Source organism: Bidens hawaiensis, unplaced genomic scaffold (genome assembly GCF_021521415.1).
Source record: "Bidens hawaiensis isolate Kalapana, Puna unplaced genomic scaffold, B.hawaiensis_p1.1 tig00008011_1, whole genome shotgun sequence".
Classification (NCBI taxonomy): domain Eukaryota; kingdom Viridiplantae; phylum Streptophyta; class Magnoliopsida; order Asterales; family Asteraceae; genus Bidens; species Bidens hawaiensis.
The window spans coordinates 622149-694237 of NW_027491561.1; the positions used below are offsets into that span (position 1 = coordinate 622149).

The 72089-nt window shown below is 38.8% G+C and overlaps 1 protein-coding gene across 2 annotated transcripts; it reads right to left on the reverse strand.

Moving 5' to 3' along the window:
- Positions 1–20894: 20894 nt before the first annotated feature.
- On the reverse strand, positions 20895–37138 carry LOC143636579 (uncharacterized). Of its 2 annotated transcripts, XM_077104145.1 has the most exons (6): positions 36973–37138; positions 36803–36878; positions 22704–22799; positions 22074–22590; positions 21866–22001; positions 20896–21175 (listed from the first exon to the last, which is right to left on the reverse strand). In XM_077104145.1, the coding sequence occupies exons 1-6, from the start codon at positions 37087–37089 to the stop codon at positions 20987–20989; spliced, it is 1131 nt and encodes a 376-aa protein (XP_076960260.1). In that variant the 5' UTR covers positions 37090–37138; the 3' UTR covers positions 20896–20986. The 2 variants fall into 2 exon arrangements, with proteins under 2 accessions (XP_076960259.1, XP_076960260.1); XM_077104144.1 differs by having other exon boundaries at positions 20895–21175; positions 21866–22590.
- Between the last annotated feature and the right edge of the window lie 34951 nt (positions 37139–72089).

Below are 72089 nucleotides of genomic sequence, written 5' to 3' on the forward strand. Positions count from 1 at the left end.
ACTCGCAATCTCACGGTCATGGCCTATTCATCAGTTAGACGAGAAGAATGCTTTCTTACATGGGGAACTTAATGAAACTGCTTTCATGCATCAACCTCTAGGTTTCTATGATCGTCGAGCTCCTAAATTTGTATGTCGTTTGAAGAAGTCACTTTATAGGCTCAAGCAAGCACCTCAAGCTTGGTACACCCGCTTTGCGTCCTATTTTACTTCTCACGGGTTTCGTAGCAGTGCGTGCGACAACTCTTTATTTATTTATAATCGGGGCGGTCCAACATTGCTTATTTACTATTGCACATGGATGATATAATTCTTACCGCCTCTAATGATACTCTTTTACATGATATCATTACCACTTTATCACGGGAGTTTGCTATGACTGACTTGGGACACTTGCATCACTTCTTGGGCATTAAAGTTTCCAACAATCGCATGGTATTTTTCTTTCATAGGCACAATATGCAAAGGATATTATTGCTCGGGCTTCGATGTCTTCGTGTAAACCTTGCACAACTCTTGTGGACCTTTCTGTGACATTCGTCATTTTCGGTTTAATTCGTATTTGTTTTTGTACGGTAAACCTGACCCGTTTTGTCTTTCGGATTCTTTGATATAAATAAATATAGTGGTTTTTGTGTTACAAATTTGTTTCACACTTGTTGGATCACGAAATATCCTTTTTGGTACCTTAAAACACCCATTTATGGCTAAAAATGACATAAAACGAACTTCAGGGACTAAAATCGCCAAATAACCAAAGCTGGAGACCAAACCCCACTCCCATGGGTGCTACTCCGCGATGAAAGGTGAGGTGGTTGCGCGGCACCTCCACGTGTCTGCAGACCCACCGGCTCGTTTTTGTTTGTTTTGCACCTTGTTTAACCTTTTAAACAAATGAAATTGCATGAAATCTCTTGAAAGTAACATCATGGTTGAACCCTTACTCTTTCCCTATATAAACAAGACCAATGCATCCATTTTTGGTGGCTCATTCACCTCAAAACTCTCCCAATCGAAGTTCTAAGTATTCATCTTTCAAACTCTTGATAGTTTGACTTCTCAAGGTCAAACTAATGCTAATCTTTGATTCTAACTAATTATTGTTAATTAAAGCTTGTTATTATAGTTTTGTTTAAAGTATACTTCCCTTGTTTCCTTGGCTTTCCCTTCTCCGGCCATGGTCGGTTTAGGTGTATTTCTAGGCAATGCTACATAGAGGACTATTTTAGTCCTTGTTAACACTTTAAATTTGTTTAAGCTTATTATTATTGTTTAGTTCCTAGTTATTTTAGTTTCCAAATCATTTTAATAGTTCAATGGTATTTGGGTATGTGGAAACCATCCTCGGTTTCATTCCGAGTGAAGGACCGAACCAAAACCGAACTTTTGTTTAAATACTTTATTATTAACATGCTGTATGTAGGACTTGAGTATTATCATTTTTAAGTTTATTCTAATAAGTTCCATGGTATTGGGTATGTGGTAAACATCATTGGTTTCATTCCGAGTCAAGGACCGAACCGAAACCGAACTCTCGTTTAACTCTTTATTTAATTGTTTTAAAACAAGTGTATGTAAGATTTAAGTGTTTAGTTCTTTTATTTACATTTTTGTATTTGTTATTATAATATGGATTTGTTGGACCCAAACTTGGTCACATACCAAGTCTTGGACCAACCAAACCGAACTAAACCGAGTTCACTTGCTTAAAACACACTAGTTGTGTTTCAGGCTACCGAATCTCACATTTTCTTTTTAAGATATTTTACAAACTAATTATAAATATTTTCTTAAAATACTTGGTATGTCGGATCCAACTTGATATTATAACAAGCTTGGACCGATAAAACCAAACACTCGCTTAACATCAATGTTAGGAGTTTCTCCTTAATAGAACTTCTAACATTAGTTAAGTTTCTGTTTTAAATAATTTATCTCATGATATTTATCACTTTGGAATGTCAGGTTCGGACTTGACAATTTATCAAGACCCGAACCGACTAACCGAACACTCGTTAAAATCCCGTTTTGATATTTCTAACAAGGGGTCGTGTACTATTGCATTAAACCAATCCCCACATCTTTACTTAGCAAAGGTTAAGTAAAACTAATAAATAGAATACCGAGACCCGATTTTGAGCAAACTTACTTTTCAAAAAACCATTACTTTAATTTCTTATGTATTTACAATTTAATCCTCAAACTTTAATTATTTATCTTACTTGTCATGTTATTTTACTTTAAAGCTTTTAAGACCACCTACTAACTCAAGACCCTCTCAATCTAGGTCTCTCTCGTTGAACCTACCTTTCCGTTTTATCGCAAACTAATCATTCAAGTTATTTATTTCATGTGAGTAATCACACTCCCCCTTTTTTACGCTTTAATACTTTTGGGGTGGCATGAGTACTATATTTAAACTTACTTGTTTATGATCTCATTATCAAATCCACAATTCAACATTATGTGTTCGTAAGAATATTTGCTCTATCTTTGTTTATGCCTCAAATTGATTATGTGCACGAGTGTTTATTTTTATGTTGTTGTTGAGCCTCAATAAGTATGATCATGTGCACCCCTAACTACTTTAGCCTTGTGCTAGTAGAATAGGGCCTCATTCTCTGAGTATTTTGGTTGTTACCAAATAGAAAGGAGCCACAGTTATTTACTTTACAATTACAATGGTTGTTGCATTATTCTATTTGAACATGTGAATTGTGATTTTTGCCTCGTTATATACATATATTAAAAACTAGTGTATTGCTCACCAACATTCGTGTTGATCAAATCTATTTTTATGCATGCTACAAGTTTACTTTTAGGTTATTTGTGAAGATCGAAGACTCATCACTTATATTATACATGTAGGATATTTTAATAAATTTAGTGTTGATGCAATTGTTTGTATTTTATCTTGAACAAGTTGTATTTGTGATTATTGAATGACATAAACGAGTTGAGTAAATATTGTCACTTTAATAGTGTCATGGTGTTCTTGAGCAATCCATTGCACCCAGACATGTTCCGCCGCCTTTGGTCGGAGTGTGACACTTTCGGCCAAACTAAGCAGTACCGACGGTTCCCTATTTTCGGATCCCACTTTATATAGAAGCCTTTCCGGGGCCTTACAGTACCTCACATTCATGATACCTGACATCTCGTATGCTGTTCAGCAGGTATGCCCATTTATGCATGAGCCTCGAGATACTCACTTTGTTTTTATGAAGAGAATCATCCGTTATATTCAAGGGACATTGGATTATGGTATACGTATCATTAAATCCGCATCTCATTCTTTGGTGGCCTACTTTGATGCTGACGGTGGTTGCCCAGACTCACGGCGCTCCACATCAGGGTATTGTGTTTTTCTTGGTAATAATCTGCTCTCTTGGTCCTCTAAACGACAACCTACTGTTTCTAGATCCAGCGTCAAGGCCGAATACAGGGGTGTTGCTAATGCCGTAGCTGAAGTCAATGGATACGCAATTTATTGCTTGAGCTGCACACTCCGCTTCAACATACATAAGTTGTCTACTATGACAACGTCTCAGCTGTTTATCTTTCTAATAATTCAGTACAACATCAGCGAACTAAGCACATCGAGATCGATATACATTTTGTTCGAGAAAAGGTTCGTGTAGGTCACATTCGGGTTCTTCATGTACCTTCCTCACTTCAATATGCAGATATTTTCACCAAGGGGCTTCCACGGCAGTTGTTCTAGTCATTTCGCTCCAGCTTAAGCGTCCGTCCACCGCCCGCTCAATCTGAAGGGGTGTCTTACCCATACATATAATCAGCCGATTATGCTGGCAGATATCTTGTGATAATTTGTAACTGTATTTGATTTTGTGTATATTTGTCATGTATATCTGTTTCGTATTATTCAGTTGTATCATTCCCTATTTAAAGGGTTCTCATAATCAATGGAATTCATTCAGAAATTTTACACCATAAACTCTTTTAGCACATTGTAATGAGTTGGACAAACGTTTATATACATCTCCACCACAACTCACTACAACAGTGAATTAAACATATCTTTATGTGTAGATGAGTCGTTATATATGTATATGTATAGAAATCTAATGCAATAGTGAATCAAACATTAAAAGTTATGTGGATCATTGTAATTAGTTAAAATCGGCGTTATAAACATGTGCATCAAACTCATTACAATCGCAAATGAAACCTGGAAAAGTGGTTGAATTGTGTGGGTTAGAAGCACCGTTATAAATATATGCATTAAAACTTATTAAGATGACGATTCGAGTATAGAAAATTAATTGGATGCATTATTGTGATGAGTTGCACATACAGTTAAAACATAATTAAATAAATGTGCCAAAAAATTCAAACAAATTAAAACCAGAATGTTAGATGCATGTTTAAACGGGTTAGTTGCATTTTCATGAACAACTCACATAAATAAAATAGTATGTAATTTTGTATTAAATGACCGAATTTTAAATAAACTAATCTAACAATTTACAGATTTTTGAGATTAATAACCAATGTAACCGTTTTTGTTTGTGTTTAACACTTTGTCTTAGGGACTGTTTGATAACCTTGTGCTAAGTCAATATGATGTCTCACCTATTAAGATTTAGCCTTTGAATCGATCAATATGTTTTCAACGCTTACTCATTAAGAGGCTTCATGAACCGTTAAAATGTGTCTTTTAAATTAATTACACACACTCTATCTTTGACTGATTGAAAGGTATTCTCTTGTTGGTATCATTAAGATACTATCAAACACCCTAAGTGCTGCTTTGACATTCCTTCTTTTTGACCTTTAAGACATGTACAAAAATTTAAAAAGGGAGGTATTATTCCTACGCCACTTCAAATTCAAATTTCATATCCTCAAATTTGTTAATTCTCAAACAGCCATTTGAAAATTAGGGAAGCTATAATTTGATATTGTAGCTTGCAAACATTCAATTAAGCAAAATCCTCGAACAGAAAAGATGCTCAGCTATGATTTAACATTTTAACAAGCAAGCGATCGTTTGACTAATCCTCAAACAGCTGTTTGAAGAGCGTCGTTGATCTAATATAGGAAGACATGTGTATAATAGGTCCAATATATACATAAATTCCAATCTTGTTACTAAATAGTCGGCATAACTAAAGAAAATATTACTTTTGGAAAAGCTCACAAAGCCATTTCCTATTCCTATATGTGTTGCATGCATGTGCAAGTATGTATGTATGTATATAAACAAGGGTGTCGTGTAATACAATTTAAAGTAGAGAACTGCGATAATTGCATAAGTAAACATAATATTTTTTTAACTGTGATACGCTGGACCTGGTCATTAAAGTAAAAGGAATATAAAGTGTTTGAAGCGGAGGAGGGCTTCAAGATGTGACGTTTACATTCGTGAGGTTTGGGGCAATGGTGGTTGTATGCTTCCAGTCTTTCATAGTTTCATATATGTACATAGGTTTTAGACACTTTGTTGTAATAGGCTGTGAATGGTAAACTTTTGAGTTTATGACATACTTTCTACTAAAAAATTAAAGTGTATCATATATATCGAAGAGCATACTTTCTTCTTTCTAACAACCAACAAAAACATTATATCAAAGTGTATTATTTTGAATTTTTGAAAAGGTAAAACTTGACAAATGTATCTATCTACCCACCAACGATACTTAGACTGCTATCAAAAAACTTTTCACCCGTTAATTGTAGTTTTTACGGTGCCTCAGATTCGATCTACTACATATGATATTATCTCTCCAATGAAGTATTTTACACTGTTTAACAATTAACATGCTTATTAACTAGATAATATGTATTATTCATAGTGATTGATTGGGAATCTAAACAATAATCCATGATTTATGAAATCAGTTTAATATTTCTCTCTTATTCACAACAACCGTTCCAACCTATCACGATCTCTCACAACTATTCCAGCCAGACTTAAGTTTTTTTTTTCTACTACATTATCGTTTAATGTTAGCTTTTTATTGTGTTAGTTTTGCCTTTGCCACGCATGTAACTATTGCAATAACACTTGCACATGCTGGCATGCATGCACTTGGGGATCACTTTATGATAGCACTAAATATGACATGCATTGTAGAGGTAGGGTACCAAAAAGACCCAGATACCCTTAAGTACCACCCGCATGTCACAGAGAATGCTCTTATAAGCCACCCGCGGGACAAACGGATCACCCGCATATCAAGATAGAGGAGGAACATCCTCATAATACGCGCGGAAGCATCCGGGCGTCCTCAAAAGTTGTCCGCGGGACAAGACATATGTCCGCATAAATAACTGGAGGATAGTGTCAGTAGGACAGCTGTCACCATTCAAATACTTTCTAGAAGAAGGCTCATGATTCTTACTTGGGGAATACGTGACATACTAACCAATGAACAAAGGACACCTGACCAGGTTGTTATAACCGTGCACATGGCCAAGGTGTGATCCGCCCTATCAATTAGCGACACGTGTCCGGGTTGTTATGCTCCTGCACATGAGACGTATAGCTCAACCCATCACACGAGGACACGTGTCTAAGCGGTTATCAAAGATCTTCTAGAAGAGGACAGCTACCCCAATCATCTTCCATCATCCTTCGGCTATAAATACATTGTCAAACGGTATGAGGTATTCATTCACTCACCTATATTCTGACTACACTTAGTCGTTGTACTTCAGTACTTTCTTCATTACGAACGTTACTGATTCTCACGCCGGAGGGTGGTTACAGGAAGACCCCCCCTCTTGTCCTTCCTGTAACGAGACTCACGGTGTTTGTTTTGCAGGTTCCGGTCACTGGACTTTAAGAAACCTTACTCATATCGTGGTAGTAGTTGTCGTATTGTACCCTATGGACTCATTGGATCCAGGACCCATACCTGGGGAGCGGATCCGTGTTTCTTCATTGGCGCCATCCGTGATTTGTGTTAGAACAGCAATAGTTTTCGTTGGTTTTTTGGTTCGTTTGATATGAGTAAACTTCCTGAAGGGCCGACGGGAACCCCTGCAACTGAGTCACGTGTAACTAACACAGAAGCACCTCCGGGTCTTAGTGTTTTTGCACGCATCATGACTCCAAGTGGCCGTACTCTTGAGCGAGTCACAGCTCCAGGGTCACGGAACATCGACGTAATACCTGGGGGTTTTACCCTAGAGAACGTCACAGCACCAACCGGGACCACCCCCCAGATATGGGACGGGCCTCAGCACCGGAAGGTTCTAATTTGGGTAATCTCAGACGGATTATGGAAGAAACTCGCCGAAAGCGGTCAGTGTTGGGTCTAGAAAATGATTCAGGTGACTCTGACGTGGCGAGATCTCATAGACGTAATTCCAGATCCAGAGGAGCCTTGACTCCTGAAGAGTGGCTCCATGTGCAACAACAAAGTTTGGTGGCTGAATACGAGCGTAGAAAACGTAACGAGCAACTTCATGCCCGCACGTTGGATTATGAGGAATCCCCTAGGGGATCTCCTTCTCCTCCACCAACAGTGCGAGGAAGTCAAACCCGTTACAGTCAACAGACGGAACTAGATTTTGGCGAACTTCCGAGGCTACGTCCTCGTCCTCACATAAATATGCGGAAGCCATCTTATTTAGATGAGTTTAACGGTTACGATTCATCCTACCACCCGGGAGATTACAGTATGTATACCGGATACAGTAGGATGAGTTCTTAGGCAAAAAGCAGCCGTCCGCATGACATAGTCCGCCATATCGAATACCATAGCAATGCGGAACGAGACTTTACTAAGCCATACCGCCCCACGGCCTTCGCTGAAAAATCAAAGTTCATAGCAAGTATTGCCACAGCACCCTTTCCCGTTAATGCTAAGATACCTACATCGGTGGGTAAGTATAATGGTATGACTGATCCAAGTGATCATCTCCAGAACTTTATTGCGGTAGGTGGTGTTAGTGGTTGGACGCTGCCTTATTGGTGTCACATGTTCGCATTGACACTAACAGGGACAACAAGAGAATGGTTTGAAAAGTTACCTAACTGTGAAATTTCTAGTTGGGACGATCTGGTGAAAAAATTTTCCCAACACTTCAGCCAACAGAAAAAACATACGCGAGACCAATCAGAAATTTTGGATGTTGTCCACCGCGATAACGAGTCCATAGAAGATTTTATCACCAGGTTCAATGACGAAAGTTTGAACATCGGTGGAATCAGTAAAGACATGCTTCGTGGTGCCTTTCGCAAAAACGTCAAATGTGACGATTTAGTCCGCACGCTTACGGGCAGATATGGAATGCCAAAAGAGTGGGACGACCTGATGACTGCGGCAAAGGTGTATGCTAACACTGATAAAACATTGAGAAATGGTAACACGAAACAAAAATTTAAAGTTGAGTTTCAGAATCCGAGACCTAATAGACAGGCGAAAGGCCCTATATGGTCAAGGCTTCAGCCAAGTGTGGAAGCGTCAAAACCGTTTGACGCAAGATCCCTCATAGGCAACAAGAACAAAGCGGGACCTGTAAAACGAGGCCCCAACAATTGGACTCCTCTTTCTAAGACTCCCGCTGAAATTGAAATTCTCACCACAGAGAATATAAAATTTAGAAAGCCACAACCATTAACAAGAAGATCATTCTTGGATGCTACTAAGCACTGTTCGTATCATGACGACATTGGTCATAATACGAATGAATGTAGAACATTGAAAAATGAAATTGAGACGGCTGTGAAATTTGGAAAACTCAAACACTTGGTAAAAAATGGAAAACCAGACAATGGAAAAACACTTGTTCGGGACATCCAAGGCCCGAGTAAGAAACAAATTAAAGATTTGAATGTTCATATGATACAAGGAGAGTTCCATACAGGGAATAAGAGAAAAAAATCTGATGATGAAGAGTGGAAGAATGAACCAGTGATCTTCCCTCGAATTAAAGGAGGCCCGAACAATAAGAACCCCCTGATCATCACTGCTCTCTTTGGACACTATCGTACTCCCTCAAGGAAGTTCAGACACTCAATGGGCGTTTGGTTGCTTTGAATCGATTCTTGGCAAACCTTGCAGCCAAATCTCACCCATTTATCTCAACACTAAGAAATTGCCTTAAGAAAGCACATTTCAATTGGACTGCGGAAGCAGAACAAGCTTTTTTGGAGGTTAAAAAATGTTTGATGGAGCTGCCCACGTTAACAGCACCCTGTGCGGGGGAACATTTAACGTTATACAAGCTCAAAAATGTTTTAACCGGATACAAGCTCAAAAATGTTCTCAGTAAGCCCGAATTATCTGGCCGACTGGCCAAATGGGCCATCGAACTAGGTGAACATTCAATAGAATACAAACCTAGGCCAGTAATCAAAGGGCGGGTGTTGGCGGACTTCGTGACAAATGTTCCGCATCACAAAGAAAGAGAATGTTTAATCGAGCAACAACCCCAAGCACCTCCGGAATTAGGACAAATCTGGTCCTTATTCACGGATGGAGCTTCAAGCAATGAGGGATGTGGCGCAGGCCTCAGGCTGGTCAATCCCGAAGGCCATGAGTTTACATATGCCATAAAGCTGGACTTCAAAAGTACCAACAACGAGGCAGAATATGAAGCTTTCTTGGCAGGCTTGCGGATAGCCAAAAATCTTGGGGTTAAACATTTAGAAGCCCGAGTGGATTCCATGTTGATTGCGGGACAGATCAATGGTACATACGAAGCAAAAAACGATATCATGGCTTCATATGTGTCACAAGCAAAGGATTTGATGCTGTAGTTCTCTTCTTGCAAAGTCATTCATATAAAGAGAAGTGAAAACAAATCAGCGGATGCTCTCAGTAAATTGGCTTCAACGAACTTCGAACATTTCGCCAAGGACATCCGCATTGAAGTAATAGATCGCCCGTCTGTTCCGCAACATCAGGTTTTAGTGATCCAAACAGGAGTAGAATCCTGGATGACACCCATTATGGCATACTTGTCATCTGGAGCACTTCTGGAAGGAAAAGCAGCGGCCCGGAAGATAAGGACAAAGCCTTGAACTATCAGATTCTTGATGGGATTTTGTACCGACGTTCTTTCCTCGGACCACTACTTCGATGTGTGGATGCCGAGGACGCAAATTACTTAATCAGGGAGGTTCATGAAGGCATTTGTGGTTTTCACGTGGGTCCGCGGATGGTTGTAGCAAAGATAATGAATGCTGGGTATTACTGGCCGGGGATGCATATGGATGCTGTACATGAAATCAGAAAGTGTGATTTATGTTAACGCCATGCTCCTAACACGCTTCGACCAAAAAATGAGTTAGTCCCAGTCACTTCAGCTTGGTCGTTCCAGAAATGGGCAGCTGACATAATGGGACCTTTCCCTGAAGCCCCCGGACGTATCAAGTTCCTAATAGTAGCCATCGATTACTTTACAAAATGGGTGGAGGCCAAACCAGTTGCTTCTATAACAGCAGCGAGTGTTAAAAAATTCTTGTGGGAATTCAGTATATGCCGTTTTGGCCTCCCTCTAGAGCTCGTTAGTGACAACGGGACACAATTCGCGGACAGTGGGTTGCAAGAATGGTTAAAAGAGTTACACATTTCTCAAATCTTCACCTCTGTAGCCCACCCGCAAGCGAATGGTCAAGTCGAAAGAACAAATTGGACTATCAAAGAAGGAATCAAAATGAGGCTGGGAACAAAACGAACGGGATGGGTGGACGAATTGCCCCATGTACTATGGGCCTTCCCCACTCAAAGGAATTCCAGCAATTCCGAAACCCCCTTCAGTTTAACATATGGCACAGAAGCCATGATTCTCGCCGAGATTGGTATCCCATCCGCCAGAGTCCTTATGATTGAAGATAATGATCATGAGCTCCGGATGAACCTCGACCTCCTCGAGGAAAGGAGGCAAATGGCATTGATCCGCAAGCATAATTACAAACGATAGTTGCAAAAGTATTATGACTCGCGGGTTCAAGATGTGAATTCAATGCGGGAGATTATGTCTTCCGCAGTAACGAAGCCTCAGGGCAAGAGCCTCCGGGCAAGTTGGCCCCTACATGGGAAGGACCTTATAGAATCCAAAAAGTTCTGTCTAAAGGTGCCTATAAACTAGAAATGTTGGACGTGACAGAGGTCCCTAGAACTTGGAATGGGGCCCAACTGAGGAAATGCTACATTTAGTATGTTTATCTTTTGGCCTGCGTGCCTAACTAGAAGTTCACAACATATATAATTTCATTTCTTGTATTTTGGCTTATGCCTCAGTAATGAAAATTTTCGTTTCAGTCATTCGAGACTTGTATCATTAGGTAATCCTTTATTGGCGTACAAAGAAAATCTTACAAAACACTTATATTATGACAAATAAACAAAGTGTAACGGATGCAAAATTTAGCCTTCTTTATTAATACAAATGGGATTACAACAAAAGGATCAAATTACAAAAAAAAAAAAAAAAAGAGAGAAAGTCAAGCTACAAGAACAAAAAAATTTATGATGCGGCATCTTTAGGCCCCGCACCTCCGCCTTCCGCGTCTTCAGCATCTTCTTCTTCTTCTTCTTCTTCTTCTTCGTTTCCTCCATCAAGTTCAAGAAGAGTCTTTTATTGCTGAATGTTATCCTACTCATCAGCAAGCCCGGATATCTGCTCCGTCAAAGAAAATTTCAAAGAATCAACATCCTTTGATTTCTGCTTCAAAATGGCAATAGTATCTTTGCCGGCCAACACATACTCCTCAGGAAGATTAGAAGTCGAGCCAAACTGATAACCTTCTTGAAAGCCTAGTTGGCGACCGGCTTGCTTCAAAGCTTTGAGGAGGATAGCAACACAATTCCCAAGTTCGTCACTCGCTCGAACATCGGCAATGACCTGTTGATACAATCATATATAAGTAACTCTAAAAACACTTAGATTATTTATGACAAGTAAAAGGTGCATACTTTGGGAATCGCCTCCGCCAGTAGCCATTTTTGGTTCGCCTTGGCCCGGACAAGTTCCACTTTATGTTTTGCACATTCCAAGGCTTGATCACGGATTTTGGCGTTTAGATCAGCCAAGCGTTTGTCCTTGGCCACCGATTCAGCCTGAAGGGCCTCCAGCAACTTGGTCTGCTCAGCCATCATCTTCGATTGTTCATCCAGTTGCTTTTGGAGAGTAACCTTGGCCTCCTCAGCAGTAGACCGAGCAGCTTTTTCCGCCTCCAGGGCCTGGCTGGCCTCCCTAGCTTCGTTTATAGATTTAAGAGCTTCTTGTTTAGCATCAGAAGCAGAGGCCTCCAGCTAATCCCATTGTTCATTCATCGCCAACCAATCTCTGGTTATCTCATGAGTAGTGGACATAGTATTCTCCAAATAATAAGAATGAGAGTTTAGTAATTCTTGGCGAATACTAAGGCGACGTCTCTCCTTTTCACCATGAGGAAGACACTTCCCCAGAAATTCAAAACATGTGTCCACGTCACGGAATGTTGAATCCCGATGCAAGGACAAGTTAGGCTGGTGCGGGGTGGGATCTTCCTCCCCAGGAGAGGGATAAGTCGGGAAAGCATATGGAAATGTGCTCACGCCCCCTTGATCCCTGAAGCGGTAAACATTATGAGAGGGTGACACCGTAGTATGTTCAGTTGTGTGACCCCCTTCTTCTTCAGTGGGGAATCGTCGGCCACAACTACTGGATTTTCAACAGTGTTAGAAGACGGTAGTGGCGGACGAAGAGGTGAATCCTTCAAACCAGAAATACTCTCAGAAAGGTTATCCAGGTTCACTGAAAAATGTTAACAATGGGTTAATAATTCTCCAACTCAAAATAAATAAAGAGTAGAGACAAAATTTACACACCTAGAGAAGGGTCCTCCACATCAAGTTAATCTAAACGGGCTTCCAAGGCGGAAGAAGTTGTTTTCTTGGATTTTTTCTTCTTTAAGACAATCTTCACAGGATTAGCCTTGCGCTTACCCTCCGCGTCGGAAACACCCGCGTCAACGACCGGACGTTGGCCTTCAGCAGTAACATCATCGAATCCTGGACTCTCAACTTCCACAGTGGCGGCAGCGTCATCTTTGCCCGTTGATTGAATAGTCGCGGCTCGTTGATGGGTGAGACCTGAATTTGAGCCCATAATTTTGTTAACATCAATCGAACATATTTCTCCAGACAGTGACGACTCCTCGCTAGACGAGAAGAGCATAATCACTCCGGTGGAACTAATAGCAGTCACAGGTTTGGGTTTCAAAGCGCCCTCACCTTTCCTGGATGCATTCTTTAGCATACGCCTCACCTTTGGCATACATCGCCTCGGAAACTTTGGGTTCCGGGCGGAAAGCTGTGGGAAACACGAAATTAGAACTGGTGCGCTCAAAAAAGGACGAATCCCTTTTATCGATTGGGCGACGCACCATCATTCCTCCCTCGCGATCCAACAAAGTATTAAAGGCGGAACCTTCACCTACATAAAGCAAAGAAAACAAGTTAGAAAATATTTGATGACAAAACAGAGATAACAACAAACTTACGCTTGTTGGTCTCCTCGTAGTATGGTTCCATCTTTGGAAACGGCCACAGGCGGCTCATCTTTTTACATACCATCGCTCCTTCGTGAATCGGGCGCATGGGAGTTGGTGTGGAGATCAGCGTTTGGTACCATGACTGATCTTCATGCGCGGAGGCCACAACCACCGGCATAGCCTCTTTCACCTTTTGTTTATGCATAACGAAAGGAATAACATCCTCCCGGATCCAGAAAAATTTGGGTTTCCAGCCATGGAGGCTACGGAGCCATTCCGTTCCTATAACCCTCTTTTCCACAGACGCAAAGTTGTACCATCCGTCACGGAAGGTTATCTTATAAAAAACGGCGAACATGCCAACAGTCGGTTCAAGGTTGCGAGTCTGGCAACAAAATTCGAAGTGTCGAATCCTCAACATCCCGAAAGGATGGATATGGGAAAGATGAATCCCATGAGTTGTTAAAATCGATTGGACAAATTTGGTAATCGGAATCCGGAAGTTCCCCGTGGTAAAATGGTCCACGTAAACAGCCATTTTCTTCGAAGGAGGATTAGTGGCGATAGAACCATTAACAGGTCGCTCCGGTTCCCACTCTGTCGTTAGTCCATACACGTTAACAACATCATTATAATCCTCTTCTTTAAGGCAGACTTCAACCTCGTTGATAGTAGAGGTACCCTTCTTCTCTTTAGCCATCGGAATAACAGTAAGGTAAAAGAAATTTCAGAAAGAATAAGAAACCTAAGAGAATATTGAAGAAATCTTAGAGAAAGATGGAAAGACTCAAATGTTTGAAAAAAAATATTTGAAAGTGATAAAGGCTAAATGGAAATCATAAGGGTTATATTTATACCCATCGCAATTAATGCGATCCATAAAACGCCAGAGGAGAGAGAAAATGCGGACCGCCAGATGACCGACACATCAGGTGGGAAATTCAAGATGATGAAAACAGGCTGTCAAAGGCGTCATGAACGTCTTATCAGTTGTCCTCAATAAGTTTCTCTCTCCGCCACGTCATCATAGTTATCCAAACTTTCAAATACTTCAAAAAGTCGAAGATTTCAGAAAAATCTTCTCAAGAGATATAAAATATCAAAAACATTTCCTAAAGATATTTTCATCAAAAGAATAGAATATCCACAAAAGACAAAAGAAACCTTCCTCATTAATGATCCAAAAAATTACAAGAAGGAAAAGAAAAAATTTACAAGTTATAGAAATGGTAAATCTATCCTAAGGGTTTGAGGCGGACGGGTCTTCCGGAGCCTTCACAGACGTATCTTCCGAGGAATCATCCTCAGAGTCTTCCCCAAGATAGGTCTTCAAAAGTTGTAGGCCATCATCTGCGGATGCAAACTCCGGAAGCATTTGCTGAAGCGGAAACCTAGGTCGTCATGTTCCTTTACCCGCGTAACTCGGGCTTGCTTGACATCAACTCCATGAAGAGGATGATCTTTGAATGTGTGGTTGCTCTGAGCATACTTCATCCCTTCATGAAAGCCCACAACACGCCCAAGTGAGGAAGAAGCAGACATCGCATTGGCAAAGCTATCATTTAGCTCCTTACCTCCTTTGATATGGCGAACAACCTGTTAAGACAAAAACATAAGTTCCCAATATCAAAAGGTACGAGTGAAACAACAAATGATAAAGTTTGACTTACAGCATCAACTCCCCGAGTAAGGAACCATTGACAGTTCTGTTCCGCACGCTCGGCCCGTGCTCGGAACTCCTTTGATTCCGCGAGGGCTTCCTCATGGGCTTGAAGGAGAGAGTCATAGGCAGTCTGAATTTCGGAAACACTTTTGTCTTTAAGTTCGACTCGCTCCTTCTGCAACTTCAGCTCCGTCTCAAGATCGTGGATGCGTGCACCCTGAAGGGCCACTTGATTTTCCAGAGCTGAGTTTGTTTCTTGGGCCCTGACCAAGTTTTCCTTTTCCTTTTGAGCATTCGTCCGAGCAGCCTCGAGAAGGGAATTTTGCTTTTCACAGGCTTCTTTCCACCGGCGAGCAATGTCGGCGTTGCGGTCTTGCTCGCTTTTAAGGGCAATTTCCACATCAGTCTGTCTCCATTTGGCAGTTTGGGCAGCAAGACGATGCTCCTCCGCCTCCTTCTGGGCAGCCTCGGCCGCCCGACGAGCTTCCCCTACCTTCCCACCTAGGGTACGCCACTCACTTAAGATTTCCTGGCTACCGGCCAAGGCATTAGCCAGATGATAAGCAACATTAGTATGAAGGTCATGGCGGGAAATGTCACGTTGGTATGTCATTTCAGCAGGTGGTGTACAATGCTCAATAAAATCCATACAAGTCCTAGCTTGGGAAAACCGAGATCCGTTAGTAATGCCCCATGGAGGGACAAACAACTCGTGTTTGTCGCCCAGGCCCGTATCCCCGTAATAACGGGAGCTCAAGGGTTTAAGACGAGCTGGGGTGGAAAAAGGTTGTTGTGGAGGAGACTCCACATTCCTAACATTTTCTTCGTTAATAGCAGGATTTTCCTGTTGACCACCAATACCACCCCCAGCCTGAAACAGATAGTCAAAGAGAGTATCAGGTTCAGACTGGGTATTATCTCCCCCCGTCGAAGTATCCGCAACAGTTTCAGTTGAAGGCTCTACATTGGGGTCACTCGGCGGAGTAATCAGCTCGGTCTCAGCGTCTTCCTTAGGAGTCGGTGTTGATAACTTCTCAGATATATCTTCACTAAAAATCAACGGATCTACACAACAAAGTTGTACTTAACTAAAACACTCATAAAAAGATTATAGTGTAACACCAAAGTTATATGTACCTTCAACAGTGTCAATGCGGTCAGCAAGGCTGTATTGCGGCTTCTTGGGACGGCGCACTTTCCGTTTTTTCTTCGATGGCCCCGCCTCAGTATCCGCAGCCTTCACATTTGGTTGATCCGCCTGAGAAGCTACAAAAGCCCTCTTTCTCTCCAATTATGCTAACAAAGACGAGACAGAGGAAAATTCATATGCACCCTCATCAGAGTCTTCTTCCTCTTCCGAAGTGGAAAATCGAGAAACATCTCCATCATCATCACTTGATGATAAGATGGCAATCGCTCCGTCGGAAGTAACGGCAGTAAGAGGAGGAGGGTTTATAACATACGCACCTGTTTCAAAGGTGGCATTCGAGATTAAAGGTTCAGCTCGAACCTTCTTTAGAAACAAAAAGTGGGACTTAGTTTTGTCAAGTATGGGTAGGTCTCCCGCCTCGCGGATACTTTTTCGGACACAACCACTGTCCCCAAAAAGAACGTTCAATATGGAACTCCGACCTGAAGAGATAGAAACTTAATCACTAAAATATTCATGAAAAAGAAGAAACAACACAAAGGAACTTACGCTCATTCAAGTCTACAAAAATGGGCTCCATAAATTCTGTTGGCCACAAACGGCTCATGCCCGCCCACACTAGAGCTTCTTCCGGTAAGGCTCGCATGGGTGTCGGTTCCATTGTGAGTACACGGTACCATTCTTGGCCCTCATGAGCAACGGTAACAATGTCAGGAAGGGCGGAATTTACTGGGCGGGGAACCATATCTAACGGCTCCACGCCCTCAGAAATCCAAAAAAACTTGTTCCGTCAGTCCTTGGACCCTTTTTCAACTTCATATCCGATACTTCGATCGGAAAGCCCTTGACATGTATACCAACCGTTACGGTTAGCAAGACGATAAAACACAGGGAATCGGTCAACATGTGGCACCATGTCACGTGCTATGCACACAAATTCATAGTGACGAATCCGCATCATAGCACGAAGATGCAATTGGGATAAGTGGATCCCATACGCAGTTACCAATCTCTGCAAAAATTTTATTATAGGAAAACGAAAATTCCCGTGAACAAAATAATCGGCATATAAAGCCATTTTCCCAGGCGGTGGGAAACTGGCTATGGATCTAGGAGCAGGGAACTCTGGCCCCCACTCCGGTGGAATGCCATAAGTCTCTAGAAACTTCTCGTAATCAGAATAGTCCCACGCCACTTCTGTCTCGTCAACCTCAGTTTGAACATTCGACATCTTAGAAAGATTTGATGAGAGAATACAAGAAAGTTCAATGCTTTATCAGAGAAAAAATTAAGAAGATAATCAAAGCAAAAGAGCGATAAAACTTCAAAAAGAAGGAGTCTCTCCTTATTTATACCCATCGCAATTAATGCGATGGGATATGAACAGCAGAAAGAGAAAAACATCACCCAATCAGTGATTGCCACGTCACGCGGGGAATTCGAAAAAGAGAAAAAGTTGTACAGTCGGGTACAGTGACAGCCGTCAAAAACGTTCCATCACCTGTTCACGCGCCTGCGAGTGGTCAACTTGTCCTTTTCATGATTACCTATACCAACAGAAGATATTTTCTACCTAACTTCCAAATAACAAAAATCCCCAACACACATTAAGTCCAGAATTTTACCCGCATAAAGACTTCACACGGAAGAAACACTGGACTGGGGGGACTTTTAGAGGTAGGGTACCAAAAAGACCCAAAAATACCCTTAAGTGCCACCCGCGGGTCACAGAGAATGCTCTTATAAGCCACCCGCGGGACAAACGGATCACCCGCATATCAAGATAGAGGAGGAACGTCCTCATAATACACGCGGAAGCATCCGGGCGTCCTCAAAAGTCGTCCGCGGGACAAGACATATGTCCGCATAAATAACTGGAGGACAGTGCCAGTAGGACAGCTGTCACAATTCAAATACTTTCTAGAAGAAGGCTCATGATTCTTACTTGGGGAATACATGACATACTAACCAATGAACAAAGGACACCTGGCCAGGTTGTTATAACCGTGCACATGGCCAAGGTGTGATCCGCCCTATCAATTGGCGACACGTGTCCGGGTTGTTATGCTCCTGCAAATGAGACGTATAGCTCAACCCATCACACGAGGACACGTGTCTAAGAGGTTATCAAAGATCTTCTAGAAGAGGACAGCTGCCCCAATCATCTTCCATCATCCTTCGGCTATAAATACCTTGTCAAACGTTATGAGGTATTCATTCACTCACCTATATTCTGACTACACTTAGTCTTTGTACTTAAGTACTTTCTTCATTACGAACGTTACTGATTCTCACGCCGGAGGGTGGTTACAGGAATACGCCCCCTCTTGTCCTTCCTGTAACGAGACTCACGGTGTTTGTTTTGCAGGTTCCGGTCACTGGACTTTAGGAAACCTTACTCATATCGTGGTAGTAGTTGTCGTATTGTACCCTGTTGACTCATTGGATCCAGAACCCATACCTGGGGAGCGGATTCGTGTTTCTTCCTGCATCAGCATACAAAACTTCCTATATTACTAGACAAAGCATGTATGTTAATCATTTTGATTATTAACCTTTTAAAATTCTATTATAGATTATTAGAGCAGTAATGCAAATTAATTTATTGTGTTTTATTTTTGTGTATTTTGTGGTTATGTATGCACTATTTAGATTTTCATCTGAATCTTTTGTATTTAATTTTTATAATGTGTGTGTTTGTATTTTACTATTGCAACCCACAACAACAATAATAATAATAATATGAATAAGAATAAGAATAAAAGTGGTAATAATAATAACTACATGATATTATAATAATATTATAGTTGTAATTGTTAAGTAAAATCACAAAGACAAAAAAAATATAGAAAATAGAATAAAGAAAAAGATGGATATAATTTTTAGGGCCAAAGGGTGTGAACAAGAATAGGGTGGTGGAGTGTGGGAATAACCTAACCCACATAAGTTTTATTTAATATTGTCATCACTTATAATATTTACATATAAATACACACGTTCAATTATTTATATATAAAGTATATGCTTTGTATATGAGACAAAGTTATACAAACACTTTCTAAGAGGAATTTTGTGTATGTAATAAGTGTTTAATATAATACCACCAGACATGATGAATTATGAAAGCCCCACAAATGCTTTTTTGTAACATTGGTTAAAAGCCAAACTAAGCAAGAAGAAATTATGGTTAAAGCAAGCATGTACCTTTAGAGCAAGACTAATTATACTTAAAGAAGGTCAAAGCAAAATTCCAATTGAAGTCAACACCACTTGTGTGGTTTGGAAAGTGCATCACCACTTGTGACTTCAAAAGGTTATGATATTGTAGTTCTCTTTATTGTACAACTCAAGTAATTACAAAAACTTTCAATAAGATATTTTTAATACTTTTACATTACAAAGATCCATTTTTAAGATAAAGAGAAAATATAAAACATGTATGTGGCATTTTTAAGATAAAGAGACAATATAAAACATTTAGGAGGTGTTTCACGGGATAATTATTATTGCGTGTTGGAGAATGTGGAAAGCGAGGAACGATAAAATCTCTGAAGGAAAAGAGGTAACTGAAGAGACTATTGGAGATATAAAATCATTAGGCTTTCTTTGGTATAAACAGAGATCCAAATATAAAACGATAAGGTGGTCGAATTGGTGTAATTTTAGCCGCATGTAGGTTTCGTGTTGTTTTGTTGGCGGTTCTCCTCCGGCTTGTGGAGGATGTCTGTTTGGTGTTCTTGGTTGTGTCTTTATAAAAGTATACTGTTTGAAAAAAAACCCGGTTCCAAAACGATGAACCGGTTTTCAACTTGGCCCAATAACAACCCAAAACCAGTTTGGGCCAAACCAGATTCCAAACCAACCCAACCCATGGTTTCGTACTTTCGTATAGTGGTTTGCACTTCGAAAGTTTTCAACACGACCCAATAACAACCCAAAACCAATTTGGGCCAAACCGGATTCCAAACCAACCCAACCCAACCCATGGGTTCGTATAGTGGTTTTCACTTCGAAAGTTCGAATTATCAAAATGGTTTAAGAACCGACCCGATTTGAAAAAAAGAAATCGTTTTTTCCTCAAAACCGTTTTTTTGTCCCAAATCGGTTTATAACATGAACCGAATCGTTTTGATAGGTTCAAACATTTTTCCTCCTAAACCGATTTATAACCCAAATCGCTTTGGACCAAACCGGCCCCGGTTTTGACCAGCTGTGACTAACCCCGTCTTTATAACTCGACCACTGTTTGTATGCCACTAGTGGTATTAACGATAAATGGAATAATAGATGGGTCAAAAAGGCCAGATCAAGTTGAGAGTGCATTGTCTGGTGGACTGTTTGATCTATTACCTTTTTAGCTATACCTGATCAAAAAAGCATAACCAAAATCGACCGACTCACGAGTAAATGGATTGAAAGTGCAACCTCTAACTAAAAACACGCAGTATAACTACTAGATTCCTATACAAACAAACTCTGAATTATATAACCGAATCAATTGATAGAAGAACTCGAGACATGTCAAGAAAGATGAATCTCATTTCCAACCAAATGAGCATTGTATTAGATTTTTCAAAATGTCTACAAAAAAGATGACTCCTTTTTCTAACCCAAAGATTTGTTCAAATTACATATCAATCATGTAGTTTCATGTTTCAGCAAAAGTTCTAAAACCCTTATTAACCTTATACAATGAATACTGTTAATCTTGAAACTAGGTTAACTTATCAATCATGAAAAAGTAACTACCAGTTAGAATAAAAGATGTGATTCCACTGCACACCATCCGCAACTTAATCCCACGAAAAAGTATATTTCTATCTCGAGGATGAATGCCTGTATATCTCTCGAACCTCTTTCCTGGCAAACTCCATCTAAGAAACTTTCTTTCCATAGTAATATACTGCATTCAAACAATAAAACATCATCATGATCTAACCATATAGGTCCAGTGAATCGTTTGGTAGAAAGTTCATTGAGGTTCATTTAATTATTAATAAACGAACAGACATGAACAAATTAATTTGTTCATTTAACTATGAACACGCGTCTCGTTAGTTCATTTATGTTTGTTTTCATTTACGCTTGTTTATGTTCGTTCGTTTACGTTCATTAGTTTACGTATGTTCAAGTTCGTTGTTTATATGTTCAGATTTTAGACCCACACCCACTACGATTTATTCTTATTTATACTTTACTCCAGACATATTGATGTTCATGTTAAATTTTAATTGGTGTTCTCTCGGTTATGTCTGTTCATCTACGCTCAGTAATGTTCGTCCATATCTGTTCGTGAACCGTTTGTTTATACTATTAACAAACGAAAATAAATGAACTTAAACACACTCATTTTCTTAACGAACGAACACGAACACGAACACGAACACGAACAACAAAATCCTGTTACTTTAATTTTCCGTGTTTGATCCTTTGTTCAGTTTCAAGTTAAAACAAATGAACACGAACATGTACCATTCGTGCTCGTTCAGTTTATTTGCAAGCCTAAGTCTTGATACAAAATCAAAGTTTAGACACAAGCATACTGATTTAATTCAAATAATATTTTATAGCATTTAATGAAAAAAAATCATACCTTTGGAAGCACAAGACATTGTGACCGATATTTGGCAGTGTCAAAAGAATGTGATGCTGCTGCAGCAACTGAGCCTGAAAAACCAGCTGCCAAACTAACAGCTAGCGGGTGTAACGGGCCAATATCTTCATCAATACTGAAATCATTGAAAACCAAATTCAATAAATAACTGAAACCTATACAAACAAAGTTAACTATGTAAACAAACCTCGGAATTGGGTCCATCCCAACAGCCTTCCAGTCCAGCATGGCACGATGCAGAAACTGCCAGCTGGCAAAAAACACACCGCCAAATACACAATCACGAACCAACCCCGATCGCATACCCCTCCACATGGCACTCCATCCTTCTAAAGACACGACATCTACCGGCCTCCTAACATGGTACACAGGTGGGGCCCGCCCAGTCCCAGTCATCATCCACGGGTACTCTTTCAAAGAGCCATTTAAGTTTGTCTGTTTAGTGTTTAAGGTGGATAACAAACCAACTGAATGGTCAAGTGCTTTAACGTCTGGACAATACCCACGCAGTAGTTTTGCAGCTGAAGATGATGACACAGACGGTTTTTGTAAATTTGAAGTGTCTGGAACACGAGAAGCAGCTGCCACCTGTGCACGGACTGTAAAAAGCTCAAACGGAGAGCTAGTTAGTGATTCCACACCGCCTGCTACAATTCCTGCCATGAGAGCTTCAGAGACGTACACGTAGTTGTCTTTACGACCGTCTGCATAAATACGGGATCCACAAAGATAATGTGTTAAGAAGATGTTTTTGACAATTCATAATAAGTTACCCTGCTATCAAATAAGTATAATGGCTTAAAGATGGATAATCGACCTTTATAGAAAGCTGTTAATAACTCATAGGTACCAAACCGTGCTCCCACGCCCATTATTCTCCCTATAGCCAACCACCCAAATCCATTGTATAACCCTGCAAGGAGGTTCGCATTCAATGGATCAATTTCATGAATATTGAATTCAACAAGAGCACATTAAAAAAGCTTAAATTAGCATTCTGACTCTGAGTGTCAAATTTGAAGTAATCGCATAATTACTAATAGGGCTGTAAATGAACAGATCAGTTCATGAACCGTTCAGCGGGAAGTTTGTTTAGGTTCGTTTGTTTAATAAATGAACGAACACGAACAAGAAATTCAGTCCTTTTATTTAAATGAACGAACACAAACAGAGGATGTTCGTTCATTTGTGTTCGTGAAATGTTTGGTAATGTGTTCATTTATGCTCGTTTACGCTTGTTTGTTTATCTTCGTTAGTTAAGGGTTTATTTTATATTTTTATCATAGTTATCAAATGCGATAAGCGCTCGAAAGCGTTGAGGCTGAGTCTAGCGCCCAGGCGATAAGCGCAAAAAAAGCGCCCAATTTTGAAAAAAAAGCGCACATTAAAAAAACAAAAATTTCAACTTAAATAGAACATCTTATGACTGTTTCCCACACCAAACTACGCCATGTTCGTCTTCTCTGAATTCTGACTGTTTACCAACCTCCAAATTCTGCATAATTGCCCAAATTTCTCCGTCTTCATATTGCGCACTCTTGATTCGAGAAATTAGATCAGGCTCAATCTGAAATCTGGCTAGATATCCATTGGTATCACCAAAATGGAGACCAATACCCAATCTATCCAGATCATTGAGGATATGAGGTTGCAGCTGAAAAGAATTTATCGTTCCGGAACTCTTCCGACTAAGAGCATCGGCTACAACGTTTGCCTTCCCCGGATGATACTGTATGATAGCGTCGTAATCTTTTAGAAGTTCTAACCAACGTCTCTGCCTCATGTTCAGTTCCTTCTGAGTGAAGATATATTTCAAGCTCTTATGATCAGTGAAAATATCGCAAGTCTCTCCATAAAGATAATGACGCCAGATTTTCAATGCGAAAATAACTGCAGCGAGTTCGAGGTCATGCGTCGGATAGTTAACCTCGTAAGGTTTCAACTGTCGTGAGGCGTATGCAATGACTTTACCATGCTGCATTAAAACGCAGCCGAGACCTTTCTTAGAAGCATCACTATAAATTTGGTATCCACCCGTGCCTGAAGGAAGTGTAAGAATCGGATTAGAAACCAATCGCTTCTTTAGTTCTTCAAAACTTTTCTCTCGATCATCATTCCAGGAGAACTTAACCCCTTTCCTTAACAGTTGCGTGACGGGTAGGGCGATGGCGGAAAAACCTTCAACAAATCGGCGATAATAACCGGCAAGGCCGAGAAAACTACGGACTTCTGAGACTGAGGTAGGTTTAGGCCAATTAGTGACTGCCTCGATTTTAGCCGGGTCCATTGTAATGCCTTCGGCCGACACAATGTGACCCAAAAACGCTACCTTGCTTAGCCAGAACTCGCATTTTGAGAATTTTGCATAAAGCTTCTTTTACGTAAAATCTCGAGTACGATACGAAGATGATCCTCATGTTTCGCTTTACTTTTAGAATAAATTAGAATATCGTCGATGAAGACTATCACGAACTTATCAAGAAATTCTCGAAAAACTCGGTTCATCAAGTCCATGAAAACGGTCGGGGCATTGGTTAACCCAAACGGCATCACCAAGAATTCATAATGGCCATAACGAGTACGAAAAGCTGACTTAGAAACATCTGAATCTTTGATCTTAAGCTGATGGTAACCAGATCTCAAATCAATCTTAGAAAAACATTTGGCGCCTTGAAGCTGGTCAAATAGATCATCGATACGAGGCAAGGGATAACGATTTCGAATGGTGATTTTATTCAACTCCCGATAGTCAATACAGAGTCTTAATGAACCATCCTTCTTCTTCACGAATAAGACCGGTGCGCCCCAAGGAGAGACACTCGGTCTAATAAAACCCAGTTCCAATAATTCTTGTAGCTGCTCTTTGAGCTCCTTAAGCTCCAAAGGTGCCATACGATAGGGTGCCTTAGAAATCGGCTCGGCACCAGGGACAAGATCAATAGTAAACTCTACCTCGCGATCAGGTGGAAGTCCAGGCAATTCTTTAGGAAAAACGTCCGGAAAATCACAAACAGTCGGATAATCGGAGATTTTGGGTTCATTAGAAGATGTAGCTTTAACCGAAGCAAGAAATCCCGCACAACCGTGCGATAGAAACTTATGAGCCTTAAGCGCAGAAATAATTTTTAAAGATTTTCGAGGCTGGGTCCCCTGATAGATAATTTCGGGACACTGAGGATTTCCAAATAAAACACGACGAGTCTGACATTCGATCGTAACATTATGTTGCGATAACCAGTCCATACCCAGAATAACATTAAAGTCGCTCATATGCATAGGATACAAGTCTGCGGCACGGATAACTGAATTGATTCGGATTGGACACTCATTATAAACGTGAGAGATAACAGTGGTGTCTCTCAGAGGAGTAGATATCACTAAAGGGTACTCTAAGGCAGTAGGCATAGTCATTAAATATTTAGCAAATAAGAGTGATACCACAGAATGTGTCGCACCAGTATCAAATAAAACATACGTATCACGATCACCAATTTGTAAATTACCGGAAACCATACCTGGGGCATTAGCTGCATCATTAGCTGTAAGTGTAAAAACTTGTCCTCCTGCAGCAGATCTAGCATCTTCCCTAGTATTAGCCCTAGGGTCCCGCTGAGGGCAGTCTCTGATCATGTGTCCTGCATCTCCGCATCTAAAACAACGACCTTCAGCTCGACGACAAGCACCTCCATGACGTTTCCCACACGTGCCACACAGATGAGTATTTCCGTTTTGTTGATTAAGTGGTTGAGCTCTGGTGGGGTTATGATGTTGTTGCATATTATTCTGTGCGGGCCTATGATTCTGATTTCGATTTCCCCCATTTCGTGGCTGACTGTTGAAATTCGTATCAGTACGCTGTCTACGGTCTCGGGGTACAAGGGACTGTTTGGTTCCAACCTGAGAAGAAGATTGACCCTGATTATTTTCTCTTGGCCGCTTACGACTTTCATCAAAAGACTTCTGGCGGTGTTTCTTATCATTATCAAGGTTCTTAACCGCATCAACTATCTCATTTATGTCATTAAAACGGAGGTTCAAGATAAACTTCCTATCTCGGTCACAAATGGCCCACTTGAAATGGTTGGTCTGTTGTTCTTGTGTGCCTACAGTTGGGCCAAGAAAACTAACCAATCGACTGAAACGATTTTTAAACTCAACGATGGGCTCATCATTAGCCTGAATAATTGAAGAATATTCTCTCAAATATTCACTGCGATCAGCATCAGTGAAATACTGATGGTAAAACAAAGTACGGAATTCATTCCAAGGAAGTGTAGCAGCATAATTGTCTCCACCACGGGCAGCTTTCAGTGTCTTCCACCATCTGTGAGCGTCATCTTCGAGCTTGTAAGTAGCTAATCGAACCTTAAACACATCTTCAACACCCAGCACTTCAAACAGTTTCTCGATGTGCGCGATCCAGTTTTCAGCTTCTACTGGAGAACTAGCAGTACTAAAGGATTTTGGCTTTTGCTTTTGAAAACGCTCAAGCCAGACATGAATACCAACAGAAGGATTGTTGCCTCCAGCATTGTTTCCACTGGCGTTGTTGCCACCGGCGTTGTTACCACCGACATTGTTGCCACCGGCATTGTTCTGCTGCAACTGTTGTATGATGTTAGGGACTGCCGCAGCAATAGCCGCATTGACGGCGTTAGCGACAAGGGTCGCAAGAGGTGGGTCGTTTCCAGCATCATTCCCGTTTTGGCGGTTAACACGTCTTCTAGGAGGCATCTGAAAGTAAGATAACGTATGAATTGAACGATAAGGATTTACGGAATACGCGAAAGACGAAAAGGAAAATCCTAACCCGACGTCTACCCATTAACTCACATTTTTAATTATTTTCGTGTAAGTTTTCTACAAGAAAGAGCCTGGGCTCTGATACCATAACTGTAACATCCCAACCCGGAGCAGGCCGACGTGTCACTATTACAGATATCATAGACCAAACAAAAACCATTTAAATGAAATGAAAAGAATCCCATGGCAACCAAAAGAGTTAAAAACACTGAAAGAAATTCTAAGTCAAATTTATTAAATGCTTAAATAAAAGAAAATTAAATCAAGTCCTTATTCTTGAGCTTCATTTTACTCTCATCACTGATCTCCCCGATTTCCCGAATTACCTGTTAGCAAATAAGACAGACACAAACAAGGAAATACGGCTGAGCCAAAAATTGCCCAGTAACGGAGAGAACAATAGTACAGGTAAAGGCATACATAAGACAAAACACATACTGAAATAAAACTGAAACTATTGCGGATATAAAACCACGTTTTAGACCGAACTATAATTAAATGCGAAACATAATCCGATACACGATCGGGACGTAATCTGAATATACTCAAATTTAATCAAATGCAGATACACATATCAAAACGGACCAGAAATATAGCGAAACAAAATATAATTACTAAAATACACGACGATGATGTTAAAATAAATAGGTCGTGTAATACGGAAGCACCTAGAGCCTAAACAGAGGGGTACACAGCTAGCTAGTCCATGCACCAAGGAGACGGTGTGGGTGGCGTGCACACATTGTTCCATCTCAAACAGAAGTCAGGAGTCGGAGCTAAGATCGATCTATACGCCTCTAAGTGGCCAAGGTACTACATGAGTACTTTCAGAGACGCCGTGAACTTTGATTACGCACTGTCACGATAAGTGCCATGTCGTTGACGCCCCAACGACAAGTTAGAAATGCTCAGGTAACAGAGTACTGAACTAAAGTCGTATAACTAAAAGATATTTAAACAGGAACATGCAATAATGAATTCAAAATATATATAACCTATTGCATGCTATAAAATTAATATAACCATATCATACGAATAAACCGAACTAGATAACAAAAATCCGCACTACGAAGTGACGGACATCGAATATAAAATGGACTAGAACCAATACTATGAGTGAAGAAAAACAGAATCCGTACAACAAAGTAGCGGACTATAATTAATACTAAGAGTAACAAAAACAGAAACCGTACTATGAAGTAACAAGAAACAGAATCCGTACCTTAATTATTATGTAAAAGTAAAAAAAGTTGGCCTGTCTTCAATAATTATGAGAACCTACGGTTTATTCACATTTTATTTTAGATATACTCGCATAATTACGATGGATGATTCGTTGATTTTTCCCGGGAAGACACTTTAAGAATCCATAAGAAAACTTGTTTAACCATAGGCTTGTTTCGGTGGTTATTTAAATATCGTTAGAGCTACCAAAAATAAGTACTAATATGTAAATGTTGAATTTTAAATCTCATCTTCATTATAAGGGAATATTATGAATAAAGTAACTGACCAAAACTATTATTTACCTATGATCACAAAAACTTTCAAAATTTAATTTATCATTTTAAATTCCTAACTTCTCAGATTTGATTTTAAGTTATACGTAGTGGCTGTAAAGCTATTCATATTTATTATTATGGTGCTTCAGTTAACTTTATGCATATAGAAACTCTTGTCCTCCTATCTTTAATGACATGCATGCATTATACATACCAATTTAAATAGAGTTTCTAATTAAACAACGTTATCCATCACAGGAACGAATCAACGATCTCATCCGAACGACTTAATTAGGTGTACGAACCAAAAGAAAAGGAGCGGACGGTTACCTTAGTTTTCGAACAGGTCGGTGATGTACGTAAATGTGATAGTGACTTAATCGGTTCCTCTCGACAGAACAGAACAGATCGTATGCGGAACTTGAACGGTGGTGGTATGCGATGCGTTACGGTGACTTACTCGAGGAGGGAAAAACGGCGGTCGGTACTTGAGAGAAACAGAAACGAGTGGCGGTGCCCGAAATTTGTCACCGAACTAGATGCGAACTAACGAAGGCACTGTGATGGCGGACAATCTTCGTTGCGAGGCTAATTTAGGGTGATGGTGTGATGTGGTGGTGAGGCAGAGAGTAAGCAAAAGTTGGTATGGTTTTGTGAAGTTTGATTTGAAGCTTTATACATCGTCGATCGTTGGGGATACGGATAACGCACGAAACATATTTGCCAAAATATCCGGTGGTTAGTTTGAAGAGGCTGAATGGGTTATTAATTAGTCTTGATCTAATATTATTGATCCAGTATAGCTATACGATTTATACTTGATTTAATAATACTATATATCTTTTAGATTTCTCCTCCTATTCGAAATTCAAATCATAATATGCATCTGTATCATTTTGTTTAATATTAGTTGATCAAATCACAAAATCTCAAATTTCAAATACTTATATTAAATTCACAACCACACCTTAATTAATAATAATCCTATTTATTAATATAGTTTATTTGTTATCTTTATATTTGGGTTATTATAATTATACTCCCCTAAAAAAATTTCGTCCTCGAAATTGTAAGACGGTGACACACACTTTCGGATATCACGGAAACGAAACAAACTTAAACTTTCATAAATTCAGACATGACAATTTCAAAGTCTCAGAAGCAAATATTGGGACATATAAAACATAATTCATATGAAATCAAAACCATCCAAACTGAAATCACCAACTGCTAAAATGAAAATAAATACGGATATTGGGAACGAATAGTATCCTCCATTTCCCAAGTAGCTTCTCGTTCAGAATGGTTCTTCCAAAGAATTTTAACGAACGAAATAGTTTTCTTGCGCATAATGCGTTCTTGACGATCAAGAATAGCTTCAGGTTCTTCTTCAACAGATAAATCCTCGCGAATCAGATGGAGCGGATAGGTAACAACATGTAACGGGTGATAATTATACCCCCTAAGAAGAGATACGTGAAAGACCCTATGCACATGAGATAACTGAGGTGGTAAAGCCAAACGATAAGAGACTTCGCCAACTCTTTCAAGAATTTCAAACGGTCCGATGAATCTTGGGCTAAGTTTTCCCTTGATTCCAAAACGTTGAACGCCTCTACAAGGTGAAACTCGCAAGAATACCCGATCACCGACATTAAATTCCAAAGCTCGACGATGTCGGTCTGCGTAGCTCTTCTGTCGACTCTGAGCCTCTTTTAGCTTCTCACGAGCAATGGTAACTTTCTCATTTTTAATATGTACCAACTCGGGCCCTTCAATAATTTTCTCACCAACCTCATCCCAACAATTAGGGGCTCTACACTTACGACCATATAAAAGCTCGAATGGCGCCATACCGATGCTAGCTTGCCAACTATTATTGTAGGCAAACTCAACCAGACTTAAATACTCGTCCCAGTTTCCACTCCACTCTAAGGCACATGCTCGAAGCATATCTTCGAGTGTCTGAACGGTACGTTCTGACTGACCGTCAGTCTGAGGATGACACGCGGTACTGAATCTCAATCTAGTACCCCATGCGGCCTGCAACCCCTTACAAAAACGCGAAGTGAAACGTGGGTCTCGATCACAAACAATAGAGACGGGGGTGCCATGGAGTCTCACAATCTCTCGAGTAAAAATATCGGATAACTTACTGACTGAGAATCCTTTTTGAATCGGAAGAAAGTGAGCCGATTTTGACAAACGATCGACTACAACCCAAATAGCATCATTTCTTTTGAACGTTTTAGGTAGTCCGGTAATAAAATCCATTGAGATATCATCCCACTTCCATACCGGAATGTCAAGTGTCTGAAGTAAACCCCCAGCTCTTTGATGCTCAGTTTTAACTTGCTGACAAGTAAGGCATCTGCTGACATAACTGGCCACGTCCTCTTTCATACCGCTCCACCAAAAATGTTGACGAAGATCCCGATACATCTATGTGGATCCGGGGTGGATTGAGAACGGTGAACTGTGAGCCTCGGCTAACAACAACTCCCGTAGGGTGGAATCGCTAGGAACACATAACCGTTTCCCACACCAAACTACGCCATGTTCGTCTTCTCTGAATTCTGACTGTTTACCAACCTCCAAATTCTGCATAATTGCCCAAATTTCTCCGTCTTCATATTGCGCACTCTTGATTCGAGAAATTAGATCAGGCTCAATCTGAAATCTGGCTAGATATCCATTGGTATCACCAAAATGGAGACCAATACCCAATCTATCCAGATCATTGAGGATATGAGGTTGCAGCTGAAAAGAATTTATCGTTCCGGAACTCTTCCGACTAAGAGCATCGGCTACAACGTTTGCCTTCCCCGGATGATACTGTATGATAGCGTCGTAATCTTTTAGAAGTTCTAACCAACGTCTCTGCCTCATGTTCAGTTCCTTCTGAGTGAAGATATATTTCAAGCTCTTATGATCAGTGAAAATATCGCAAGTCTCTCCATAAAGATAATGACGCCAGATTTTCAATGCGAAAATAACTGCAGCGAGTTCGAGGTCATGCGTCGGATAGTTAACCTCGTAAGGTTTCAACTGTCGTGAGGCGTATGCAATGACTTTACCATGCTGCATTAAAACGCAGCCGAGACCTTTCTTAGAAGCATCACTATAAATTTGGTATCCACCCGTGCCTGAAGGAAGTGTAAGAATCGGATTAGAAACCAATCGCTTCTTTAGTTCTTCAAAACTTTTCTCTCGATCATCATTCCAGGAGAACTTAACCCCTTTCCTTAACAGTTGCGTGACGGGTAGGGCGATGGCGGAAAAACCTTCAACAAATCGGCGATAATAACCGGCAAGGCCGAGAAAACTACGGACTTCTGAGACTGAGGTAGGTTTAGGCCAATTAGTGACTGCCTCGATTTTAGCCGGGTCCATTGTAATGCCTTCGGCCGACACAATGTGACCCAAAAACGCTACCTTGCTTAGCCAGAACTCGCATTTTGAGAATTTTGCATAAAGCTTCTTTTACGTAAAATCTCGAGTACGATACGAAGATGATCCTCATGTTTCGCTTTACTTTTAGAATAAATTAGAATATCGTCGATGAAGACTATCACGAACTTATCAAGAAATTCTCGAAAAACTCGGTTCATCAAGTCCATGAAAACGGTCGGGGCATTGGTTAACCCAAACGGCATCACCAAGAATTCATAATGGCCATAACGAGTACGAAAAGCTGACTTAGAAACATCTGAATCTTTGATCTTAAGCTGATGGTAACCAGATCTCAAATCAATCTTAGAAAAACATTTGGCGCCTTGAAGCTGGTCAAATAGATCATCGATACGAGGCAAGGGATAACGATTTCGAATGGTGATTTTATTCAACTCCCGATAGTCAATACAGAGTCTTAATGAACCATCCTTCTTCTTCACGAATAAGACCGGTGCGCCCCAAGGAGAGACACTCGGTCTAATAAAACCCAGTTCCAATAATTCTTGTAGCTGCTCTTTGAGCTCCTTAAGCTCCAAAGGTGCCATACGATAGGGTGCCTTAGAAATCGGCTCGGCACCAGGGACAAGATCAATAGTAAACTCTACCTCGCGATCAGGTGGAAGTCCAGGCAATTCTTTAGGAAAAACGTCCGGAAAATCACAAACAGTCGGATAATCGGAGATTTTGGGTTCATTAGAAGATGTAGCTTTAACCGAAGCAAGAAATCCCGCACAACCGTGCGATAGAAACTTATGAGCCTTAAGCGCAGAAATAATTTTTAAAGATTTTCGAGGCTGGGTCCCCTGATAGATAATTTCGGGACACTGAGGATTTCCAAATAAAACACGACGAGTCTGACATTCGATCGTAACATTATGTTGCGATAACCAGTCCATACCCAGAATAACATCAAAGTCGCTCATATGCATAGGATACAAGTCTGCGGCACGGATAACTGAATTGATTCGGATTGGACACTCATTATAAACGTGAGAGATAACAGCGGTGTCTCTCAGAGGAGTAGATATCACTAAAGGGTACTCTAAGGCAGTAGGCATAGTCATTAAATATTTAGCAAATAAGAGTGATACCACAGAATGTGTCGCACCAGTATCAAATAAAACATACGTATCACGATCACCAATTTGTAAATTACCGGAAACCATACCTGGGGCATTAGCTGCATCATTAGCTGTAAGTGTAAAAACTCGTCCTCCTGCAGCAGATCTAGCATCTTCCCTAGTATTAGCCCTAGGGTCCCACTGAGGGCAGTCTCTGATCATGTGTCCTGCATCTCCGCATCTAAAACAACGACCTTCAGCTCGACGACAAGCACCTCCATGACGTTTCCCACACGTGCCACACAGATGAGTATTTCGGTTTTGTTGATTAAGTGGTTGAGCTCTGGTGGGGTTATGATGTTGTTGCATATTATTCTGTGCGGGCCTATGATTCTGATTTCGATTTCCCCCATTTCGTGGCTGACTGTTGAAATTCGTATCAGTACGCTGTCAACGGTCTCGGGGTACAAGGGACTGTTTGGTTCCAACCTGAGAAGAAGATTGACCCTGATTATTTTCTCTTGGCCGCTTACGACTTTCATCAAAAGATTTCTGGCGGTGTTTCTTATCATTATCAAGGTTCTTAACCGCATCAACTATCTCATTTGTGTCATTAAAACGGAGGTTCAAGATAAACTTCCTATCTCGGTCACAAATGGCCCACTTGAAATGGTTGGTCTGTTGTTCTTGTGTGCCTACAGTTGGGCCAAGAAAACTAACCAATCGACTGAAACGATTTTTAAACTCAACGATGGGCTCATCATTAGCTTGAATAATTGAAGAATATTCTCTCAAATATTCACTGCGATCAGCATCAGTGAAATACTGTTGGTAAAACAAAGTACGGAATTCATTACAAGGAAGTGTAGCAGCATAATTGTCTCCACCACGGGCAGCTTTCAGTGTCTTCCACCATCTGTGAGCGTCATCTTCGAGCTTGTAAGTAGCTAATCGAACCTTAAACACATCTTCAACACCCAGCACTTCAAACAGTTTCTCGATGTGCGCGATCCAGTTTTCAGCTTCTACTGGAGAACTAGCAGTACTAAAGGATTTTGGCTTTTGCTTTTGAAAACGCTCAAGCCAGACATGAATACCAACAGGAGGATTGTTGCCTCCAGCATTGTTTCCACTGGCGTTGTTGCCACCGGCGTTGTTACCACCGACATTGTTGCCACCGGAATTGTTCTGCTGCAACTGTTGTATGATGTTAGGGACTGCCGCAGCAATAGCCGCATTGACGGCGTTAGCGACAAGGGTCGCAAGAGGTGGGTCGTTTCCAGCATCATTCCCGTTTTGGCGGTTAACACGTCTTCTAGGAGGCATCTGAAAGTAAGATAACGTATGAATTGAACGATAAGCATTTACGGAATACGCGAAAGACGAAAAGGAAAATCCTAACCCGACGTCTACCCATTAACTCACATTTTTAATTATTTTCGTGTAAGTTTTCTACAAGAAAGAGCCTGGGCTCTGATACCATAACTGTAACACCCCAACCCGGAGCAGGCCGACGTGTCACTATTACAGATATCATAGACCAAACAAAAACCATTTAAATGAAATGAAAAGAATCCCATGGCAACCAAAAGAGTTAAAAACACTGAAAGAAATTCTAAGTCAAATTTATTAAATGCTTAAATAAAAGAAAATTAAATCAAGTCCTTATTCTTGAGCTTCATTTTACTCTCATCACTGATCTCCCCGATTTCCCGAATTACCTGTTAGCAAATAAGACAGACACAAACAAGGAAATACGGCTGAGCCAAAAATTGCCCAGTAACGGAGAGAACAATAGTACAGGTAAAGGCATACATAAGACAAAACACATACTGAAATAAAACTGAAACTATTGCGGATATAAAACCACGTTTTAGATCGAACTATAATTAAATGCGAAACATAATCCGATACACGATCGGGACGTAATCTGAATATACTCAAATTTAATCAAATGCAGATACACATATCAAAACGGACCAGAAATATAGCGAAACAAAATATAATTACTAAAATACACGACGATGATGTTAAAATAAATAGGTCGTGTAATACGGAAGCACCCAGAGCCTAAACAGAGGGGTACACAGCTAGCTAGTCCATGCACCAAGGAGACGGTGTGGGTGGCGTGCACACATTGTTCCATCTCAAACAGAAGTCAGGAGTCGGAGCTAAGATCGATCTATACGCCTCTAAGTGGCCAAGGTACTACATGAGTACTTTCAGAGACGCCGTGAACTTTGATTACGCACTGTCACGATAAGTGCCATGTCGTTGACGCCCCAACGACAAGTCAGAAATGCTCAGGTAACAGAGTACTGAACTAAAGTCGTATAACTAAAAGATATTTAAACAGGAACATACAATAATGAATTCAAAATATATATAACCTATTGCATGCTATAAAATTAATATAACCATATCATACGAATAAACCGAACTAGATAACAAAAATCCGCACTACGAAGTGACGGACATCGAATATAAAATGGACTAGAACCAATACTATGAGTGAAGAAAAACAGAATCCGTACAACAAAGTAGCGGACTATAATTAATACTAAGAGTAACAAAAACAGAAACCGTACTATGAAGTAACAAGAAACAGAATCCGTACCTTAATTATTATGTAAAAGTAAAAAAAGTTGGCCTGTCTTCAATAATTATGAGAACCTACGGTTTATTCACATTTTATTTTAGATATACTCGCATAATTACGATGGATGATTCGTTGATTTTTCCCGGGAAGACACTTTAAGAATCCATAAGAAAACTTGTTTAACCATAGGCTTGTTTCGGTGGTTATTTAAATATCGTTAGAGCTACCAAAAATAAGTACTAATATGTAAATGTTGAATTTTAAATCTCATCTTCATTATAAGGGAATATTATGAATAAAGTAACTGACCAAAACTATTATTTACCTATGATCACAAAAACTTTCAAAATTTAATTTATCATTTTAAATTCCTAACTTCTCAGATTTGATTTTAAGTTATACGTAGTGGCTGTAAAGCCATTCATATTTATTATTATGGTGCTTCAGTTAACTTTATGCATATAGAAACTCTTGTCCTCCTATCTTTAATGACATGCATGCATTATACATACCAATTTAAATAGAGTTTCTAATTAAACAACGTTATACATCACAGGAACGAATCAACGATCTCATCCGAACGACTTAATTAGGTGTACGAACCAAAAGAAAAGGAGCGGACGGTTACCTTAGTTTTCGAACAGGTCGGTGATGTACGTAAATGTGATAGTGACTTAATCGGTTCCTCTCGACAGAACAGAACAGATCGTAGGCGGAACTTGAACGGTGGTGGTATGCGATGCGTTACGGTGACTTACTCGAGGAGGGAAAAACGGCGGTCGGTACTTGAGAGAAACAGAAACGAGTGGCGGTGCCCGAAATTTTTCACCGAACTAGATGCGAACTAACGAAGGCACCGGTGGCGTCTGGCTTGCGGCAGTTGCCGATTGTCGTCTGATTTGCAGCAGCCGTTGGCGGCAATGTGATGGCGGACAATCTTCGTTGCGAGGCTAATTTAGAGTGATGGTGTGATGTGGTGGTGAGGCAGAGAGTAAGCAAAAGTTGGTATGGTTTTGTGAAGTTTGATTTGAAGCTTTATACATCGTCGATCGTCGGGGATACGGATAACGCACGAAACATATTTGCCAAAATATCCGGTGGTTAGTTTGAAGAGGCTGAATGGGTTATTAATTAGTCTTGATCTAATATTATTGATCCAGTATAGCTATACGATTTATACTTGATTTAATAATACTATATATCTTTTAGATTTCTCCTCCTATTCGAAATTCAAATCATAATATGCATCTGTATCATTTTGTTTAATATTAGTTGATCAAATCACAAAATCTCAAATTTCAAATACTTATATTAAATTCACAACCATACCTTAATTAATAATAATCCTATTTATTAATATAGTTTATTTGTTATCTTTATATTTGGGTTATTATAGCATTCATGAACAAGTTTAATGTTAAACAAACGAACAGGAACAAGGTTTCGTTCGGCTTATTTACAGCCCCAATTACTAACCACAAAGGTCAAACAACATTACCTGAAGCGCCGGATAATTTGCGCACTCTATCGAATACCTGGTGTGCACTCAACTGTTTATCAGGGCCTGATCCAACCTGTTATAATAAAACACACAAAAATTGGATGAAATAATGAAGAAATAAGTTGAATTGCTGCAAAAGTTGACATAATGATTGATACAAATGAAACCTGAATGAGGGTTTTGATAGTTTCAAAAGGGTAAGTTGCAGCGGTTCCGAGGGTTATAGCTCCGACACCGGCGACGGCGTGGACTGCAAATGTTTGGTTTTTGATGAAGTCTTCCATTGATCTATCTGTCTGCAATGGAAGAAGATTTAGATGATGATGATGATGATGATGATGATGATGATGATGATGAAAGGGTTTTACATCTGGAAATGGAAGTTTGATGTTAGGGCAGCATGGTTTTTAGGTTCTTGTTCTTTTTTAATTATTATATTTTGTTATTGTGGTATCCATTATAAAATTGACATACAAAAATAAAAATAAACACTTCTATTTTTATTTTTTTACAAATGTTAATAAACAATTTTTAAAACATTAAATTAAATTCCCTCTACATGTAGGATTTGAACAACCTTCTAGGCTATCTCACTTGGTTATGAGTCTTATGACAATGAATATAAGAACTAGCTTCTTTTAGGAGATCGTTAGTTCGAGATCAAGCCAAAACGGGAGTTTTATCTCCCCTATGTTACGCCAGAGGGTATTGAAAATTGTGGTCACACAACTTGTGCCAAGTGGTATTATGAGAGAAAGTTTTTCCAAGGATGCGGGGATGACCCGAGAACCAGGGGTTATGGTTATGTCTTTTGAGAGACTCTTTTTTTAGAGTTTCAAGTAGGGATCGACTTGCGACCACCCAGTCATACCGTATACCATCGTTTAAAATAATGTAAGATCTGAACAAAAGTCCAATATAAATGCTTGAAACAAATAAATCCGATTGTTTTTCTTAATTATTTTTTTATCTTACATGGGTTATATTTCTTTTTATCTTAATTTTTATGTATCAATTTTTGGTTGTTAAAAAAAACTCACAACTTTATTGAAAATTAACATGTAGAAGGATTTTTAATATACATAAAATTGTTAGATTTTTGTAAAAAACATAAAAAAATGTTGGCTTTATGCACTATCTTCCATTGGTCTTCATTACCGGTCGATTGGTGATAAATCGAAATTTTTTTTAAAAATGGTGTCTTTATTAAAGTTGTTTCACAAATGGTATGATTTTGAAAGGTATTATAAAAATGGAGTAATCGAAACCACGGTTTGGGTGTTTTTTCGCAGAGTGTATCAGATGTGAAATATATAAAATAATATTTTTTTATTAAAATATGGGAAGATATAGTTTAAAACACTAATTGCATAAAATATTAACCTAATGCCACCTAAGAAGAGGTGGCGGTTTTGTTTATTAGTTAAGTTGTGGTTTGAAACCACGGTTTGAACCTTTTATTATTTTTTTAAATGTCGAGCAACACATGTATATGTTTACATGGTTGTGGTTGTAAACTAAGATTTATTATTATTAATTTTTTTAATTTAATAATGTCCACACGTGATGGTTGATAGGTTCTCCATATTGCAGTTCTTAAATTACTTCAAATTGTAAGGCAATGTGTAATGGGCGTGGGTTAGGGCGAAAAGGGGGCGAGAAGGGGCGCGAACACCCCCCCCCCCCCCCGGCGATAAGTGGGCGAAAAGCGGCGGGGGCGGGGTGTTATTGTCGCCGGATTGTTTACAAAATAATAATATTATATTAAATGAACCGTTGCAACGGTCAAATGTAAAAAAATTAATTAATTAAAACTATATATATATATATATATACACCCTTCTTCTCCATTTTATACACAATTCATACCCAAATTCTTACAAAAAATAGCAAAATGAATCCTAGAAACAACCGAACTACCAATTCCCTGCTTTTGGTCAAACGTATGGTTCGAACCGAGCCAACCGAACTTACAATGGAACCCGATGAACCTAAACCAACCGAGCTATCCGTTTCAATTTTCCGACCCGAACCTAAACATATACGCCAACTATCTCAGCCCCCAAAACTCAATGTCGGCGTTCGGGTCTACAACACCGGAGTCGGAGCCGGTGACGATGCCGGAGACGCAATGTAACACCCCGACCGATGGCGGATTATACATCGGGGCGCCACGTATTGTTTCATTACTCGCGACACTATTTGGGTGTCAATATTTAATAAATACATCTCATTGCGCACGCGCAGAACATGACAAAGTAACATAAATCATATCATAACTTAAAATATTCAATAACATAATATATCTTGTTACATTTTAATCTAGGTCCAAACAAAAAGAAAACATCCTACGCGTCCAAGAGATTCCCAAAAGCTGCTACAGCAAACCTTAACATGTGTTAAAATAAAACGTCAACACTTGCGTGTCGGTGAGAAATCAAGCGTAATACATATAAATAGATAACAATATCTGCGCGCATCATGTGTATAACTGGTGTTCAACAAGGGTGTAATCAGATTGTGATCAAGCCTAAGATCATAGCTCATAGTTCAATCCGTGCTCCCAATTGAGCACAAAAACAAGAAAACTGTGCAAGTGTAAACAAAAGAGAAATCATAAACGATAGTTCTCCCGTGTTCATCTAATGGATCCATGAAAACTGCGGAATAGGCCGACAAGACGGTTAATGATCCACACATACAAATAAACAGCCAAGTCTACGTCCATAACACATGGGGTTTTGCGCGACAAAAGTTTATAAACAAGTTTAAGACTCAAGTTTGTACGAACACATGAACATCCCAAAACATTAAAAATAAAAAGGGATTAGGTACGAGATTACTCACCTGAAAAAGGTATGTTGAAAGATAATGCAAGAAACAAGCACAAGTTAACCTATAAATAAGAGATTATTGGTTTAATGATTGATTTTATGTCTTGAATATATGTTAGCATAGTAATATGTATCTTTAACGAATTATTATATATTATATATTACCGGAAATCCGGGCAGGACAAGGGAAAAGACGAAGGCAGAGAGAGGAGGCGGCTGAGGAACAACGGCAGAGGGCAAGGAGAAGAGAGCAAAGGAGAGTTTAAGTGTTTGTGTGTGTAGTGTTAAATAACAAGAAAGTAGTATTATATATAGGGAAACCCTAGGGAACACAATCCCTTAAAAAGAGGAAAAGGTCTTATCAAATCAAGCAAAAGATATTAAAAGTACAAGAAGCCAAAAGCAAAAGATATCACAAGATATGCCGGCAGCTGCAGGAGATGGGGAAAAGCTGACAGATTACAGGTCAAAGCATGGGCGGCGTCAGAGAAAACACTGTTCAAGGCATGCAAAAGAAGATTTCAAAAGATTATGTCAGTCACTTTTTCTGTCAACCAATAGGATTGGTGCGCATGCTGCGCCGAAAGTGGCTTTTCGGACAGATGTTGGGACTGACCTAAAGCTCAAACAAAAGATAAGATATCAAAAGATACAGGCTGACCTAAACAGAAGAAAAGACTTAAGGTCTAGCGCGAGAAGACTCGAGCGCACGCGCGAGGGCGAAGGCAGACTGAGGACAATCCTTAGCGCGCCGCGGGAAGAACTATTATCCTTAGCGCGCCTCGGGAAGAATTACCATTCTTAGCGCGCCGTGGGAAGAACTACAAATCCTTAGCGCGTCGCTGGAAGAACTACTATTCTTAGCGCGCTGCGAGAAGAACTACAATTCTTAGCGCGTCGCGGGAAGAACTACCGTTCTTAGCGCGCTGCGAGAAGAACTACAATTCTTAGCGCGCTGCGAGAACAGTTCGCCTCGCGTATCGCAGGAACAACTGGTCTTCACGCAGGCTTCCTTGTAAGGAGTCTGGCGCGTGGAGCTGCGCAGACATCCTTAGGCGGGAAGAACCAAAGGACAAGCAAAGAGTTAAGAGAAAAAGGGGTTCAAGGCGACAAGAGAGAAGAAGAGGCGGGACGGCGACAAGAGAGAAGAAGAGGAAGGCGGGACGGCGGAGAGAAGGAAGAAAGGGACGGCGACAAGAGAGAGAAAGAGGCGGGACGGCGGAAAGAAATTATTAGTATTAGTAAGTAATATAAAAATATATATATATATATATATATTAAATGTTAAATTTACAATGATTAAATAATCAAATTTTAAATCGTAAAAAGAATCAGATTCGAAAACGGGTACCTGGGTCAGGTCGGATTGGGCAGGTGTCACAGTCTCCCCTACTTTAAGAAATTTCGTCCCGAAATTTAACTCGAAGTAGGTTGCGCAGAGAAAAGGTGCGGGTACTTGATCTTCATCTGATCTTCCCTTTCCCAAGTGAACTCGGCTCCGCGCTTGGACTGCCAACGAACTTTAACAATAGGGATGCGACTGCGCTTGGTTTGCTTTACCACGCGATCCATAATCTCAACAGGCTTCTCAACGAAATGCATAGACTCATCAACTTGAACTTCATTAAGTGGTATGTGGAGGTTCTCGTCATCAAAACATTTCTTGAGATTGGATACATGGAAAGTTGGATGCACATTGCTGAGCGCGGGCGGCAGGTCAAGCTTGTAGGCAACTTTTCCCACCCTCGCAAAAATCTTGAATGGTCCAACATAACGAGGTGCAAGCTTACCTTTCTTCCCAAAGCGGACAACACCCTTCCAGGGCGACACTTTGAGGAGAACAAGATCACCAACTAGAAATTCGAGAGGCTTTCGCCTGCGATCTGCGTAACTCTTCTGTCGGCTTCTGGCAGTCAGCAGATGATCACGGATCTTGGCGATTTTATCGGTTGTCTCTTGAACTAGTTCGGGTCCTGTGATTTGAACTTCACCCACTTCATTCCAACAAATCGGTGAACGGCACTTTCGACCGTAAAGTGCTTCAAATGGGGCCATACCGATACTGGAATGATAGCTGTTATTATAAGAGAACTCGATCAGAGGTAGGTGTGAATCCCAATTACCTCCAAAATCAAGAACACAAGATCGAAGCATATCCTCAAGGGTTTGAATGGTTCGCTCAGACTGTCCGTCAGTCTGAGGATGATATGCAGTACTCATGTCCAAGCGAGTTCCTAACGCAGATTGGAGAGATTTCCAAAAGCGAGATATAAAACGGCCATCGCGATCGGATATGATGCTCAAAGGAGTACCATGACGGCAGACAATTTCCTTGACATACAGATGCGCAAGTTGCTCAACACGGTAGGTTTCACGAATGGGCAGAAAGTGGGCAGACTTGGTCAATCGATCCACTATTACCCAAATGCTATCATGTTTGCTTGCGGTCAAGGGTAACTTGGTGATAAAGTCCATTGCTATACTTTCCCATTTCCACATAGGAATTTCAGGTTGTTCGAGCAAACCAGATGGGCGTTGATGTTCAGCTTTTACCTTAGAACAAGTTAGGCATTTAGCTACGAACACAGCAATATCCTTTTTCATACCAGGCCACCAATAAGAAAGGCGCAAATCTTTGTACATTTTGTCAGCACCAGGATGAACGGAATAACGAGTTTTGTGCGCTTCACTCAGTATGACAGAGCGAAGATTCTCATCGTTGGGGATCCAGATGCGATTGAGATAACAGAGAATTCCACTCAGATTATGGGCAAAATGCGCTTCCGCGCCACACGCTAACTCGGTGCGAAGGTTGCCATTGCTGATCGATGCGCGCTGCGCGTCACGAATGCGTGATTCAAGATTGCTTTGAATCGGCGCGAAGTGAAGCTGCGTGCGCGGCAAGATACAGTTAAGCTGGCAGGGTTTTCGGCTGAGCGCATCGGCTACCACATTAGCCTTACCAGGGTGATACCGGATCTCACAATCGTAATCGCTGATGAGTTCGTTCCATCGGCGTTGTCCCATGTTAAGTTCCTTTTGATCAAAAATGTGCTGAAGGCTTTTATGGTCGGTGTAGATGATACACTTAGTCTCATAGAGGTAGTGTCTCCAGATTTTCAAGGCAAATACAACTGCACCAAGTTCGAGATCGTGAGTCGTATAATTCTTTTCATGAATTTTGAGTTGCCTTGACGCGCAAGCGATAACCTTGCCTCGTTGCATAAGTACACAACCGAGACCTTAGTTGGAGGCATCACAATACACGACAAAATCATCATTACCCTCAGGTAACGCTAGAACAGGAGCTTCACACAACAATTGCTTGAGCTTCAGAAAGACTTCTTCTTGCTTCGAGCCCCAATTATACGGTTTGCCTTTGTGCGTTAAAGCTGTTAAAGGCAAGGCGATCTTTGAGAAGTTCGAAATAAATCGCCGGTAGTAACCAGCTAAGCCCAAAAAGGAACGGATTTCGGTAGGAGTGGATGGCGTAATCCAGTTCTTGATTGCTTCAATCTTGGATGGGTCGACATGAATACCCATCTTGTTTACAACATGACCAAGAAACTGTACTTCATCCGACCAAAACTCACACTTGGAGAGTTTGGCAAAGAGTTGCTCGGTTCGAAGCTTTTGCAACACCAACTGGAGATGTTGTTCATGCTCAGCCTTGGTTTTAGAATACACCAGAACATCATCGATAAACACGATCCCGAATCGGTCCAAGAAAGGCCTACACACCCGGTTCATTAGATCCATGAAAACGGCGGGTGCGTTGGTTAAACCGAAGGGCATGACCAAGAATTCAAAATGGCCATAGCGGGTTCGAAAAGCAGTCTTGGGAATATCCTCTTCGCGGATACGCAACTGGTGATAGCCAGAACGGAGATCGATTTTGGAGAAACAAGAGGCACCTTGGAGTTGGTCAAAGAGGTCGTCAATACGCGGTAAGGGATACCGGTTCTTAATGGTGAGCTTGTTCAGCTCGCGGTAATCGATACACATGCGAAACGAACCGTCTTTCTTTTTAACGAACAACACCGGAGCACCCCATGGCGAAGAGCTAGGGCGAATGAATCCTTTAGCGGTCAACTCTTGGAGTTGACTTGCTAATTCTTGCATTTCAGCGGGCGCAAGACGATAAGGAGATTTGGCTACGGGGGATGCACCAGGGACAAGATCAATACGAAACTCGACTTCCCGAGCAGGAGGTAAACCAGAAAGATCATCGGGAAAGACATCAGGAAAGTCACGCACGATAGGGATTTCGCGAAGTTTCTTCTTTCCTTCATCGGGTTTGACCACATGGGCTAAGAATGCAACACATTTCTTCCGCAAAAGTCTCCGGGCTTCAGAGCATGACATAAGTTTAAGACCGTTAGATGGTTTCTCGCCGTAGATATGCAGATCACCATTTTCTCGAGGAATGCGAATCATCTTTTTGGCGCAAATAACTTCGGCGCGATTTTGCGAGAGCCAGTCCATACCGATAATCACATCAAAACTTCCAAGCGGCATAGGAATGAGGTCGATTAGAAAATCATGTTCATTAAGGTTAAGCGTGCAATCTTTGATCACGGAGTTTATTATAATAGTTTCACCATTAGCCAATTCAACTGAAAAGTTTTCGTTTAAGTTTATGCGCGGTCGCGCAAGTTTTTGCTCAAATGCGCGAGAAATAAAACTTCTATCGGCGCCAGTATCAAAAAGTATAGATGCATAATGTCCTTTAAGTAAAAATGTACCATTAACCACGTCATTATTCGCTTGCGCTTGGTGCGCGGTTATATTAAAAGCTCGGCCGCGCGCCACTTGGTTCGAAATTTGGTTAACTGGGTTCGCTTGCGTAATCTGAACTTGTAGTCTCGGGCACGCGTTCCGGAAATGACTGGGATCACCGCAGTTATAGCACGACCTGGGTCGTGGGTTAGGGTATGTTGGTTGTGGGTTCTGCAGGTAAGTTGGTGGTGTTTGCGCGATTGGGTTGGAGGGAAGGACTCTACAGTTTTCCGCATTGTGACCAGCGCGGCCACATCGGTGACAAAGTCGACACGGGACTTGAGGTGGGTGGTGAAGTCTACAGGTTGGGCAAAAGGGTTGGTTTCCTGTGTAAGGTTTCTTAGTTGGCGGGGTAGGGAGTGCTGGATTGGTTAGGGCATAGTTGTGGACTACAGGAGGTGTTGGGTAGGTCGACAGTGGGTTAGGAGCGTGTACTAGGGGTTGGTAGGCGGGTTGCTGGACAATGGGCGGGTTGGTAAGCGCATAGGCTTTGCGCCTGCGCTTGAGGTTGTTACGGTTTGAGGGTTCCGGTTTGGTTTCTGTTGGTTCTGGGACAGTCTTGGTGGGTTTGGTCTTTTCGGCTCCCCGCAGGAACAGAGTTCCTGCCCTGACATGGTTGTCGCTGAGCACAGCGGCCAACTCGATGGCGTCAGAGAGGGTTGCTGGGTTCCTGGCCCATACAGAATCTTGAATTTCCATGGGGAGACCCCCAAGAAACTTCTCGATGGCTCGGCGGGAAGGGGTAACTAAGTGTGGGACAAGCAAACTTAGTTCATGGAAGCGCATAGCGTACTCGCGCGCTTCGCCACTGTACTGCTTCAGGTTCCAAAACTCTTCCTCCAGGCGCTTTACTTCGTTGGGAGGGCAGAACTCTCGCGTCAAGATTTCCTTGAATTCCTCCCAGAGCATGCTAGAAGCAGCCTCTGCGCCACGCGCGTGAGCTACTCCATTCCACCAAGTAAGCGCCCTTGATTCTAGGACACTTGAGGCGTATAAGGTTCGTCGGTCTGGAGGGCATTGGGTATGGAGGAAAGTGTTTTCAATTTTCTCGAGCCACTGGAGCATCACGGTGGCTCCTTCAAGTCCGGTGAATTTCGGAGGGTTACCCGCATTAAAGGATTTAATATTGTATCCGGAGGGGTTGGGATTGTTTTGGTTTAAGGCTTGGGCTATCGCGGCGGCCATTTCCTGGGAACGTTGCTGCCTACGTCTGCGCGCTGCTTCTCTCCTCTGAAATTGGCGAGATAGCGGAGGCATTCTATAAAAGTTTTAATTTTTGTTAATATCTTGGTATGGGAAATCGTTTTAGCGCAAGTTATATCGTCGTAAAGCTTGTTTCGCGGAGTTAAATGCTATCAAGTTTCGAAGTAAAATATGAATTTAAATGCAAACTTAACACAGGTAAAGAATTCGAATTGAAAATCGAAAATTCATGTATCACCATGACTTTCCGAATTCTCAATTTAAAATATCGAGTAAACGAGCATTGAAGGTTGACAATTCATGTATCACCATGACTTTTCAAATCTTCAATTTAAAATATCGAGTAAATGAATATTGGAGATTGACAATTCATGTATCACCATGACTTTTCAATTCTTCAATTTAAAATATCGAGTAAATGAATATTGGAGATTGACAATTCATGTATCACCATGACTTTTCAATTCTTCAATTTAAAACATAAAGTTAATGGTAATTGAAAATCAACTATTCATGTACCACCATGACTTCTCGGATTTTCAATCCCCACAACAAACGAATATGCAAGTAAAGAAATAAATTGAAATTTAACAATAAAAATCGAAAGATCGCGAAATAAACATGAAATCATGCGCTGCATATACGCAAGCATATTTTATAAATATCGAGTAAATAACAATTAGCGCGCAAACATGAGATATTTCTCATGCGCGAGAAGGGACTCTTAGGTATTCTAGGTCATTACGTCTAACCACCTATCCTAAAGTCACGGAGCTCTGATACCAATCTGTAACACCCCGACCGATGGCGGATTATACATCGGGGCGCCACGTATTGTTTCATTACTCGCGACACTATTTGGGTGTCAATATTTAATAAATACATCTCATTGCGCACGCGCAGAACATGACAAAGTAACATAAATCATATCATAACTTAAAATATTCAATAACATAATATATCTTGTTACATTTTAATCTAGGTCCAAACAAAAAGAAAACATCCTACGCGTCCAAGAGATTCCCAAAAGCTGCTACAGCAAACCTTAACATGTGTTAAAATAAAACGTCAACACTTGCGTGTCGGTGAGAAATCAAGCGTAATACATATAAATAGATAACAATATCTGCGCGCATCATGTGTATAACTGGTGTTCAACAAGGGTGTAATCAGATTGTGATCAAGCCTAAGATCATAGCTCATAGTTCAATCCGTGCTCCCAATTGAGCACAAAAACAAGAAAACTGTGCAAGTGTAAACAAAAGAGAAATCATAAACGATAGTTCTCCCGTGTTCATCTAATGGATCCATGAAAACTGCGGAATAGGCCGACAAGACGGTTAATGATCCACACATACAAATAAACAGCCAAGTCTACGTCCATAACACATGGGGTTTTGCGCGACAAAAGTTTATAAACAAGTTTAAGACTCAAGTTTGTACGAACACATGAACATCCCAAAACATTAAAAATAAAAAGGGATTAGGTACGAGATTACTCACCTGAAAAAGGTATGTTGAAAGATAATGCAAGAAACAAGCACAAGTTAACCTATAAATAAGAGATTATTGGTTTAATGATTGATTTTATGTCTTGAATATATGTTAGCATAGTAATATGTATCTTTAACGAATTATTATATATTATATATTACCGGAAATCCGGGCAGGACAAGGGAAAAGACGAAGGCAGAGAGAGGAGGCGGCTGAGGAACAACGGCAGAGGGCAAGGAGAAGAGAGCAAAGGAGAGTTTAAGTGTTTGTGTGTGTAGTGTTAAATAACAAGAAAGTAGTATTATATATAGGGAAACCCTAGGGAACACAATCCCTTAAAAAGAGGAAAAGGTCTTATCAAATCAAGCAAAAGATATTAAAAGTACAAGAAGCCAAAAGCAAAAGATATCACAAGATATGCCGGCAGCTGCAGGAGATGGGGAAAAGATGACAGATTACAGGTCAAAGCATGGGCGGCGTCAGAGAAAACACTGTTCAAGGCATGCAAAAGAAGATTTCAAAAGATTATGTCAGTCACTTTTTCTGTCAACCAATAGGATTGGTGCGCATGCTGCGCCGAAAGTGGCTTTTCGGACAGATGTTGGGACTGACCTGAAGCTCAAACAAAAGATAAGATATCAAAAGATACAGGCTGACCTAAACAGAAGAAAAGACTTAAGGTCTAGCGCGAGAAGACTCGAGCGCACGCGCGAAGGCGAAGGCAGACTGAGGACAATCCTTAGCGCGCCGCGGGAAGAACTATTATCCTTAGCGCGCCGCGGGAAGAATTACCATTCTTAGCGCGCCGCGGGAAGAACTACAAATCCTTAGCGCGTCGCGGGAAGAACTACTATTCTTAGCGCGCTGCGAGAAGAACTACAATTCTTAGCGCGTCGCGGGAAGAACTACCGTTCTTAGCGCGCTGCGAGAAGAACTACAATTCTTAGCGCGCTGCGAGAACAGTTCGCCTTGCGTATCGCAGGAACAACTGGTCTTCACGCAGGCTTCCTTGTAAGGAGTCTGGCGCGTGGAGCTGCGCAGACATCCTTAGGCGGGAAGAACCAAAGGACAAGCAAAGAGTTAAGAGAAAAATGGGTTCAAGGCGACAAGAGAGAAGAAGAGGAAGGCGGGACGGCGGAGAGAAGGAAGAAAGGGACGGTGACAAGAGAGAGAAAGAGGCGGGACGGCGGAAAGAAATTATTAGTATTAGTAAGTAATATAAATATATATATATATATATATATATATATATATATATATATATATATAAATGTTAAATTTACAAAGATTAAATAATCAAATTTTAAATCGTAAAAAGAATCGGATTCGAAAACGGGTACCTGGGTCGGGTCGGATTGGGCAGGTGTCACACGCAAACGGCACGGGCCTCCGGTTCAAGCAAAAAAGGCGACCCGTAAACACAAAAAGAAACAACCGGGGGGAGCCGATGGCGCAACGTGATCCGTACAAGCATTGGAGCGAGGAGGAGGAGGTGGCTCTCACAAGAGCTTGGATCGTCATTTCGGAAGATCCCAGCGTCGGTAAGTTTTTTAATATTAAGTATTTATTAAAAGTGTATTTAGTGTTTATTAAAATGTATACTAATTGTGACAAATGATTTTAATTCGTAGCTAACTTTCAAGCCATCGGGGTGTTTTGGAAGAAAGTCTTTGAAGCTTGGCTCACGATAACCAATAAACCCGAATACTACCCGGGAAAAGAAGCGGTTCAAGCCCACTAGAAGGGGCTTAACGCCGATTGTCAAAAATTTTCCGGATAATTAACCGGTTGCAGGTGTCCGACTGGCGTAGCGGGCATAACGACAGCGACATTATAACTTAAGCCTTGAGAGACTTTCGAGCTCAGGGCCAAACTTTTGAGCGGCCCGGGAAACCGTTCAAGTATTTGAATTGTTGGGAAAAACTACGCGGTTGCGCGAAACGGAACGGGGCACAAACCCTTCCGGTCGCCCGACGAGCCGGCTCATACCGGCCTTCAAAAAGGTCGAAGACATCGTCGTTGACAAATCCGAGCAAACTAAACACACCCTCCAATGCTCGTAGCTTCTTCCCGGACAACCGATTAATTTAGCCGACGATGTTAATATAGCCGATGATGAAGAAGTAGAGGAATTGTCTCGACCACGCGGGAGATCGAGAAAAAATAAGGGGGAAGGTTCGTCGTCAACACGATTTAATACGGCGCCCGATGAAATAAACGAGTTGGTCGATCGTTTGGAAACACATGCCACGAAATAGGAAACGACCTTCGAGCATACAACAAACAACAAGAAAGCTGAACCAGACGTTGGAATTGCGTCAAATGAAAGACGACTACGAATCCCTCAAAGCGGAGGGGTTTCACGAGGAAGCCGTGTTATTGTTTCAACGACGACGTGAAAAAATGTGCGAATATTACGGATATTAGTATGTTTTTTAGTTATGTTTTTTTTTTCTTTAGTTATGTTTTTTTATATTTTTAGTTATGTATTTTTTGTATTTCTTTTTAATTTTAATGCATTTTTATTTAATTATTTAAACATATTGGTTTTTATTTGTTTAGTTTAATTATTAAAAGAGAATAATAAAAAAAGATACTGTGAGCCCAATTTGTAGCACATACACCATTACACGTGTCACAATTCGTCCCCATTTGTAGCCCCATCACTACGCATAACCTAAGATTAGCTTTTCCAAGGAGATTTATGTCACAGCTTTTATAAGGAGATGTAATGTCATAACTTTTCAGTTTGTTATCATTTCAATACTTTAACATCTACTATGACTATATTAAAAATACTTATCAAATTAACCCTATAAATAGAGTATAAACACATGGTTCATAAAAAAACTATTAACAAGACATTTTTTTCTAAGTTATTCTCACTCATTCATAATGTCTTCATTCAATCAATTTCTTTAAATAATTTTGTAGGGTGGTAATATTTCTTACGAGAGTGGAGTTGTTTCTTGTGACAAAGCAACCCGAATTTCTTCATTTCCTATTCGCTAGAAAATGTGTCATGAAGAGTTAGCTTTTTTTTGAACGGCAAAGCATATAAAATTAGAAGGCGAAGATCCTCCAGCTAGGAGTTGGAGGGGAATTACAGACTACAACCAAAAAAAGAAAGGAAAATTGGATTTTAATAATCCCAACTTAATGCAGTTTGGTGATAATAATCCCAACTTTGAAAGTAGCTGTCACTGGTCCCAACTTTCACACTATTTATTTTCATTGAACCTCCGTTAAAAAAAACTTAACGACGTTATGTTTTTTTCCAAATTTCAAACTGATATTTTAGGGCTTTTGATCGGAATGAGAATACGAGTCGATTGATGTAAAACTTAACTCGAAACGACGCTTCAAACAGCTTGATTTTTGTTAATTAAAAGTTTAAACACCGAAATTGAAGCTTCCTTTAGTCGTTTGGACCACCGTTTGAAAGTAAGTTTTACATCAATCGACTCGTATTCTCATTCCGATCAAAAGCCCTAAAATATCAGTTTGAAATTTGGAAAAAAACATAACGTCGTTAAGTTTTTTTTAACGGAGGTCCAATGAAAATAAATAGTGTGAAAGTTGGGACCAGTGACAGCTACTTTCAAAGTTGGGATTATTATCAGCCAACTGCATTAAGTTGGGATTATTAAAATTCAATTTTCCAAAAAGAAAAGATAAAAACAAGAAAACACCAAAACAAACAAACTACTCAAGCTAAAATACAAGTCTAAAGGAGACACAATCCAATCTTGCCAAGTAATTTCCTTATGAGGAGATATGTGCTTAATCCAACCACAAAATTGGTCTTGATTTCCTCTAGAACAAACTCTGTGTTGAAAGCTCTACCGCTAAAGGTTTTCACGTTCCTTTGTTTCGAAATGCTCCATATAGCAGAGTAGATAATAACCTTGAGAATCCTTTTCCTCAAATGAGAAGATGAGTGAGAGGCTTCCTCAAGTAGCTGTTCTATCGACCCAAACGCAGTCAAGTCCCAACCACACCATAAAGAAACAGCTCTCCAAACCTGTTTAGCCCGAACACAGTCAAGAAAGACATGATCCGAAGATTCATCTGACAATGAGCAAAAGTACAACTCCGAGATATTGAAACCAAACCCCTAGCCAACAGATTAACCGCCACCGGGATTCTATTTAGAAGTAGTCTCCAAACAAAACAATTTACTTTAATAGGAATCCAACCTTCCCAGAAGCAAGGCGTAGTATAAACCTCACCATAAATCTTCGAAGCCATAACCCGTCTCAAGTCCTGGACCGAGAAGATGCCTGAATCGCCACCACGCCAACTCCAACTGTCATTTTTACCAGAATGGAACGAATATAAAACCACCATTTCTTGTAGATCCTCAATATCCAAATGAGCCTCAGCCGAAAGTGAGCACCTAGACCAAGCCCATATCGTTTTAATCTCCCCCCAGGCCATTAACCATGACTCTATCACACACTAGACAATCTTTGAACAACTATAATCTATATAAATTCGGAAACAAATCTTTAAGAGCAAACCGACCCAACCAAACGTCTAGCCAGAATCTAGTTTTATTTCCCAACCCAACTTTCCTGACAAACAAACCCCACAAGTCAATGCCCAGAGAAGAGAAGCAAGTACCAATTTTAGAACTCTTTTGCCAAGCCCCAACAATTGAAGATCTGCCATCTTACCATCCACATGCAAGCGAGTCGAATGAACAGCTTCTATACATCTCTATTGTTTTTAGTGAAGTATTGTTTTCATGCGTACCGTAAACTAGTAAAGCATGAGGCGACGTGTGTTTAATGAAGTTATTAAGTGACTACTTAATTTAAGTCTAGGTTTTCACTCGTAATTATAGTCGTAATTTATATGTTCGTATATGCTAGTTTAGTCACCGAATTATAAAGTACCTTTATGCTTCGAACACAATTTGGAGTCGTTATATGTACGTTCTTCCTATAAAATATAAAAGTATTATTTTTATATTTGAGGTATAGTATCACCAATTATCGTGTCGAGTGTTCGTGCACATGACATGGTAATGCATGTAATTTTAGTAGACTAGGATTGACATGATGAGCATGCATAAGCCTTAAAAAAAATACTTATGATTTGTCATAAATATATAGTTATAGTTAATGAATTGTACAAATATTGACTTGTGTGATATTGACTTGTGTTTTATAAAAGTTACTGTCTATTAGGTAGTTATTGTATATTAGGTTAACTATGTTTAGAGCCCGTGTAACACACGAGATGATATAAATAATTAAGTTACAAATAAAGCAATACATAATGTATATAGAAAATGAATTACATCTATCATTATACATAAATTGATTTTATTTATATCACAAAATGATTTTTTCAAAAAAAATGAACTTAATAAAAAAAATAATGCACGTGCAAAAACATACACAAGAACACTCCGTCTATTGAAAATTTATTTGCAGTATCATGTATGTATTATTGAAAGAAATTTGGTTATATGAACCAATTTCAGAGAATACTTCTCTTATAATAATAGTTTTGAGCTACACCATGAAAATATTTTGATAAGTTTGAGAGACTTCAGGACTTTTCCAACTGACAAAAAAATAACAGTTATAATCACTATTCAAGAAAAAATCAATGCTGACACAAATGTTTCTAATTTGATAAAAGTTAAAAGTATTGATAGGCCTGGAGGTGGCATGTCAGAAGTGGTTGTCATTTTTTTAAAATTTTAATAGTGATGTGAAAAATACTCAATGTGCAAAATCCCAAATCTTTTGACTATTTCCAAAAATATAATTAAAAATAAATTCGAAACTCAATCACATTTAAAAATCTAACTTTTATTTGTTTTACATTTTCAAGTCCAAACTTTGAACCCGTAAAAAGTTTGACGATAAATCAATTTGAATTCTCAAAATTTTAAAAATATTCAGATTACCCATTTTTTACGTGTAACAAATTTGAGCCAAATGTTGTTAATTTGTACCAAACGATCTATATATCAACATTTAACCCGTAACAATCAAATTTAAGTTTCACCGAAAACTCGAAGCAATCCTTGATAAAAAAAACCCAAGAAACTAAATATGATTTTTATTATTTATTATATTTTAAAGTGATTGGTATATACTATACTTACAATTTAACACATATATGTATAGTTTACTAAATTAATCGAAAAATTAAATAGATAGATTTAAGTCATATATTTATAATTTATAAATTTATATGACAATATAAAAAAAAACAATAAATAAATGGTTTTATTTTTAAAAAATGAATCAACTTTTAAGTATATATTTATAATTTAATGATAAAAAAGTACTTTGTAAATTGAAAGCATATTAGTGTTTTTTTTATTTACAATATTCAACAATATACATAGGATAATATATTAATGATAACATTTAAAATTATATTCTTTTCAATATTTAATAAACATGGTTTGTTGTAGATTTTTGGATTTCACCAAGTATGTTGTGAAATATATTCTAACAATATACATTAATATAATATATAAATATTTATTTGTATAAAAGTGTATAGATATAATATAAATAGAGTTTTAAAAAAAAGTGAATAATTTAATTAGATATAATATAAATGGATTATAAAAGGAAAGTGAATAATTACTTATTTATGCTATATATTAGTTTTGGAGGGAAAAAAATTATGAGAATTAACCACAAACTGACACATGTCACATTTATTTTACTTTATTAGAATATGTAGATTGTGATATATAAAAGTTACTCTCTAAACCCTTTTCTATGATTCTATCTATATTTTCTAGCAGCCACAACACAACTACTTGATGCGGCCGCTACCAAGGTCTTCAAATTTAAATTCAAATCAAAACCAATGTGACATAATCTTGATTCTAAATCATTGCCAAAGTATTGTTGCTAAACATAGTTACATATATCACAAGATTGAACGTGAGCGTCAATAAATAGATGAAACGTAAGGAATTATAGAGATATGGGAGGGCTTATATGTTTAAATTTTATCTTATGTAATGCGAAGTGAACTCGTACACTTGTGATTTGTCTTGTCAAATTTTGATTTATAATGTGGAGTGGAACAGTTCGTCTCTCGTCTCATCTACAAGCAATGATCCACAACGTGTTGCTAGCATGTGAGGCGAGGGCACGAGGCATTCCTTATAGCCCGGTATCTCTCCTATGGATAGTACATAAAACAATACATATATTCTTTTTATACAAGTTTCGCTTTTGATTATTTAGAATTTTAGTTAGAATTCATATCTATCTTGATCGTATAATTAAGTAGCTGTTGAGATCTAACATAGTTCATTTCTTGTTTTAGCTCTTTAGTGTTTCAATACAAACAAGTTCGTTTAGATTTTACTTCTTGTTCAAAAAAGAAGATATGATCATGGAGTCATGAAGACACATTAAATAAAAGGTTCTGGTTTATTCCAACTACCTTAACATGATACTAGAACCTAGGACTCAAATTTGGTGGTGTGTTTTTCTTTTGTGTTCTTAGTTTTGAACTTAAAACGTAACATGTCAAATTTAGTTGGAACATATTTAAAATATCTTTCTTTTTTATAAAATAATAATACATTCTTGTTTATAATTTGTTGATATCTGTTATATAAAATATAGACTTAAGGATCATAAATAATGTGTTACAAGTTAATACTTTCTAACCATCTAACCATAAATCTCTTGGTATATAAATACCTGGCCTTCTTATTATGGAATTCTGCTTGATTCTTGCTGATCAGCGGAGTTCTGCAGGTTCCTTATGCAATTTTATGTATTATTTATATGTAGTTTGTGTATTACTGTATTATGTCAAAAGTTTCATGTAAATATTATGTCGATTGCCATTTTTGTTATGTAATGGAACATGTTTGATCAGTAGTCGATCCACGCAGTTAGGTCTTACGTTCGTTTATATGTTCATTTATATTTTTTCGTTGGAATTTTCGTTTAAATTTCGGTTAATATTTATTTATTACTAATATAGATTTAAAAGCAATTTGTTATTTATAGTGCTTTTCTAATCACACCGGTGATGTGGTTAGAAAACCGACCTAACCGTGGCATATAGCTCTATCCGTGGCATATAAGGGTCTTTTTTATAAAGAAGTTTTTTTTTGTCATTTTGTGTTTAATGTTTATTTTAGTTTTAATTTTATTTGTTTAAATTATTGTTTTTTATATTGTTGTTTCATTAAAAAAAAAATATTGATTTTCGTTATCAACAATCAACCCAATTTAAAAAATTATAGCGAACCAATGTAAATGAACGATATATATACACACAACCATTACAACAAGTATGTACAAATAATAACAAAATGTAGAATCTATTTAAATGTCAACATAACCGGCATGCTAACAGACAATGATTAAATCTTAGGATTTACTTGACGATAAAAAAAAACACAATTAACCACCACGTTCTGACCATCAAACGAGAACGTCCCGCATTAGGCTCTACCGCGAGGACAACAACGACGACATTGTACAATAAACAACACAAAAATTACCACTATTACAACGAGTTTGTACAAATAATAACAAAATGTAGAAGTATATCTAAATGACGGCGTCATTAGCGTGTTAACAGACGATAACTAAATCTTATGATTTACGTAACAATAAAAAACACAAAAAACCACCACCACATTTTGACCATGAAGCGAACACACCAGGCGTTAGGCGCGGTCGCGAGAACAAAAACGACGATAGACTGGGGATTCAGATGTAGGCTTAATAACGACGGCATTGGTGACGCTGCCATTTAGATAGATTTTTTGTTATTACTTGTAAAAACTCGTTGTAATGTTGTATGTGTGCGTGTATATATATATATAATTTATTTAAATTGCTTATGTTATAATTTTTTATAGTTGTTGATAAAGAAAATCAACAAAAAAAATCTATTTTTAACAAAATAAAAAACAATAATTAGAATAAATTAAATTAAATGAAAACTAAAATTAAATTAAACATAAAAAGACAGAAAAAAACGTCTTTTTAGAAAACACCCGTTTATGTCAGGATTGAAGTCTCCTTGACATATAAGACCATCTTCATCGAATGGTTTTGGTGTGGTTCAAACCAAGCTAAAAACCAAGAAACCAATGGAGGACTTAGTTTAAACCAAAAACAATATTTCAAGTTTGGTTTTTCAAACCAACAAAAACCATCAATTGTGGGCCCCAACACTACATCTTTCACCCAATATAGGGGTGGGTTAACGTACAATAAGGGCTTATCGTGCATTAGGTACACGACATTCCAGAATGTTTGATTAAAAAACGCGCGATGGCAATTTCGTAAATAACCCAATAGTAGTTCGCGATCAAAATTCGTCGATTACAAATCAACTCTGATCCAAATTCGGAACTTGTCGCTCAATCTAATTCAATTTCTAAACTCTAATCACAGCTTACAGTATGAAATCTCAAAAGTCAAAAACCAAAATTGAAATAGAACGTCACTAAACATTAAAAATCTTCAAATTGATCAAAAATTGATGATTTAATCAATTAAATTGATGTGTAAGAGGCTTTAGAATCATAAATCGATTATGAAAATACATATTAACACACTTAATTGAGCTATGATTAGGGTTCATGTTTAAACGTTCTACTCAAAGTTTATACGTTCTGACCAAAATAAACACCAAAATGATTATTTTAATCAATCGAATTGATGTGTAGAAGTATTTAGAATCATCAATTGATTATGGGATTGCAGAAATAACGCACTCAATCGAGCTCTTATTAGGGTTCAAAATGTTATGTTTAAACGTTCTGAAACAAAACCGAAGACCTATAAACGTTCTGATACGTTCAATGAAGTTCTGGGTGTTAAAAAAATGAACATCTTTAAACGTTCTAATACTTTCAATGAAATTATGGGTGTTCAAAAATCATGAACATCTTTAAACGTTCTAAGAAGTTCTGGGTGTTCAAAAAAGTTTAGAAGTTCTGAACTTCTAAACAGAACTTCTAGACTAACAAAAAAAATTAAACACCTGAAGTTCAGAACTTCTAAACAGAACTTCTAAACTAACAAATGTTAAATGTTGTGTTTTTTCAAATGTTAAACCTTTAAACGTTCAGGCAAACAAGTTTAAACGTTCAGCCAAGAGAGTTTAAACGTTCAGGCAAAAGAGTTTAAACGTTCAGGCATAACCCACTAAAAATTGAAAAAATTAATCGGCCGAATCTTCAAATTGATGATTAATTAGATCAATTTAAAGGTTAATTGATGAATTAGGTTCATCAATTTCAATTTCAATTTCAATTTTATCAAAATATTAACAAACCTGTGAACAAATAATAGACGACGATGTATGATGATTGTGGATGGTGGCTTCGACAATGGACGAAATCGTTGTACGATGAAGATTGCTGAATGGTGACGATGAAGGTGGACGGAATCGATGGGAGCAGTGGATCAGATTTGACGAAAATTACAAAACTGCCATCGCGTTAAATTGAAGATCGACGGGTATACGAGTCGCGTACGTATTGTATGATAAACCATTATTGTATTGGATCCTTTATCTATATATATATATACCCATATTTATATTTATAAAATACATTAAAATATTATACTTATATAAATATTTTTTTATACTCATTTCAAGAATTATGTATTTTTTTCGTTTGTCTATTTTTTACGTAACGGCAAGTTTAACGATTAAGTTTTTTAACGGCTATTTTTTTAATGATTTTATTATCTATTTTACAACGCTTAACTCGAATAAAAAAAACATTACAAGAAGTTCTAAGAAAAAAACGTTACAAGAAGTCCTAAGAAAAAAAATGTTACAAGAAGTCCTATACATTACAAAGAGTCCTAGAAAAAAAACGTTACAAGAAGTACTAGGAAAAAAGTTACAAGAAGTCCTACTTATCCAAATCAACGTCATGCAACCCGTGTTTCGCCATTATTTTTATTGTATTGCTATTTATTTAAATAAAAATTAAATATTTTATAGTATTGTGAAATTCTGATTTAAAATAAATGTAAAAGTAAGAGATGATATGAAAATGTAAAGATGGTTTGAGAATGTTTATTGTTGGAGTAAATTGGTGGTTTTTAAGAAAGCTGACGTGCCAGTGATGTGGCTGGTTTGAACAAGAAACTGTTGGAGATGGTCCAAGGCTGGCCGGTACGGGTCCGACATGGCAGCTCAACTAGCAATCCTCACGCGTTTGGTCTCCCTGGAGCACCCAATTATTTCCATATCACTACTGTTGATAACAAAACCCAATTATTTCCATACACGTTGCAAAAGCAGTACGACTTTGAAGATGGGCAGTTGCAAGCCCTGCTCACTTTCTCTCCAACCACCGCCTTCACAGTTTCACACCTTATTTTTTCTTTCCTTTTCGTTTTCCTTCAGTGAGTCCGTCTTTGGGGGTGTTTGGCCTAGCTTCTATTTTTAAGCTTATGCTTATATATAAAATTAGTTTATAGCTTTTTTTCTATTATTTGATAAGCTTTTTTTAAGTGTTTGGATTAGCTTATATTCTACAAGTTAATTATGTGTCTTAATAAGTTATTAAATCCAACATTCTTTAATTTGTTAGAGTAATAATTACTAATCCACCACCATTTAAGAACAAATGAGTAATTTACACCCTTAAACAAATAAGCTTCTAACAAATAAGCTAAAAAATCATATTCAAATAAGCTTCTTGAAATGAGCTTATATAAACTAATAAGCATAAGCTTAAAAAGCTAAGACAAACACTAAGTTAAGCTTATTTTGTAAAAAAAGCTATAAGCTTGGTTAAAAAAGCTAGGCCAAACACCCCCTTTATACGTTCTTCTAGGTTTGTCTTTTTTTCCCCAATTGCCATTACTAATTTGTATTCGTTTTAGCTTCATGATTCGTGTGTTTTTCAACCGAATCTGACTTTAAGTTGAGTGTATCGATTTAATTCTAGTTATTATGTGTTTTCTCTGATGGTTTTCAGGTAGCTGAAAGCCAAATTGGAGAACAAGGTTTGGATGCTATTGTGGTAACATAATCGATTTGCAAGATAGGTCCTTTTTTCGTATATTGTTTATTAATTTTGATAAAAAAAATAAAAATTGGACACATGTAATTGAACGAATTTGGTCTTCTGTTTTAAATGCTTTCTTTTATCAATCTTTTTTGAGTTTGAGAATTTATATGTTTAATTAGAGCTTTGTAACTTTGTTTACAAGAGAATTCCCTGCAGAGAGGAGGTAATGTACAATCTCATTCCTGGTAACCAATAGCAAGCCACTGATTTCCTGGTAAACAATACGATATCTTATTTCTATCATCTTTAACGATAATCGTGTCGAATTTGTTGGCTGCTTGCATTACCTTCTAATTGCCCATAAATTCGTATGTTATTACTGTTAGTTTCAACTTGCGCATCGGGTGGCAATTAAAATTTTGAGTTGTCAGTTTTGAGAAAATTGTTGATATTGGTTAATCGATTAGTTTTAGATTATAGTTACGAATTTGTGGTGTCAATTTGATCGCAGGGAAGTTGACTTTGGTGGGTTTTATGCTTTACAGTTGGTCATTTACATTTCTGATGGTTGTGGCATGAGGGGATCATATGTTGTTACTATTAGCATTTACTTGGTATTTGTATGGTTTTCTTTGTGAATAGTGTTGAAAATTTTGTTTTATCCGGTTAGCTCTCTAATTGCATGTTAGGAGTTGTAAGTACTATATTAGGTTTCTTTTTATGGTCTGTCATTAGTTGTTGCAGGGGGTGCTTCGAGAGTAATTGTTGTAATCTTAAAAGTGGTATGTAATGCTTTATTGCTAATTGTTAAATTTGTATATTTAACAATTGTATACTTAGATGCTAATTTAGGATACTGCATATGCATATTACTTCCAGTCAGTATTAATTTGTTAGCAATCTGCATTGGGTTTGTTAACAACTGACTTTTTTTTGTGTTTTTTTCTTTTCGTGTTGATGACTAATTTAGAATAATAAGTTAGCTTGCATTCTTATATTATATATTTTGAAGCTAATTTAGATTAATAATCTACATAAGAAGATTACTTTCACTCAGTATTGATTTGTTAGGTATCTAAATTGGGTACTTTCAAAACTGACTTTAGTTATTTTGATATTGACATGTAGCTTTAAGTTTGTGTTTTTTTTATTTCAGGCCCATAGTCCCCAAGGATTTGTGGCTTGAATCTAAGATGGAAGATCCCTACCATATCATGTTATTAGAGAATTGAAATACACGGTGGGTATAAGTTTAATATATTTTGCATTTTGTTTTTGACCTACAATGGTTTTCACTCTGCAGATTTCTTAGTTTTATTTTCATGGCAGTTATAAGTTTTAAAGTACAGGCAACATTAAAATAAACAGGCTGCAACTGCTGATTTGGAAAATGACTTTGAGGGATCACTGCATTCTCGGGTTTAAAATACAAGAAAAAGAAATGATAAGATTGAATAGAGGAAGAAAGGAAAAGAAATTATATACTTAGAAGGTATTCTCGAGTTAAAATAAAAGAAAAGAAAAGAAAAGAAAGTGTTTATTACATTCTTGAGTTAGATTGCAAAGAAAAGATAGGAAAAAAATTGATAACTTTACAATTATGTCCTCGTAGTAACATAGAAAAGAGAATTAAAATAGGGTAAATTGGTAATATGGTAATGGAATATAAATTTTCCTTCACAATCCGGCCATATTTGTCAGGAAAATTTTGAAGGAAAAAGGGCTTAAGTTTTCCTTCTATTCTCTTTCTTTTCTTTTAATGAAAAAACTCAAGAATGAAAAAATAAAAAATTTCTTATCATTTCTTTTCGAATCCCTTGAATAAAAAACTCAAGAATGCAGTGTAAGAGATTTGTAACAAGATAGATTGTACAGAGCTTACATTTGTAAATTTAACCTTGAATATGTTGAGATATTTTTTGTTTTACAAGTTGTTAATTTGTGAAATATGAGCGTTTTGACCTTCTATAAATAGGCAAGTTTTTTCTAGTTGATTTTTAATATTGACTTTTTAAATTTGATTTTTATAAATAGTTTAGCCTAAGGCTATGCGTAGTGGATGGGCTACAAATTGGGACGAATGCGACACGTAGCGCCAGGTCAGCAAGGGGTGAGAATTTGTTTTTGGGGTGTAATGGTGTATGAGCTACAAACTGGGCCCACGGTATCTTTTTTTATTCTTTTTTTATAATTAAACTAAACAAATAAAAACCAAGTAAATTAAATAATTAAATAAAAATGTATTAAAATTAAAAAAAATACAAAAAAAACATAACTAAAAAAATACATAACTAAAAATAAAATAAATACAGAACTTAAAAAAAACTAATATCCGTAATATTCGCGCATTTTTTCACGTCGTCGTTGATTCAATAATGCGGCCTCCTCGTGAAGCCCCTCTGATTTGCGGGATTCGCATTCTTTACTCATTTCTCGCAATTTCAACATAGCGATAATCTTTTCGTTTTGTTTGTTGGTTTCTCTCATGGTAGCGGTGAGTTCCACGACAATCTTTTCGTGTTGTTTGATGGTTTCTCTCATGGTAGCGGTGAATTCCACAGCATGGGTTTCGAAAGGAGGGAATGGGTGGTTTTGTTGGTTCGGGTTGTTTTAGGATTCATTTTGTTAGATTTTTTGAAGAATTTGGGTATGAATTGTGTATGAAATAGAGAAGATGTATGTTTATATATATATATATATTGTTTTAATTAATTTTTTTTTATCGTTGCCAGCAGTCATATTATTAAAATAATAATATTTTTTTCCTCCTTCCGGCGACAAAACCCACCCGCCCCATTTCGCCCGGGGGGGGGGGGGGGGACAAAATCGCCCCAGCCACCCCACGATTCTCGCCCACTACGTTAAGCCTAAGAGGGTTATGGTTAGTAGTTACAGGGGACAGGGTGGTCTGTGATGGACCATCCATCACGTGTTGTGGCACATGGAACACCGCCGCTGGTCCCCCCCCCCCCCCCATCACGCGTGATGGGGGTCCGGCCGTGATGGCCATCACGTTGTGAAGATCAAGAAATGTGACCGTTGGGGGGGGGGGTCGACCGTTGGGGTTGGGAATTTAATAAAAAAAAAATAAACAATATAAATAAACAACCATTTCAATCCAACTCAAAACACTCTCAATCCTTTACTACAAAAACCTATTTCTTCACCACTTCAATTCAAAACAAAAAATATGGAATTTCCGAGCAACTCGTTTCTGCTAGACACTGATAGCTCTTCGTATTTGGATGATGACATTGTTGAATGGTTCCTGTTGTTATATAACGAACTTGAATTCCACAGCATGGGTTTCGAAAGGAGGGAATGGGTGGTTTTGTTGGTTCGGGTTGTTTTAGGATTCATTTTGTTAGATTTTTTGAAGAATTTGGGTATGAATTGTGTATGAAATAGAGAAGATGTATGTTTATATATATATATATATTGTTTTAATTAATTTTTTTTTATCATTGCCAGCAGTCATATTATTAAAATAATAATATTTTTTTCCTCCTTCCGGCGACAAAACCCACCCGCCCCATTTCGCCCGGGGGGGGGGGGACAAAATCGCCCCAGCCACCCCACGATTCTCGCCCACTACGTTAAGCCTAAGAGGGTTATGGTTAGTAGTTACAGGGGACAGGGTGGTCTGTGATGGACCATCCATCACGTGTTGTGGCACATGGAACACCGCCGCTGGTCCCCCCCCCCCCCATCACGCGTGATGGGGGTCCGGCCGTGATGGCCATCACGTTGTGAAGATCAAGAAATGTGACCGTTGGGGGGGGGGGGGTCGACCGTTGGGGTTGGGAATTTAATAAAAAAAAATTAAACAATATAAATAAACAACCATTTCAATCCAACTCAAAACACTCTCAATCCTTTACTACAAAAACCTATTTCTTCACCACTTCAATTCAAAACAAAAAATATGGAATTTCCGAGCAACTCGTTTCTGCTAGACACTGATAGCTCTTCGTATTTGGATGATGACATTGTTGAATGGTTCCTGTTGTTATATAACGAACTTGAAGGCCCAAGCCGTCCAAAGAAAAAAATGGTGGATCGTGATCGTATACACGCCCACAAAGTGCTAATGAAAGACTATTTTGTGGAGGAGCCGAAATACAATGACGAGACGTTTGAGGAACGGTTTCGTTTGCAGAAATCTTTCTTTTTAAAGATTGTAGCCGGCGTCGAAGCAAGCGAAGAATGGTTTCAAGAATCTTACGACGCGATGGGCAAACGAGTTTTACGCCGCTTCAAAAATGCACATCCGCTATTCGTACCCGACCAATTCGATAAATACTTACAAATGTCTCAGAGAACTTCACGTGAATGTCTCCAATTCTTTTGTAACGCGATTATTAAGTTGTATGGAAAAGAGTTACTACGAAAACCAGCAAGACACGACATTACACGTCTTTACAACGCGCATGAGGCTAGATGGCATTTTCTAGGGATGCTCGGTAGCATCGATTGTACACATATCGAATGGGGGAATTGCCCACGTGAGTTTCGAGGGGCGTATGTTAGGGGTGATATCAAACGACCGACCATCTCACTGAAGTGGTTGCATCAAATGATTTATGGATTTGGCATTCTTATTTTGGTGTTCCTGGCTCAAACAACAACATCACTGTTCTATACACATCACCGTTGTTTCAAAGCGTAACAAATGATACCGCATATTTCTGTCCGTATTTTGTCAACGGGAGATATTACAGATGTGGATACTATCTTGTCGATGGTATCTACCCGCAATGGTCTGTTTTTGTGAAAACCTTTTCGTTTCCTGCCGAGACCAATGAAAAGGCGTTCAAGAAGTTGCAATAATCGGCAAGAAAAGATGTCGAGAGAGCTTTCGGTGTCTTAAAGGGTAAATGGTGCATACTTAGTCTACCGGTTCGTGCAATGAAAAAAGCCACGATCTCTAGCTTAGTATACGCATGCATCATATTACACAATATGTTAATAAAAGAATATGGACGTGCAATTTCTCCAGATTTGGTGTCGGATCCTCCTACTCAAATTCCCGTTTCTGAGGATGTGCAATTAGACTTACGGGATGAAGATATTCACTATCGGTTGAGATATGATCTAGTTGAAGTTGCAAGTTCTTTAGGTTTGGAATTTCCGGATTCGGACGAGGAGTAGATTGTTTATTGTAACTTTATTTTTTAATTAATTTTAAGTTGTAATATGCTCTAGTAAAATATTGTTTTTAATTTTTAAATTGTAAAACTAACATATATATATATATATATATATATATATATATATTTAAACCATCACACCACTCCTACTAAAATTTCATCACTAATGATGAAAAGTGATAGGGTGATGTGACACACCTCCATTGGGTGTTGAGTGTGATGGGTTTTGGATTACCCCCACTCTATTAGTACAATCCAATTCTAAGGCTATGTGGTATACTCTAACCCATCTTAATTTCACATAAGCTCCACATCACTCATTTTTTCTCTTTCACTCTATGTCATCCAAAAGAAATGGTTTAACCCATTTAATACATAATTAATATAACAAATCAATTAGTAATTAATACAAAATTAATGCATATTGTTCCTTTTAACCCGTTAAAAGCATAACACATGGGCCTTTTTAACACACTTAACACAAGTGGGAAGTGGTTTAATACATCTTTAAAGTGTCATGTCATGTTAACCCATGTAGCGGTTAGAGTATACCTCATGGCCTAACCTCAAGCCTAGGGGTGCAAATGAGTCGAGCTGCTCGCGAGCTACTCGAGATCGGCTCGTTAAAAAGCTCGTTCGAGCCGAGCTTTATCGAGCCCGAGCACGAGCTCAAGCCTAAAAATAAGCTCGTTTAATAAACGATCCCGAGCCCGAGCTTTACTTATCGAGCTCGAGCCGGCTCGCGAGCCTAAACGAGCCTGCCATGTGTATAATTTTTTAAAATATATATTTAATAATTATTAATTAATAAATATAATGTTATGAAAAAATAAATAAATATAACTAAATAATATATATTCTTTTATACATAAAATTATAATAGAAAAAAATATATAAAATATTATAATTATATAAAAAATAATTTATAAATAGTAAACGAGCCGAGCCCGAGCAGAGCTCGAGCTTCAAAATTCATTCACGAGCCGAGCTCGAGCTTTTAAAATAGAGCTCGAAACGAGCCGAGCTCGTTTATTTTTTTTACTGTTAAGTTGGTTTTTTAATTTAAATAAATATATATATATATATTTAAAATAAATAAGATATTAATTTTTATTATATCTTATTTTATAGGCTTTTTACATCAATAATTTGGTGAGAATAATTTTTAATTTAATAAGATGTTATAACTCGTTTAAGAAATATCTGGGTTTGGTAAGACCAATACCTATTAATTTGGGTCAAATGCATGAGAAACCTCTATTTAAAAATCAAGACTCCAAAAAAAGGGGGAGCGACCACATCGCGATACGTATGATTTTTATGTTTTCGTTTATATATATATATTATATATATATATAAATTTCTAACATTCTGGCCTTTGTTTATGAGGATGTTTTTTAATATGTTTATAATCTGATATTATGTTTATTGTATATGGTATATTTAGGGTTTCACAAAAGTGTATGCTGGAATCGAAGGTTGATCACTTGTACACCAATACAAGTCAATTTATGTTGTAATGGGTGGTCTCGGAAATGAAATCTATATGGTTTGGCCCGGATGGAGTAAGGTTAGTTTTATTTTATTTGTGTTTTTTTGTTATCAAGCATTAAAAGTAGTATTAATATTTTTTTTTTATTTTTTTTTGTAGAGAAAACAAAAAGCTGTTTGGAGATATGTTTAGGGGGAGTTTGAAGGTCTTAGCCCATTTTGGGCTCTTTCAAGTTATGAAAAAGCGCCTTACCAAAGATGACCTTGTCCTCGTGGTCAAGCTAGCAGCCAATGACGGTGTGTTGCTTCTGTGGAAGGGAAGAAAAGTCTATTTTTTCGCTACATCTTTGGAAAGAAAGGTAGCTGACCCAAGGGCAAATGATCTGGGCCCTTTCAAGTTGTTATGAAAAAGCGCCTTACCAAAGATGACCTTGACCAAAGACGGTCTGATTTGTGAAAAACTAAAATTTTTAAAAAAGTTGTACCATTTTTTAAAAGAAAAATTCCATAGAATACTTAAATCACAAATACATAACATCCTTAAACTTACAAACTACGTTACGGAAATCAAACATGTCATCACAACACGTTAACTGATTTAGCACGATTAATCAAACATCATATGTCATAAATGTTAAACCTAGTTAAAACAGGTTTTTTATGATGTGACAACCGGCTTATGCCCTAACATGTTTAACTTCGTGTCATGTTAATCGCGTGTGGTTGAAGTTGTTTACTTCATGTCATGTTGTAACAATGTAAGATTGAAGTTGTTTATTCATGGTATTAAAGAATTATTGCAAAACATTACGCAAATGTGGCTCTAAATTTAATGACCATCACTTACACTTATCAAAAAGTAGATTCTTCTCACCCATTATTGTGTTACACTTAGGTTGAGGGGTGTGGGGCTTCAACGGGGGCGCTAGAGCCCCTCCGCTCGCGCCCCCAGGCGCTAACACCACACCACCGGGGCGCTAACCGGGGCGCTAACGCGGAAAAACATGCAGGCGCAAGCTGGTTAGCGGGAGAAGAGAGAGAAAAGCACGGGATTTGATGGTTTTTTGACCGTTGGGAGCCGACCAAACCCAAAAAAAAAATATTTTTCCAATATAATTATACCCCATTAAAGCCCCCCATACCAGGGCCAGGGGCTCCAACGGGGGCTCCAACACCCCCCTTATCCAGTTTCTCTCTCTGCCACACGTCATAATATTATTGGTTGGAGCCCCCACTGGAGCCCCCATTAGAGCCCCCCACACCCCTCAGCCTTATCAAAAAGAAGATTCTTCTTACCTATTATTGTGTTAGGGCATCTCATTCTCACTTCTTTTTCTTATTACCATAACCAATCAGTCTCAATATTCCACCAATAACCAAAATATCATCATTATTTCACACACATAAATCAACACATGTTTTGGAAACCCTTAAAAAACCAAACAATAAATCAATTCATGCTCAACTTTCACTTGGACCAAAAACAACTAATCTTACATAATGGTGCAAGGACTAATGCTTTCAAAATTAGCATACGTGTCATATTCTTGCAACGGGTATGATGGCACGTAATTGGCCTGTGGTAGAGGATACACGTGGTCACTGGTGGTGGAATTATTGTAATGATAACCGTTATAACCCTGAGAAGACGGGTAATCAATTAGAGGCGAATCATAATGAACACGGGGCATGATATAAAGGTTATAATGCATAAAACTAGCATCTGTATAATAGGGCATATTATAACCAACAATGGGGGGACCATAAGGACCATTATTGTAGTATTTTTTTCTTTGTTGATATATAGTATTAAAAATAAAATAAAACTTGTGTTCATCTTTGTTGATATATGCAGCCGTTTGGTTAAGGCAAAATGTGCAATACTTTCAAATATTAAATAAATTTAAAATTAAGTTGCTAAAGGAATATTTTAACAATCATCACATCTAAACTACAAATCCAACTCTTGCTATCGGACACAAACAATTTGATATTATATTTTAAACGACTCTTTTCTTACCCAAACTTATTTAGCTTCAAACTCATTTGCACCCCAACTCATTTTTATCGAGACTCCCACATGACCAATCACTAATCATAGTCAGGTTCGATTCTACATATACAAAGATACATTATTAGAAATAGACGGGTATGATTACTGAGATTTTCCGCTATAAGACGTCCCTCTGTGGGCGCTGTGGGGGAGAAAGATGGGCGTCTTTTGGTGTGGAACAGGGGCGCCCTTGGCGGTGGGGCGGTGGATGAAGGTGGTCAGGACGATGGGCGCTAAAGGAGGAAAAAGGGGTGGCCCCACCCCCAACGGCTATATTACCGTTTAAATAAAAAAATTCAAAACTATTATATATATATATATATATATGGATACTCAATCTCTACAAACTTATAAACATATCCTACATCTCTTTAAACTTATAAAATTTTCTCCAAAAATATGTCTTCCGAATCATCTTCGACACCCGACTACTACCCTGATCCCGACGTTATTTCAGACTCGGATTCAGAGGATGAAGAGATATTTAGTGTTATTCGAGATGTTGCCCAAATCTTAGTCGAGCATTGCGAAAGCTCACAACCACGAACAAGACGACCTCATATTCAACGAGATCGTGTAGGTGCTCATGACCGGTTGATAAAAGATTGTTTTTCGCCGAACACGACTTTTGATTCAGAACGATTTTGGCGCCGTTTTCGGATGAGTCGCCAACTATTTTTACGAATAGTTGGTCATTTAGAACGCGATTATGCGTTTTTTCAACAACGACAGGACGCGAGAGGTAAACCGGGTTTTTCTCCAATGCAAAAATGCACGGTGGCAATTTTTCAACTAGCATACGAGGCCATGAGCGGCGCCATGGAAGAGTATTTATAGATTTCGGAGACAATGGCCCGTGAAGCCCTTTACACGTTCTGCGAATGTGAGTATCATTATCATTTTAAATATTTATTTCTAAATCATCTTATTTTAAGTGTAAACTTTATAAATTGACCTTAAAATTATTAATATTAGGTATTCCTCAACTATATCATATGAAATATTTGAGTATGCCGACTCAAACTGACATACAAAAAATATACTAGGTACATCAACAAAGACACGATTTTCCCGGGATGCTTGGTTGCCTTGATTGCACACAGTGGGATTGGGAAGCCTGCCCAGTTGCTTGGCAAGATCAATATCATCGGGGTGATCATGATGCCCAACAATTATTCTTGAGGCTGTTGCATCATTTGATCGTTGGATATGGCATGCGTTTTTTTTGGGATGCCCAGTGCAAACAATGATATAGCTGTGATAATTGCGTCCCCTATTTATGACCGTATCATAAACGGAGCTGGGCCCGAAACCTCATTTTCCACGAATGATGTCAACTACGAATACCGATATTATCTAGTCGACGACATTTATCCGGATTGGGCCACGTTGGTTCGTAGCTTTACATGTCTGACTGAGTCTGACTGACAATAAACGAAAATATTTCAAGAAAAAAAAAACATGAGTCAGCTAGAAAGGACATCGAAAGGGCATTCGAGGTATTAAAGAAACGTTGGTATTGGGCCACGTTGGTTCGTAGCTATCGTTAGACATCCGACTCGTATTCAGCAAATGGATAAGTTAAGAAACATAATGGACACTTGTATTATCTAGCATAATATGATATTAGAGGACTCGGATAGAGCAATTTGTCAAGATGAGTACAAAGATGCGCTGGAACCGATCACAACACTAAACGAAGATGAGAAACTTACTAATTTATTAAGAACACGAAGAAGGAAACCGAATTTTAGTCTTCGATCGGATTTGGTTGAACATCTTTGGAGAAACAAGCAACATAACGACGACAACTAAAAATAGTTGATTTTTTTATATATATGATCTTTAATTTAGTTTGTTTATTTTTATTATTGTATTTTATATATTTGTTGTTTTTTTTGTTTTATATTACAAAAAAAATTTAAAGGGGCATCGATGCCCCTTCATCATAGAGGGGCATCATTGGGTGGGGCTTCGATGCTCCCAGTGCCCACATGACGCTGACGTGGCACTGTAAAGGAGCATCAATGCCCCGTACCATAAAGGATAGTCTAATGAAAGATTTTGACTTACGGCTACATTAATCATAGTGAGCAAATCCCAAATTCAAAAGTAAATTCAGATTGCAACAAGATTAAATACACCTTTTCACTTTTAAACAATAATTAGTGAGATACCCCGTGCTATACGACGGGCACATTGTCCTTTTCACTTTTAAACAATAACTAGTGAGATACTCCGTGCTATGCAACGGATACATTGTCTGTACCGGTTGGGTTTGTCACGGTACTGCAAAAGAAAGAGAAAAACCCAAATAGAAGTTGCATATCATAAGCAAAAATGCAAAATCGATGAGTGTCGTTAATAAAAAAGTAAGATTACTATATTTTAGAAATAAGTTTAATTCACATTTGACCAGCCCACTTCCACTTATTCCCATCATCAACATACCCTACGCCGATGAGGTCCAGCCCAGCTGGTCGGAGGTGGGGGGGATAACTCGCTTGCGAGGATCCCGCCCGGGTGGTGGCCTAGGTTCGAGTCTCTGCGGAGGCAAAAAAATACCATTTTAGGTTGAAAGGTCCTTCTCTCTGGGAGATTCGAACCCGGGTCCTTTAGGTGTTAGGGGGTTTGCATTGCCAGTAAGCCAAACTGTTCAAAAAAAATCAACATACCCTACGCTTTATTCCCTCCATTTATTTTTCAAAAACAAGTCTAAAATGGACTTGCCAGTTTGAATACGTCGTATATAATCACGATATTTTTAAATTTCACCTAAGCCTTACTAAGTATTAGATTAAAATATGTTGACGAGCGGGGTATATAATGATAAACGACACGAGAACGGAACGGTAAACGTGTTCGTAGTTGAGACACCCACATATTTACACTTTAACCCTCATAAACCCTAGATATATAACCATCCTTTCTCCTTACAATCTCATTCACAAACCCCAAACCCTAATGTGTTGGGTTCCAGTGGTGATCAGTCAACGGTTTAACGATTAAACCCGGTTTTAATGGTTTCATAATTATTAATCATTTTAATAATTAAATAAGAAAAACGCAGCGGAATATAAAATCGAGTAATCACCAAAAACGGAACCATACAGGATCCGGTTACATACGATACGAGTACAAGCCAATCAAAATTAAATATAATTGTAAACCGACAATATATTTAAGTTTACCTCGGTTAATAAATAACCGTTTGAGACACCGAGGGATAACAGACAACGCTAGGTGACAACACGAGACTATGTCCGGCTATGGCGGTGCACGGTGATGGCGGCGGACGGACAAGACAGCAGCAGCGGTGGTGCGCAGGTGCTGGACAGCAGCGGCAGCAGCCTCACAGCAGCGGCGGCAACAAGCGGACGGTGGTGGCGGCAGCCCTTGCAGGTGGCGGCGGCGGTGACCGGCGGGACTAGGGTGGCCGGCGGCTGGAGTGAGAGGGAAAGGAGAGAGTGGTGGCTCCTTGGTGGCTAGGTTTAAAACCTTGCTAGGTTTATGATAATAATATATTATATAAAGCTAATTAGGTTTAACTAAACTAGTTAAACCCAACGGGCCACCAAGTCCATCTCTAACCCAAAAGCCCGTTCCATCCATTTATCTCGTTATTTTGTCAATCCCGGTTAACTAACTTAAGCGGGTGTTTTAGTTTGTTAACCACGGTGTAACTCTCACGGGTCATAACCCGGTTGGCCGCGTTGACTTAAGCGCACCGGTCCATATTTCCAACTGTCTCCCACTTGGACGGATTCGGTTAAGTTTCTCAACGCTGACAACCAGCAGTGCTCTTGCTACACATGGCTGCCCCTAACAGGTTATGACATTTTAAATTCATTAACCAAATGGTCTTGGAATACACTATTGCAAGATAATGAAAATATAGTAATCGTTGTCATCTATCATTTCCGTATAAGACATCAATTGAACAATGAGACATGGATCATATCAATCTCATATGGTGTTCAATCATTATCGTTTTCGTTCTCGAGTCAAAGTGGTCCAATCAAACACACAGTAAGTTTGGGTGAGGCCTCACACTTCACCAGTTTGAATCAACTAAGGCGCCAAGATGTCTAACTGTTACATATCGTGTAAGAGTACAGAATCCCATCTTGATTACATACAACTCCCACTGAACTTTAGAATACTCCCAACCAATGCCTTTATGACTGGCAGTTACGCGACAACGTTTGACACTGATCAAAGAATACCTTTAGTAAACGAAAGTTCTAATATGTATATCAGGTCTAAGGATACTAAA

Coding starts and splice junctions, on each gene's coding strand:
- LOC143636579 (XM_077104144.1), bottom strand. CDS start 37,089: ATGGAAGACTTCATCAAAAACCAAACATTTGCAGTCCACGCCGTCGCC. Junction 22,800..36,802: donor CAAATTATCCGGCGCTTCAG/GTAATGTTGTTT, acceptor ACCTCCTTGCAG/GGTTATACAATGGATTTGGG. Junction 22,591..22,703: donor ATTAACAGCTTTCTATAAAG/GTCGATTATCCA, acceptor GTATTTATGCAG/ACGGTCGTAAAGACAACTAC.